The 66766-nt window shown below is 43.0% G+C and overlaps 1 protein-coding gene across 1 annotated transcript; it reads left to right on the top strand.

Moving 5' to 3' along the window:
- The first annotated feature begins 6596 nt into the window (after positions 1-6596).
- On the top strand, positions 6597-28929 carry isca2 (iron-sulfur cluster assembly 2). Its single transcript, XM_043697099.2, has 4 exons — positions 6597-6692; positions 22878-23049; positions 23646-23761; positions 27344-28929. The coding sequence occupies exons 1-4, from the start codon at positions 6628-6630 to the stop codon at positions 27516-27518; spliced, it is 528 nt and encodes a 175-aa protein (XP_043553034.2). The 5' UTR covers positions 6597-6627; the 3' UTR covers positions 27519-28929.
- Positions 28930-66766: the final 37837 nt, after the last annotated feature.

Below are 66766 nucleotides of genomic sequence, written 5' to 3'. Positions count from 1 at the left end.
TGAGGGGAGGGGGGTGTTATCAATGCCACTACCCTGGGGAAAGTGAGGCGAGGGGGTGTTATCAATGCCACTACCCTGGTGACAGTGAGGGGAGGGGGTGTTATAGAACATAGAACAATACAGCACAGAACAGGCCCTTCGGCCCAAGATGTTGTGCCGAACATTTGTCCTAGCTTAAGCACCCATCCATGTACCTATCCAATTGCCACTTAAAGTTTACCAATGATTCTGACTCTGCCACTCCCACAGGCAGCGCATTCCATGCCCCCACCACTCTCTGGGTAAAGAACCTACCCCTGACATCTCCCCTATACCTTCCACCCTTCACCTTAAATTTATGTCCCCTTGTAACACTCTGTTGTACCCGGGGAAAAAGTTTCTGATTGTCTACTCTATCTATTCCCCTGATCATCTTATACACCTCTATCAAGTCATCCCTCATCCTTCTCCGTTCCAATTAAAAATGGCCCAGCACGCTCAACCTATCCTTGTACGACCTATTCTCCATTCCAGGCAACATCCTGGTAAATCTTCTCTGCACCCTCTCCAAAGCTTCCACATCTTTCCTAAAGTGAGGTGACCAGAACTGCACACAGTACTCCAGATGTGGCCTAACCAAAGTCCTGTACAGCTGTAACATCACTTCACGACTCTTGAATTCAATCCCTCTGCTAATGAACGCCAATACACCATAGGCCTTCTTACAAGCTCTATCCACCCGAGTGACAACTTTCAAAGATCTATGAACATAGACCCCAAGATCCCTCTGCTCCTCCACCTTACTAAGAACCCTACCGTTAACCCTGTATTCTGCATTCTTATTTGTCCTTCCAAAATGGACAACCTCACACTTGACAGGGTTGAACTCCATCTGCCACTCCTCAGCCCAGCTCTGCATCATATCTAAGTGTCTTTGCAGCCGACAACAGCCCTCCTCACTATCTACAACTCCACCAATCTTCGTATCATCTGCAAATTTATTGACCCACCCTTCAACTCCCTCTTCCAAGTCATTAATAAAAATTACAAACAGCAGAGGACCCAGAACTGATCCCTGTGGAACTCCACTTGTAACTGGGCTCCAGGCTGAATATTTACCATCTACCACCACTCTCTGACTTCGACCGGTTAGCCAGTTTTCTATCCAACTGGCCAAATTTCCCTCTATCCCATGCCTCCTGACTTTCCGCATAAGCCTACCATCTTATCAAATGCCTTACTAAAATCCATGTATACTACATCCACTGCTCTACCCTCATCCACATGCTTGGTCACCTCCTCAAAGAATTCAATAAGACTTGTAAGGCAAGACCTACCCTTCACAAATCCGTGCTGGCTGTCCCTAATCAAGCAGTGTCTTTCCAGATACTCATAAATCCTATCCCTCAGTACCCTTTCCATTACTTTGCCTACCACCGAAGTAAGACTAACTGGCCTGTAATTCCCAGGGTTATCCCTATTCCTTTTTTGAACAGGGGCACAACATTCGCCACTCTCCAGTCCCCTGGTACCACCCCTGTTGACAGTGAAGACAAAAAGATCATTGCCAACGGCTCTGCAATTTCCTCTCTTGCTCCCACATAATCCTAGGATATGTCCCATCAGGCCCGGGGGACTTGTCTATCCTCAGGTTATTCAAAACGTCCAACACATCTTCCTTCCTAACAAGTATCTCCTCTAGCTTACCAGTCCATTTCACACTCTCCTCTTCAACAATACGGTCCCTCTATGGTTATCTATGACACTATCCAGGGGATAGTGAGGGACAGGGGGTGTTATCAATGACACTACCCTGGGGACAGTGAGGGGAGGGGGGTGTTATCAATGACACTACCCTGGGACAGTGAGGGGAGGGGGTGTTATCAATGACACTACCCTGGGGACAGTGAGGAAAGAGGTGTGTTATCAATGACACTACCCTGGCGACAGTGAGGAAAGAGGTGTGTTATCAATGACAATACCCTGGGAACAGTGAAGGGAGGGGATGTTATCAATGACAATATCCTGCGGACATTGAGGGGAGGTGGTGTTATCAATGACACTACCCTGGGGACATTGAGGAGAGGGGATGTTATCAATGACACTACCCTAGAGACAGTGACAGGAGGGTGATGTTATCAACGACACTACTCTGGGGACAGTGACGGGAGGGGCGGATATTATCAATGACACTACCCTGGGGACAGTGACAGGAGGGGGGTGTTATCAATGACACCACCCTAGGGACAGTGAGGGGAGGGGAGTGTTATCAATGACACTACCCTGGGGACAGTGAGGAGAGGGGTGTTATCAATGACACTACGATGGGGACAGTGATGGGAGGGGTGTGTTATCAATGACACAACCCTGGGCACAGTGAGGGGAGGCAGTGTTATCAATGACACTACCCTGGGCACAGTTGAGGGGGCAGATTATTATCAATGACACTACCCTGGGGACAGTGAGGAGAGGAGAGTGTTATCAATGACACTACTGTGGGGACAGTGGGGCGGGGGGGGGGTGTTATCAATGACACTATCCTGGGGACAGTGAGGGGAGGAGAGTGTTATCAATTACTCTAGCCTGGGGACAGTGAGGGGAGGGGAGTGTTATCAATGACACTACCCTGGGGACAGTGAGGAGAGGAGAGTGTTATCAATGACACTACTGTGGGGACAGTGGGGCGGGGGGGGGGGGTGTTATCAATGACACTACCCTGGGCATACTGAGGCGAGGGGATGATATCAATAACACTACCCTGGGGACAGTGAGGGGTGGGGGTTGTTATCAATAACACTACCCTGGGGACAGTGAGGGGGGGGTGGGGTTGTTATCAATGACACTACCCTGGAGACAGTGAGGGGAGGGGGGGTGTTATCAATGACACTACCCTGGGGATAGTGAGGCGAGGGGATGATATCAATGACACTACCCTGGGGACAGTGAGGGGAGGGGGTGTTATCAATGACACTATCCTGGGGACAGTGAGGAAAGGGGAGTGTTATCAATGACACTACCCTGGGGACAGTGAGGGGAGGGGGTTATTGTAAGAAACAAACTCAATAAAATTATACGAGACCACCAAAGCTGGAAACAAGACAATTTATTTTACGATCTTGCAAGAAAGGACCCCAATTGTAGGAAGCAATTGAAGTGATGATTATTCAAACTACTACACAGTTATACTTTTGAGCTGCGTGAGGTCACCTCTCCAGACTCCTAATTACCCAATCTCTCTTACGGTGCCATACCACTGTCCAACTGCGCTCCACCCTTATTACTTCCCCCTTCCCCAGGTTGGCAACCTTCCTCTCCAAGTGCTGACACACATTATTTTGTCGACAGTACATCAAGATCTGGTTTAACATTTTGTATCAATTCTGCTGGTACATTCCATCCTCGGACATTTCATTAACTTGTATAATTTTGTATAGCCCAAGCATTTCAGTTATCTCAGTTTTTTGCTGAAAACATAATTTTTAGAAATAACTTATTTGCTTTAATAATTACACACCAAAGTTAGTATTTAATTAACCATAATTATACACTGAAAAGTAGAGATACTCTTCCCTAAATACCTGCAGAGTTAATAGTTCTCTTGCTGTACCCCTTTTCTGTATATTTTTGCTATATCTGCAAAAACAACACTTTTCCCCATTTCTAACAGTATTATCAATGACACTACCCTGGCGACAGTGAGGGGAGGCTGTGTTATCAATGACACTACAATGGGGACAGTGAGGCGAGGGGATGTTATCAACGACACTACCCTGGGGACAATGAGGGGTGTGGGGTGTTATCAATGACACTATCCAGGGACAGTGAGGAGAGGGGGTGTTATCAATGACACTACCCTGGGGACAGTGAGGAAAGGGGGGTGTTATCAATTACACTACCCTAGATTCAGTGACAGGAGGGTGTTGTTATCAATGATGGAAATGTGTTGCTGGAGAAGCGCAGCAGGTCAGGCAGCATCTAGGGAACAGGAGAATCGACGTTTCGGGCATTAGCCCTTCTTCAGGAATTGTTATCAATGACACTAGCCTGGCGACAGTTAGGGGAGGGGAGTGTTATCAATGACACTACGTGGGGGACAGTGAGAAGAGGGGGGTGATGTCAATGACATTACCCTGGGGACAATGAGGGGAGGGGAATGTAATCAATGACACTACCCTGGGGACAGTGAGGGGGGGGTTATCAATGACAATACCCTGGGAACAGTGAAGGGAGGGGATGTTATCAATGACAATATCCTGCGGACATTGAGGGGAGGTGGTGTTATCAATGACACTACCCTGGGGACATTGAGGAGAGGGGATGTTATCAATGACACTACCCTAGAGACAGTGACAGGAGGGTGATGTTATCAACGACACTACTCTGGGGACAGTGACGGGAGGGGCGGATATTATCAATGACACTACCCTGGGGACAGTGACAGGAGGGGGGTGTTATCAATGACACCACCCTAGGGACAGTGAGGGGAGGGGAGTGTTATCAATGACACCACCTTAGGGACAGTGAGGGGAGGGGAGTGTTATCAATGACACTACCCTGGGGACAGTGAGGAGAGGGGTGTTATCAATGACACTACGATGGGGACAGTGATGGGAGGGGTGTGTTATCAATGACACAACCCTGGGCACAGTGAGGGGAGGCAGTGTTATCAATGACACTACCCTGGGCACAGTTGAGGGGGCAGATTATTATCAATGACACTACCCTGGGGACAGTGAGGGGAGGAGAGTGTTATCAATTACTCTAGCCTGGGGACAGTGAGGGGAGGGGAGTGTTATCAATGACACTACCCTGGGGACAGTGAGGGGAGGGGGGTGTTATCAGTGACACTACCCTGGGGACAGTGAGGGGAGGGAGGTGTTATCAACGACACTACCCTGGGGATAGTGAGGCGAGGGGATGATATCAATGACACTACCCTGGGGACAGTGAGGGGAGGGGGGTGTTATCAATGACACTACCCTGGGGACAGTGAGGGGAGGGGGGGGCGTTATCAGTGACACTACCCTGGGGACAGTGACAGGAGGGGGGTGTTATCAATGACACTACCCTGGCGACAGTGAAGAGAGGGGTGTGTTATCAATGACACTACCCTGGCGACAGTGAAGAGAGGGGTGTGTTATCAATGACACTACCCTGGGGACAGTGAGGAGAGGGGTGTTATCAATGACACTACGATGGGGACAGTGATGGGAGGGGTGTTATCAATGACACTACGATGGGGACAGTGATGGGAGGGGTGTGTTATCAATGACACTACCCTGGGCACAGTTGAGGGGGCAGATTATTATCAATGACACTACCCTGGGGACAGTGAGGAGAGGGGAGTGTTATCAATGACACTACTGTGGGGACAGTGAGGTGAGGGGTGTTATCAATGACACTACCCTGGGGACAGTGAGGGGAGGAGAGTGTTATCAATGACACTACTGTGGGGACAGTTGGGCGGGGGGGGGGGGGGGTGTTATCAATGACACTACCCTGGGGATAGTGAGGCGAGGGGATGATATCAATGACACTACCCTGGGGACAGTGAGGGGAGGGGGGCGTTATCAGTGACACTACCCTGGGGACAGTGACAGGAGGGGGGTGTTATCAATGACACTACCCTGGGGACAGTGAGGGGAGGAGAGTGTTATCAATGACACTACTGTGGGGACAGTGGGGCGGGGGGGGGGGGGTGTTATCAATGACACTACCCTGGGCATACTGAGGCGAGGGGATGATATCAATAACACTACCCTGGGGACAGTGAGGGGTGGGGGTTGTTATCAATAACACTACCCTGGGGACAGTGAGGGGGGGGGGGGGGGGTTGTTATCAATGACACTACCCTGGGGACAGTGAGGGGAGGGGGGTGTTATCAATGACACTACCCTGGGGACAGTGAGGGGAGGGGGGTGTTATCAATGACACTACCCTGGGGATAGTGAGGCGAGGGGATGATATCAATGACACTACCCTGGTGACAGTGAGGGGAGGGGGTTGTTATCAATGACCCCTACACTCACCCAAATTAAAATGGGTGAGTGTGGGGGCATGGTCTGAGTGGACGGGGAGGGGAGCTGCTGTTGTTATTGACGCCCACTCTGCCCGCCCCAGGGGGTTGGGGGAAGCAGGGGCATAAATACCTCCCTGAGGCGGGAACCTTCGCCTTGCTGCCGCCCAGCCGCCATTTTATGTCGGTTGGCTGTTGGCGCCCGCCTGCCTGTTAACGGTCACAAAACACGTCGGTGAGCCAAACTCAATTCCGATATCCCAGCGTTGGCATCGTGTGGTCCAAGAAAAATCAAAACTCGTCTCGACATTTCATTTAAGTCCTCCCCGAACCCGCCGCCCTTAGATATGATTGACATCGGAAGGGGCCAATCACGGCGTCGTACGGTGCTGGATTATCCAATCCCCCCTCTCGCTTGGGACGTATTTCCATGCTGCACCAATCGCCACGGGTTCAGGGTGAAGGGGCGTCGCCCTGGTGGGTGTTTCCGACCGACGTGGCTGTCGACCAATAGAAACGGTCTGACGGCGGTGGGCGTGCCGCTGGTGGGACCACTGTGGGTGCGAGCGGTGGGCGGTACGTGGTGAAATTGTTGGGGGAAGGGGGGGGTGTCCTGGTAACCGAGAGGGAGGATGATAGCGACTGGGCCTCTGAGGAAAACCCTACTGTCAGCTGCTGTCTCGCTTTGTCGGAGGAGGTGAGCCACAATAGCAAGTTATTGGTCCATCATCACAGGAGATGGGTCACGTGGTGTTTACTTTATTTTTGCTCATATTTGAGGATTCTGGGTCTGTACTCCATGGCGTTTAGAAGGATTGGGGTTGGGGTTGGGGTTGGGGTTGGGGTTGGGGTGGAAGATCTAATCGAAATTTACTGAATGACCTGGACGGAGTAGGTGTAGGGGAAGATGTTTCCATTGGTAGGAGAGACTAGACCTGAGGGCACAGCCGTGGAGTAAAGGGAAGACTGTTTTTTTATTTGAATGGAGATAAGGAGAAACTTCTTCAGCCAGAGAGCGGTCAATCTCTGGAATTCATTATCACAAAAGGCTGTGGACAAGCACCAGTCTCTGCAGTTGTTATTGTTTTTCTCTAATAGAAGGCTGTGGAGGCCAGGTCATCGATGGAGATAGGTTCTTCGATGTCAGGGGTTATGGAAAGAAAGCGGCAGAATGAGGTTGAGAAACTTATCAGCTATGATTGAATGGTGGAGCAGACTTGATGGGCTGAATGGCCTAATTTCTGCTCCTATGTTTTACGGTCTTAATGCTGCTAAGATCAACCATGTTTCTCCAGCAATTTGTGTGTGTTCTTTTTCACGGTTACAGGTCTCCAGTATCTGCAGCTGTTTATTTTTATATGACGTACTTGCCGATTGTGGTGAGTTATGTATTTAGGTTTCCTTTGCTGCCCACCAAATGGGCTGTCTCTGTCAGCAAAGGGCCTCTTGTTCCAGGAGATTATGTTCACCAGGGAGTCTCTGCCTGCACCCGGTGTCTTCAGAAACAAATTCTCTGGCAGAGGCTCCCACTTGGGTGAATTCTGGTTCCTGTGATGTCCAGAAATCCTAGCCACACTCCACTACATCAAAGACATCTCAGAAATGACTGCTAGATTATTAGGACCTCTTGGCATCATGGTAGTCCACAAACCCACTAGTATGCTAAAACAGCAGCTCATGAACTTGAAAGACCCTACACAGGCAACAGACAAAACTAATGTCATTTACAAAATATATTGCAAGAACTGTAACAAACACTACATTAGACAAACAGGCAGAAAACTAGCCACTAGGATACATGAACATCAACTAGCCACAAAAAGACATGACCCACTCTCACTAGTATCCTTACATACAGATGAGGAAGGACACCACTTCAACTGGGACAACAAGCCAAATAGAGACACGCACAAGAGTTCCACCTGGAACCCGTTGACTTGGATCCCATTTACCACCCCTCTGAGGAAAAAAAAGGAAATGACATCACCAACCCAAGGAAACCTAAATACATAAATAGAAAGCAGGCCAAGCCACCAGTGCTTCATCCGGAGGCTCACTGATGATGTTACCTAGTATTGTGACGAAACATCTGAAAACAAACCTTCCAGCTCAGCGAGCAAACCATATCCAAAACTAATTGCTACGAATACTGTGGAAAAAGATTTGCTCACCCACAAAAGCAAATTAGCCAAATTGTACCAGGACCCGCAGAATTCCTGAGCAGCTCACAAGCTGGGTCAGATAGCACGCAGACAATGGAATACATTTTAACCTCCCATGGACATGACAGAGATCTCAAAGCCCTAAGGGCAGTTTCATAACCCAGCAATACCAAAGTCACACCAAGAGCAAGTCAGACAGAAAGGCACCACAGGACAATGGAAGCACCTCACCACTTCAGAAAATACCTTTAACACCTACCTGTGAAGATGAATGGAATCATGATACTGTCAGAATGTTGCATTGTGTGAAGGAACAGGACATTCATCTGATAAACTATTTTCCAATTAGCATCCTTGCAACTAAATTACTCCATTTCCAGAAACATTGTAGTTTCCCATTTCTTAATCAGTGTCATTGTGCAGCATTACTATAAAACTGGTGTCATCCTCCGTTCTGTGAAGAGAAATTTGATCTGTTTGATTTGGAGATGCTGGTGTTGGACTGGGGTGTACAAAGTTAAAACTCACACAACATCAGGTTATAGTCCAACAGGTTTAATTGGAAGCACACTAGCTTTCGGAGCGACGCTCCCTCATCAGAGCGTCACTCTGAAAGCTAGTGTGCTTCCAATTAAACCTGTTGGGCTATAACCTGGTGTTGTGTGATTTTTTTTTTAACTTTGATCAGTCTGTACAGACTGTCAGTTCTGTGTCAGCCTGGGTCAATTTCTCTTCCAGCCATATAGCTTGCAATAAACTATTTGTCAATTTCACTTCGAGCTGTTTTTTGTGATCTCTAACCTATTGGGCAAATTTCTCTGACAAATACAAGTGCATATAGCCTTCATGCAGTTATTTCTGCTCGCACAGATGCAAAATTAGAGGGGAATGGTGTCCAATACAAGAAGGATAAAGTAATACAAAAACTAATTGAAGAAATTCAGTAGGTTTGGTAGCATTTTTCTTTAAGAAAAGCACAGTTAACATATCAAGTCCAATTTCTGTTTTTGTTTCATATTTCCAACAGCTGTAGTTCTTTTATTATTTTATCCTAAAATAAAACATGGCTTAGAGTTCTTTGGTTGTCTTTGAGCAGTAAAATTAGTTTGTTTATTGGTGCAGTCACAGTGCTTTTTTATAATTTCACTCATGAAGTGCGGACATCACTGACTTGACTAACATTTATTGCCCATCTCTGGTTGCTCTTGAAAAGGTGCTGCTGGACCTCACTCTTAAATGGCAGCTATGCATGTCAGTTATTGAAGGTTCTTGATTTCTTGCTGTGGCTGTTTCTGTGGATACCTGGTCCCAACCCTTCAGAGGGTGAAAATAGAGACAGCAGCCTGTTTTCAGTTGTCTCTCAGAAAAACTTGTGGAACTTCCTGGAAATGCTTGCTCCATTGTGTGCAGGTACTTCATGTTTGAAGTTGTCTGGTTTCATTTTAACAAAGTTTTTTGTGTTTAGGTCCTATTTCTCTTTTAGAAAAGTTACGGTCTCTATTTTTAAAGTAACGGGGACTTTAAAGCGATTGTGTACATCTGTCAGCAACAAAACTTTGATTTTGCGCGTCTGGCCCTGTGAAAGGTGATGTTTTGCCATTTTGAAGGAACATTGTACCATAGAGGTTTTGTGACATTTTGTAGATCTTCATTTTAATTTGAAGACTTTTGAGTTGTTTCTTCTGCACAGAACAATTAGTATTACACAGAATCTTCTACAGCAAGAAGCTTTATAGTGCAGAACATAAATATGATTCTTCTGGTGGCTGCTTTGTCCACTGTACATGAGCAAGGAGCCACTTTAAAATCAGTGGAAGAACAAGTGAGGCAGAGAGCTAATTTTAAAATCCCTTATTCCAAACTTGTGCTGCAATCCCTTTTCAATGTGAGCCATAAATACCTAACCAGTGGTGATACTAAGCTGCTGGATGCAAAATGATCATGAAAATCCAAATACCTCAAAGTAAGACTAGCTGTCATCAGATGCCTTAAGCAGGAGAATGACCTGCCAGAGACCTGGGCTAGTCCCTATGACAGTGAGAACAATTTGTGGCAATGCTGAGAAAATTGGTGGGGTGCGTTGGTTTGAAAGCAGCATTATGGAGAATGTGGAAAGACTCTTGGCTTTCTGAATCAAAGGTTGAAACTAATTCAGATATCTTAGTTTGGTGATCAGAGGAAAACAAAACCTGCATAAGATCTTGCCGAATGAGCAGTGTATGAATCCAGTCAATTTCGCTGCTAATCTTGAATGGTTCAATTGTTTCAGGAAAAGTACAAACATTAGCTTTCTCACAAGGCATGCTAGTGCTGATATAGGAGCAGTTGATGGATGTCCTTTCAATTGGAACAGAATCATTGGAAAAAATGGCTAGTCAGCAAAATAAATTCTCAACGTTGATTAAATAGAGACTTTTTTGGAATTGTGTGCCCCAGTGAATGTTGCAAAAGGAGATAAAATTGCCAGGAGCAGTCATATGTTAGCTGACTACCTACAGTAATCCCACCAAACAAAACAATGTTAAATGTCATCTATTAGTGCTATACCAATCCAGGATACCACAGGCATTGAGAGGCTACCCCAACAAAAGGGTTGTCTGTATACCATTCCTCCTGGAGGGCATATTGTGCCTGAAAATATTACCTTCAAAGTATTGTTCCTGTAAACGAACTGCCTAGATTATCTCATCAGCCTTGTTGAAGTGTCTGAAAACATGAAGTTGTTTTTCCTGTCAACATCATTGGCACAGTAAGCAATGTGAAAATTCATCACCAATTGCCTTCATCGTACCTTCCCCCAACTCATGAGTACAAAGGATGGTAAGAATGTACCACCAGACAAGAAATGTTGAAATGGTAACGTCATAAGGGCATCATCATATCATGAAATCAGTGATACTAAAGTCATGTCGACTTGTAGGAAAGATGTTTGGTGGAGACTGTGGCCTGAGTGTGTCATTGGCCAAGAAGAATCTCGTGACGTCCATAAAATTCTCCATGAAATCATTGGCAAGGCAGGCTGGCCCTGGTGAAGTGGATAAGGCTGGCATGCTGTATTTGCTTGCATCCCTTGGTGACAAACCGTTCAAAGACCAGAAGAAGAAACTGTGCTGGAACATTTCTATCCAATCAAGTTTTGATAAAAATAAACTGGTAAGAGTTTTCCAAGGAGGTAACTTAGATGTATGGACGAGGCTTGTGCAGAGTGTGTATTCTACCTGAACTTCTGTATGGCTTGTGATGTGGTCTTGCATGGGAGACTAGTCAAGAAGAGCTCATAGATCCAGGGCAGCTTAGATCCAAAATTGGCTTAGAGGCAGGGTTGATGGTCAAGGTTGTTTTTGTGACTGGAAGCTTGTGACAAATGGCATACCACAAGGTTCGGTGCAGGGTCCCTTTCTGTTTGCAGTATGGATTAATGAACTAGACATGGTCTGACAGATTTAATTAGTATGTTTGCAAATAACATGAAAATTGGTAGTGTGGTAAGTAGCAACGAGGAAAGCCTTAGACTAGAAAGGATGATTTGGCTGGGCTGGCCAGAAGTTCAGAATAATAGCAAATAGAATTTGATTTTGAAAAGTATCTAGTGATGCATTTTGTGAGGATTCCTGAAGAAGGGCTCATGCCCGAAACATCGATTCTCCTGCTCCTTGGATGCTGCCTGACCTGATGTGCTTTTCCAGCAACACATTTTCAGCTCATGCATTTAATTAGGCCTAATAAGGCAAGGGATTGTAGTACCCGATGAAGTACAGTCAGTTCTGCTATAACATGGTAGTTGTGTTCTTGTACAATCCTGTTTATTAAAAAATTGTGTAAAAACAGTGCCATTTAAACTAATGGGGCTAGAATCATGTTCTAATGAGGACATGCTTTAAAAGTTCACACTTTAGAAACTGTGTCCCAGTTCGTCAATTGTGTATTAGTGAAACGTATGTTATAGCAGAATGACCTGTACAGAGGATGAGAGGTACCTTGGTGTACATCTGTAGATTTTGAGGGCAGCAAGATTTGGTAGATTTAGGAGGTTACGAAGGCATATGGGATACTTGTCTTTATTATTGAATACAAGAGCAGAGAAGTTAAGTCAAGCCACAGATGGAGGAGTGTGTGAAGGACTGATCACCTTACTATAGGAAGGTTATAATTGCGCTAGAGTATGCAAGATGTTATCTTGGCTGAATCTGAAGAGAGACTAAACAGCTTAGGGATGTTTTCCTCCAAAGCAGGGAAGGCTGACAGGAGGATCTGACTTAAAGTTTACAAAATGACAAACGGAATAGACAGGGTAGATAGGAAGAAACATTTCCCTTTTGTCTAGAGATCAATAACGAGTCAGCATAGATTTAAGATTAAAGGGCAGAAAGGTTTAGAGGGGATTTAAGGATTTTTTTTCATCCAAAGTTGGTGGGTATCTGGAATTCCTTGCCTAAAAAATAAAAAGTGGAGGTGGGATCTATCACCACAATACAGAAATATTTAGATGATCACTTAAAGTGAAATTGCATGCAAGGCTAGGGAACAGTGCCAGGGAACCGAGTTCAATTCCCACCTCTGGCAACAGTCTGCGTGGAGTTTGCACATTCTCCCCGTGTCTGCGTGGGTTTCCTCCGTGTGCTCTGGTTTCCTCCCACAGTCCAAAGATGTGCAGGTCAGGTGAATTGGCCAGGCTAAATTTCCCATAGTGTTAGGTGCATTAGTCAGGGATAAATGTAGGGGAATGGGTTTAGGTGGGATGCTCTTCGGAGAGTCAGTGTGGACTTGTTGGGCTGAAGGGCCTGTTTCCACACTGTAGGGAATCTAAACAGTTAATCCAGATCCCCAGATAATATTCAAAACCCACATGACAGATAGTGGAATTTGAATTCAATAAAAAGAATCTGCAATTAAGATCTAATGATGACCATGAATCCATTGTCGATTATTGGATGCGGGGAAAAAATTTCCCCCATCTGATTCACTAATGCTTCCTTTAAGGAAACTGCCATCTTTACCTGGTCTACATGTGACTCCAGATACATAGCAATCTGTTTGACTTTTACCTGCCTTCTAAAATAGACACCTAAAATGTTGTCCTCACCAGTGGTGTCCTTTTTTCTTGTGAATGAATTTTCTTTTAAAAAGTGCTGGAAAGTGGGACTAGAGTAGATAGGTGCTGAAAATGTGTTGCTGGAAAAGTGCAGCAGGTCAGGCAGCATCCAGGGAACAGGAGAATCGACGTTTCGGGCATAAACGTTTATGCCCGAAACATCGATTCTCCTGTTCCTTGGATGCTGCCTGACCTGCTGCGCTTTTCCAGCAACACATTTTCAGCTCTGATCTCCAGCATCTGCAGACCTCACTTTCTCCCTAGAGTCGATAGGTGTTTGATGAACAGGCTGGGCATAAGCTGAAGAGCCTGTGTTCATGCTGTCAAACAACTTCTAATCGATTTGATGAGTGTCCTCAGGTCACTCTAAGGACTTTCATCAAAGAGCGCAGCATCAAAATGAACAGCAGGATCAACAATGCCATTAACAAGAGAATGTTGGGTGACATTCAAATACTCAAAGTCGTTAGACTGTGCCTTAAATCTACGACCACTTCCAACAAGAAGGAAAGGGCAGCGGTGCTAGGGAACACCACCACCTGCAAGTTTCCCTCCAAGCCACTCACTGTCATGGCTTGGAAATATATCACCAATGCTTCACTGTCATTGCTTCAAGATCCAGTAGTTTCCTCCCTATTGATATTGTGGGCCAACCTACAACACATGGGCTGCAGGGTTTCAGGCAGGCAGCTCACTACCACCTTCTCATGGGCAATGAGGGGTGGTCACTAAACGCTGGCTGGCAGTGCCCAAACCACACTAGTGAATAAAAGCAACAGGGAACTGTTAGCAGTGCTTGAATGAATTGTTCAGCAGTTGTTAAGTCTGGCCCTTTGTCCCTATAACTCTCTCAGAACCTCACTGTTGTATTCTGCCTTCAGTTTGTTACAGCTACTGGGAGCTAATCCTCACCAACCTTGCTTTTGACTCCACTACCCTTTTTTCGTTTGTTTTCCCCATGACTTCCCAACTGACAACCTTTTTATTCTAACTTTAGCTGTGGCCTGGGTACTTCAGAGACCTGTATCTGTGGGGGAGGTTGGTCTTCCGTCAGCATTGCAGCCTGTTTCGTGAAGCTGCTGAGATCAAGTTGCTAATATTTCACCAAGCAGGTTTTACTGGTTGGGACTTCTCATCTCAAAGGTCTTGTTTCCACTGGTGGCCTCACCACTACCTGATGACATGGTTCAGAAGGGCTTCTTGGAAGAAACAACATGGAGTTTTCATCAGTTTTCTAAGCCACTGGAGAGAACCTCAGTACCTCCAACAAAATTCTGTATAATGTTCTCGATCTATGACTTTTTAGTGAAAATCCTCCACACCTGTATATTCCTCTTTTGTCCCATGGTACTATTAGGTATTAGCGTTTTCAATGGGCCATCATTGATAAAAGAACTAAGTCAGGATTTCAAATTTCTATTTGGATTCAAATCCATCAAATGCATGCGGAACTTGTATTTTTTGTTTATACATTTATCTTGGTTGAACAAGTCATATAATAGTTTGCCAGTACCTTACAACTCTAATTAAACTGACTAGTCATCTGTCTGACCATTTCTGTCACCATTATACCTGTTTGATGGAGCTTTGACAATAGTTGGTATGTTTTTTGTTAAAATAAAACCATTATCGCAAATGTTAGCAATAATACATGTACATGGATTATTTTTGCAACTGATTTCAAAAGTATAATTTTAAACCAATGTGAACTATGAACTAGTGTTTTAATTTTTTTTTAAATGGTTCAGCATTACAAGTTATTCACTTAAATATAAGAAGTCACAACATTTGTTGGAATTGATAAAATGACGCACATTAAATTTGATATTCTGAATTGGAACCCCTAACTGACCTTGGTTTACATTTAACACAGCTTTATCACTTGACCTTCAACACTACAAATGCAAGAATGCAAACTTGAATTTTTAGTGTAGTTGCTCAATGTTGCAGTCGCTTAAAAAAAACTGAGTTTTAATAGATCTGTTTTCAGCATTATGTAGACAAAAGGGATGAGATATTTTAAAAGCTGCAAGAACTTAGTTCAAAATTACCTTAAAAAGGTTCCACGGTGGCACAGTGGTTAGCCCAGAGACCCGGGTTCAATTCCCACCTCAGACGACTGACTGTGTGGAGTTTGCGCATTCTCCCCGTGTCTGCGTGGGTCCTCTCCGGGTGCTCCGGTTTCCTCCCACAGCCCAAAAATGTGCGGGTTAGGTGAATTGGCTATGTAAATTGCCCGTAGTGTTAGGTAAATGTCGGGGAATGGGTCCGGGTGGGTTGTGCTTCGGCAGATCGGTGTGGACTTATTGGGCCGAAGGTCCTCTTTCCACACTAAGTAATCTCACCTAATCAAACTGTAATATTTCAACCACAGTTCACGAATCCATGGAAACATGCTCTTCGGCCCAACAAGTCCACGCTGACCCTCCAAAGAGTAACCCACCCAGCCCAATTCCCCTGATTAATGCACCTACCTACTGAACCCTATGGGTAGTTTTAGCTTGGCCAATTCACCTAACCTGACCAGGAACAGTCTTTCTACTTGAATGCTTATTTACACTCATCCTTGCGCATTGTTAATATTTGCATTTAAATTGGTTCCAGCTCTCAGGCTTGCTCAAGCATTGCTCGTACATTGTTGTGCTGCCATGCATTGTCATGACCCAAACTGTATGAGAATGCCTTCTCAATGGAGTACTGTACCACTGCCCGTAGGTTTAATATTGTTGTAAAGGGGAAAATAAAATCGTATTGTAGTTTTCTGTACACTTGTATACAACTGTGAGTTTGGGAGTGTATAGAATTGAATTCTTATTGCATTTCATCTTATGTAGTTTTTTTTATCTAATTACGCTGCTTAAAGTGCAGATATGTATGAATTCAAAAGTATTAAAGAAGTGGTAGCAGAGATTGTGGATGCAATGGTGATAGTATTTCAGAATTCTCTGGCTTCTAGGATGGTTTCGGAAAAATGTTAATATAATACTTTATTCAAAAAGGGAGGAAAGCGGAAGGTAGGAAACTATATAGACCAATTAGTCTATATCTGGAAGTAATAACAGGATAACACAATCCCATCAGACTCCATATGGTTTTATGAAGGGTAAATTATGTTTTGAGTAATTTGCTAGAATTTTTCAAAGTTGTAACAAAGTAGATAAGGGAAGGGGCCTTGTAGATGTATATGTAGATTCATTTATAAGGTGCCACACAAAAAGTTAATACACAAAGTAAAATCGCATGGGGTGTATAGTCAATTTATTTACTTCTACAATAGCCTGCTCAGATGTTATCCCTCACTTCTGGAGCAGGTGAAACTTGAACTCGGACCTCCTTGCTCAGAGGTAGGGACAATACCATCGTGCCACAATAATTTATTAGCTTGGATGAGGGTTGGCTATCCAACAAAGTAGAGAGTCAGAATAAATGGGTCTTTTTCAGGTTCCATGCAGTAACTAGTTGGGTGCTATTGAGAGTCCTCAGGGTTTCAACTATTTACAATATATAATAATGACTTGGATGCAGGGATAGGATGTATGTACTCTAGCCAAATTTGAAAATGACACTAAAATCATGTCGAAGTAAGTTGCAATGAAAAAGTAAGAAAATTACATATGGATAGGTTAGATGAATAGGCCAATATTTGGGATATTGGAAGAATAAAAAGGCAACTTAAAGAGAAATTTCAGAGTCTTTCAGTACAGAAAGCTAGTATGCAGGTATTGTAGGAATATTAATTACTAAAGGGCATTAATTAATAAAGAAATGTAGTATAAAGGTAGAGGAGGGCTGCTGTAACTGTACAGGATATGGTGAGACCACATCAGGAGTAATCCACACAGTTTAGGTTCCCTGACTAGAGGAATGATGTAATTGCATTGTAGAAAGTTAAGGGCTGGTTATTAGATTCTTTCCCGACGTGTCTTCAGAGAAATTGAGCAGTTTAGAAATATACTTGCTAGAGTTTAGAAGGGTGAGAGCAGATCTAATTGAGGTATATAAAATGCTAACAGTGATTGACAAAGGAGTCACTGATTGGCTATTTCCCCTTATGGAGCAATCTAGAATGAGGGATCATAGTCTTAGGCTGAGGGATGGAAGATTTAAAACAGTTGAGAAGGAATTACTTCTCTCTCAAGAGTTGTGAATCTGTAGAATTCACTACACTAGAGTGAGGTGGATTAGATTACATTAGATTACTTACAGTGTGGAAACAGGCCCTTTGGCCCAACAAGTCCACACCGACCCTCCAAAGAGCAACCCAGCCAGACCCATTCCCCTACATTTACCCCTTCGCCTAACACTACGGGCAATTTAGCATGACCGATTCACCTAACCTGCACATCTTTGGACTGTGGGGGGATGCCGAGACACTAAATTTAAGGAGGAGATAAACAGATTTTTCACTAACAGGTTAAAGGGTTATGAGGGGTGCTAAAGTAGCTATTCGAGACGGCTCAGGGAACCCCTAATGGACTCCACCTGTAAGCCTCTCTTAGTTCCTCCCAGAGATTATACTCTGTACTCTGGCAGTTTGAAATGTAAAACTCTTATAGACAGTTTAGTTTAAGTTATTACCTTTTATTTACTGTTGGCATCAATGTTACATTATAACATACCAATATGCCAGGCTTGAGTTAAGTTTCTAAAACCGTTAGCAGAATAATGGCACCAGATCCTACCTCCAAGGGCTCTCTCTCGGGCTACTCCCGTTATTGCTGCAAACAAGCTGAGCTTCATCAATTCAAATTTCCTCAATGTGGTATACATGAAAATGTCAAGATTAAAGTGGTGCTGGAAAAGCACAGCAGGTCAGGCAGCATCCGAGGAGCAGGAAAATTGACATTTCTGGCAAAAGCCCTTCATCATTCCCGATGAAAGGCTTTTCCCCGAAACACCGATTTTCCAGCTCCTCTGATGGTGCCTGACCTGCTGTGCTTTTCCGGCACCACTCTAATCTCTAGCATCTGCAGCACCCACTTCTGCCTATACATGAAAATATATCAGGATTGTTCTATTACGTGCATATTCCACTCAGCATATAAAATTACAAGTTCTTCTCCTATGGAGTATGAGTTTATTAAGAGTCTTTGATTATAAACCAGAAATTTAGTTATCAGACATTCAACTGTGAAATATGCGTGCCTCCAGACCACTGGGTGAGAAGGAAGTACTGCCACACATTTCCACCAGTGAACAAATGTTATCACCTTATTTACACCTATCCATTAATGCTAAGAGCAGATGCCCTTAGTTATTTTGAACAAATGCCCCCACCCGCCACTGTGGTCAAGCACTTTCCTGCATTTCCTTAGTATATGTGTAAGGCTTTCTCAGGAGCAGGCAGGAAAGTGCAGTTAAGGCTGCCGTGAGATCAGCTATGAACCTATTAAATGGCAGATCAAGCTCAAGTGACTGAAATGCCTACTCCTGCTCCTAATTGTTATGGTCTAAAAACTTTTTTTTTCAGTTTGAAAACCTGTAGGATATTGCATTGTGAACCTGCTAACCATGAGTTTACATTTGAATGAATGTTCATTGAGCTAAAGGTTAATGTTTGAAACTCCAGGATTTCTGCCATCTTTCACTAGTCAGCATTTCCTTTTTTATTAAATCTAAGAAGCCAAGATAACGGACAATTGCCTAGAGAATGGAACATTATTAAAGATAAAACTAACAGGAGAAAGGGCATGTAAACTAAAAGGTGATAACCAATAGATACTAAACTTAAAGTAATTTATATGTTGTCAGATGACCATGAAAATAGACAGTTTCAATGTTTGGAGTTCGTGGAGAATTTAAAACAAGTCTTGTAATTGTCTAGCAATTATACTGTGATGCAAAGTTCAGTTACTTCAAATTCCAACTTATCAGCAAGTTGTGAAATTGAATTCAATAAATTTTGCTATTTGTGAGGTTGCATTAGAAATGATCCTTGAAACCTGCCAGATTGCTTCAAAATCCAGTTGGTTAACTAATATCCCATTGGTATCCATTCTGTCTTAAATGTCACAGCAGCCATTTGTGTCTTGGGGATGAACAGTTAGTGCAGCCTTGCTGGTGTTGTGCACATTCAACAAAATCATTTTTTTTTTTAAAAATGCTTAGAAAGGAGAGTCTAGATTTCAGGACTCAAATAGCAAAAAAAAACACAAGTTCTAAGACTGGGTAATATCGATTTTTAAAATAGACCAACTGGTCAATGGCTAGGGACATCCTTTTTCTGGTATATTGTCTCTCATTTTTCCTTCGTTACAAAATATTTAAAACATAATGCACTTAACTGAAAAGTGTCATTCAAATTTCCAAGTTGTACTCTTTAGAAATAAATGTGAGCAATAAAATTCACTTCCAATCCTCAAGTCTTGGAAATATTTGGGCTTTTAGAAGTTGTTAAAGAAAAAATTATGCCAGTAAAGAGGAAATCAGCTAGTTTAGTTCATTTCTTCTTGGATATGACCAGCATGGGCAAAACAGCCCATCATGTAGGACAGGAGTAGAGACTGGGTTGTGGGAATTCTACTTAAGTGCAAGTGATTCTTTTCACCTAAGGTTGTAACAGTTGAAGAAATTTATTAGGGTAAAGCCATTGACAATAGGTTTGCAGATCTTAGTTCACATTGAAATATGAAAAGATACTGTCTGAATGGTAAATGAAAGGAGAAAGCTATCTGTGGCCTTATTTTGGGGCATAGTGAGTAAGGTATAGTGGAGAGGAAGCTGCTGTGTTTGCTTCTGTATTTTGAGCGTAAATCCAAATGGATGCCAATTTCTAAATGGACCATTGTAACAGCACTGTGGGTGTACAACAACACAACATAGACTTGCAGTGGTTCACAAAAATGTCAGTGCCAGCTTTTGAAGGGCAGTTAGGATGGACATTAAAAAAGGCACAACAGAAGTCACATCTCACAAATGATTTTAAAAATTCGATCAAAGTTTGTTCTTTGTTTTGGGATAGGACTTACTTTGGGGGTTTCTGAATATTAAGTGTACTTCAGAGTAGACATTTTGGATGGATGGTTTACAAATTCATCACTATTTAGGAAACTTTAGTTTGGGATTTATCAATTTATGCCTACATAATTAATTACACCAAATGTTAGAGCTTTAGAGTTAATGGTGTAATGAAAATACTTCAAAATGCAAGGTTATAGTGCAACATTGGTTACTGGAAGTGAAAACTAAGACTTGAAGTGGATAAAAAAAGACAAAGAAATTATAAGATAAAAATCAAAACTGTTATTAGTGCCTTTCACTAACTTATGATGTTCCAAAGCCTTTGATAACTGACTTGGAAATGAAACAACCAGTTTGCATACAACAAGCTCCCAAGTAGAATAGCAAGATAACAAACAAATCATCTGTTGTAATGATGTAGGTTGGAAGGTCATATATTTGTGATATGCCTCCAATTTACAGTTACATTTTACTTTTTGGGAGTTGAAATGTTGCTGTGTACGAGAAAACCCAAAACACACTGTTCTGAACAGTATTGATAGTGAAAGCCAAAGCAATTAAGTTGTTGCATTGTGATAAGGAAGAGCAAAAGTAATTTTTGTCCCTACACAGTTCTTTAGTTTTTAATTTTTAAGGGTTTTTTTTGCATCTTAATGATTCAGCTGGGCAAACAGTTTCTCTCTTGCTGTGTAAGAATTAGACAAAGCCACCTTATCTTTCAGATGAGTTCCTACCTGTTTCATGTGGGTGTAAAGTAGTCTGTAGCATTAACTGAAAAAGAGTAGAGCAATTCGATTGGGAAAGCCAAGTTTATCTTCCACCTCCGTACCAATTCAGATGAACCTTTTTTTTTGCACCTAGGTGTAACTTAACTGCTGCATAGAAAACACATTGACTGCTTTTTTTTTGGAAATATTTGTATTCTCTGTGCAAAGTGGTGTCAAAGACACTACATACAAATCCTTCCTTGTTCACCTCTGACCAACTTGATAAGATAATGACTACCAAGGTCTGACTCTCAAATGGAGTAAACCTCTTACCCACTGATCTTATGCAGCTCCTAATTCAAGTCTTTTAACAAAAATGCTGACATAGTCAGGGGATTGATCACTGTGAGTCTAATAGTTAGGGAGCTAAATTACTTTGTACAGACTGGCAAAGATTTTTCAGTTTGGCAGGATTACTGACCGGTTAATTCAACATTATGCATTTCTTATGGCTGTCAGTTTTTTGGTGTTTAGACAATTGATAAGACATGGTCAACGGTCTTAAATTTTCATTATAATTTTCAATGCTTGATGATCATGAATAGAATGTTACCACTTTCAAAGTCCAGTAGATTTGAAGAATCTCAGATTTGGACATATTTCAGTTAATAAAAGTGTTTGTTGTGGTTCTGTTCGCCGAGCTGGAAGTTTTTGTTGCAAACGTTTCGTCCCCTGCCTAGGCAACATCATCAGTGCTTGGGAGCCTCCTGCGAAGCGCTTCTTTGATGTTTCCTCCGGTGTTTATAGTGGTCTGTCCCTGCCGCTTCCGGTTGTCAGTTTCAGCTGTCCGCTGTAGTGGTTGGTATATTGGGTCCAGGTTGATGTGTTTGTTGATGGAGTTTGTGGATGAATGCCATGCCTCTAGGAATTCCCTGGCTGTTCTCTGTCTGGCTTGCCCTATGATAGTAGTGTTGTCCCAGTCGAATTCATGTTGCTTGTTGTCTGCGTGTGTGGCTACTAAGGATAGCTGGTCGTGTCGTGTCGTTTCGTGACTAGTTGATGTTCATGTATGCGGATTGTTAGCTGTCTTCCTGTTTGTCCTATATAGTGTTTAGTGCAGTCCTTGCATGGTATTTTGTACACTACATTCGTCTTGCTCATGTTGGGTATCGGGTCCTTCGTTCTGGTGAGTTGTTGTCTGAGCGTGGCTGTTGGTTTGTGTGCCATTATGAGTCCTAGGGGTCGCAGTAGTCTGGCAGTCAGTTCCGAGATGCTCCTGATGTATGGTAGTGTGGCTAGTCCTTTTAGTTGTGGTATGTCCTCGTTCCGTGGTCTTTCTCTTAGGCATCTGCTGATGAAGTTGCGCGGGTATCCATTTTTGGCGAATACCTTGTATAGGTGTTCCTCTTCTTCTTTTTGCAGTCCTGGTGTACTGCAGAGTGTTGTGGCCCTTTTGAATAGTGTCCTGATGCAGCTTCGTTTGTGTGTGTTGGGGTGGTTACTTTCATAGTTTAGGACTTGGTCTGTGTGTGTGGCTTTCCTGTATACTCTTGTAGTGAATTCTCCGTCTGGTGTTCTCTGTACCATCACGTCTAGGAATGGGAGTTGGCTATCCTTTTCTTCTTCTCTCGTGAATCGGATTCCTGTGAGTGTGGCGTTGATGATCCGGTGTGTTAATAAAAGTTTTTTTTCTTTCCTACTTCCTGTAGTATGTTGTGCCCCAAATCCCGAGCAGGAGCTATGGCACGAATTTGACCTGAAATATGGTGGAATTTGACTTTGTGGCCTCTTTCACAAATTAAAGCAAGTTGACTGGACAACCAGTTTAAATATATTTAAAGTGTAGATGCAGTTATGGCATTCCTTTCTTATTCTTATTGAATCATATCTAAAAATTGGTGTTTCATTTTGCACACTTTTCTGCCAACTGACTATTTCTTTTATTTTTACATTTTTAACAGGGTGCCATGTTTGGCCATTTCTTTATCCAGCCGTCCTGTGTTATTGTCTGACAAAATTCATATCTTATCATCCCGGCAATCACGAGTAACTGAAAGATGGTTTTCAGTTGGTCAAGAATCACAGACTGCTGCACCACAGGATATTGTGTTCCTCAGTGATAGCTGTGTTAAGGTAAAGTTAGTAACATGGTGGAATCTGGCTGAGACACCTAATTTGGACCAAAAAATAGTTTTGATTTCATATTTAGAGCATTATGGCCAAAACCAGAGTTCCAATTCTGGCCATAACACTGTTTGCTTTTGTTTCAATAGTATTAATCCGTGTTCATTACAATTTGACTTGGGAAGATAATAAAAAGTGGAATATTCCAATAACACGCTCATTATCATGGTTGATTACTGAGGGGATATCAAAATTCCAAATTGGTAAGGAGAGGATTGTTAGTCTGAATCATTGTAATGTTGTTTATAGTATGACATTGCCAATTAGTACAGAAATATGAGCAATTTTCTGCTGTGCTCGGTACTTAGTAACTTGTTTGCAGCCCTCTCAAACTCGATAGCATCCTGACATTTTTTCAACTGGTCTGCTCTGAATTCTAGCCTTGGGTCCGTGTGATGATCTAAACCATAGCACAAGCGATTTCCGACAATGTAATGTAATATAATTCATGAAATATCCTGCTAATTGATCTCTGTATTTTGTAGTAACTTTATGAAGCTTACAAATTATTACGACTTAAAGTCTCCATTAAAAATGTGTTACAGCGCCTACAGCTGATTTTGGAAAAGGGTGAGGTCCTAAGGGTACAAGTCGAAGGAGGAGGCTGCTCAGGATTCCAGTACAAATTCATTGTGGATACAACAATAAACCCAGATGACAGGTGTGTGTGTGTGTGTGCGTGCGTGTGTGTGTGTATATTTTTTTAAATGCTTGTTGTGTTTACTGGTGTTATTATAGTTTTTGTCCCATAGAAACATCACACATGTAAATGTAATTTTGTTCATTTTTAAAAATTCGTTACGATCTTTTTCCTGTGGGATGCACTGCACAGACAAGGTATTCTCATTTGTGATCTGCCATTCCACGATTGTGATTGCTGTCATAAGCCACCCTGCTAGCCTGGTAATTTCAGTTTACTTTTCAAAGGGGAAGTATTAATGTAGACAGTATGTTTCCTTGATAAGGTGAACATCATCCTTCCTTTGATCTGTCAGTAGGCTTTAATGCTGTTAACCAATCCATCTACCATTTGAGGGGATGACCACACCATTGCTCTATAGTCATCCAGCTTGCTAGGATTGCATTAACTTAATTTCCTTCAAAAGCTTGAGAAATGCCTACAGCAGCTTTTCTTCCTACTTTATGCCATTAATACTGGTGCTACTTAAGCTTAGAAGTTATCATTGGAGTGATTTCATCCAGCTTCCCTGTGTATGCTGGTAACACCCAGCTCAGCACGACCTCTGACCAGAGTCTGTAAATGGTCAAATTGATTGTCTGACATCTGATAATTTCAGCCCCCCACCATGAGTTTGAAATCAACAAGAACCATATTCTTGTTCATCAAATCACCATTTCCTAATTTGCAGCTAGACCCATTTCACCTATTCCTCCCCTCACCCCCTGCTCCTTAACTGACGCTGGCTGCTTTGATTTTAACATTCTCTGCATCCCTACTTTTTAATCTTCTCTAGTCCCACAACCTTTCCAGACATCTATGTTCCTTCAACTCTGTCCTCTCGTGCATTCCACATTTTAATGTGGCAATGTTGACACTGTATCACCAGCAGATGAGGAGCTAATTTCTGGAATTCTCTCCCTAATTTACTTTTGTCTTTCTTCTCTTTACACCTTTTTTAAGATGCTCCATGAAACTTACTACTTTGACCAAACATTTGGTCATCTGTCCTAATATCACCCTGATGTGGTTGTTAGATGTACTTATGAAGGACCTTGAGACTATATTATGCTAAAAGTTCTATGAAGTACACAAGTTTTTTTTTTGTATGATCTTCTATCACCTGATACTGGAATGGATAATGATTTTTTTCCTTTCAGGTTCTGAATAAGTTGAGTATCAGTCATGCATTGGATATTTGAGGGGACATTTTCAATTATCATATAAAGAGTACCTATGATATTTCAACTGTGGGAAGCTAAGGAAGTGATTGCGGGGCGTCTTGTTGTGATATTTGTTTCATCGATAGTCACAGGTGGTGCTGGAAGACTGGAGGTTGGCTAATGGGATGCCACTTTTTAGAAAAGGTGGTAAGGACAAACCAGGTCAGTGGTGGGCAGATTGTTGGAGGGAATCCCTGAGGGACAAGATGTACATGTATTTGGAAAGCAAGGACTGATTAGTGATAGTCAACATGGCTTTGTGCATGGGAAATCATGTCTCACAAACTTGATTGTTAGTTCTTCAAAAAAAAATTCAGAGGATTGATGAGGACAGAGTGGTAGACGTGATTTATACGGACTTCAGTAAGGCGTTCAACAAGGTTCTCAATGGGAGACTGGTTAGCAAGGTTAGATCTCATGGAATACAGGGAGAACTAGCCATTTGGATGCATTTGGATGGCTCAAAGGTAGAAGACAGAGGGTGGTGGTGGATTGTTGTTTTTCAGACTGGAGGCCTGTTTGACTAGTGGAGTGCCACAAGGATCGGTGCTGGGTCTACCACGTTTTGTCATTTACATCAATGATTTGGATGCGGGCATAAGAGGTACAGTTAGTAAGTTTGCAGATGACGCCAAAATTGGAGGTGTAGTGGACAGCGAAGAAGGTTACCTTTGATTACAACGGGATCTTGATTGGATGAGCTAATGGGCTGAGGAGTGGCAGATGGAGTTTAATTTAGATAAATGTGAGGTGATGCAATATGGGAAAGCAAATTTTAGCAGATCAAGTCTGAGGGAGTATTACTGAACAAAAGGGACCTTGGAGTGCAGGGTCATAGCTCCTTGAAAGTAGAGTCGCAGGTAGATAGGATAGTGAGGAAGGCATTTGGTACGCTTTGTTTTATTGGTCAGAGTATTGAGTAGGGTAGTGGGAGGTCATGTTGCAGCTGTACAGGACATTGGTTAGGCCACTGTTGGAATATTGCGTGCAATTCTGGTCTCTTTCTTATCAGAAGGATGTTGTGAAACTTTAAAAGGGTTGAGAAAAGATTTACAAGGATGTTGGCAGAGTTGGAGGATTTGAACTATAGGGAGAGGCTGAACAGGCTGGGGCTGTTTTCCCTGGAGCATCGGAGGCAGAGGAGTGATCTTATAGAGATTTATATAATCATGAGGGGCATGGATAGGATAAGTAGACAAGGTATTTTCCCTTGATTGGGGAGTCCAGAACTAGAGGGCATAGGCTTAGGGTGAGAGGGGAAAAGATATAAAAGATATTAGCGTAATTTTAGAACCAGTGAGTTATTTATCTAAATTTAACTTTAATCCTTTTGAGGAGGAAACTGCATTTCTGTGAATCCTGTGGATCTCCCTTTCAATTTACTTTCTGTCAGCATTTGACTCTGCATTGACTTTCTAAAGAATGTTAAGTATCACTAAGTTTAATGAGAGATTGCCAGCAAGGTTTAAAATCGGTTCATTGAGCTAACTTCCCAACATTAGATTCTAACAGAATGTTTGTTTTTTTAATCTCAACTTTGCGAAACCTGCTAATGATTCCAATCACAATCCTGGTCCAACACAAATTTATTCCAGAATAGCGCACCATCCTGTTGTGGCAACTAGAGAAGTAAACCAGCTGGTGCTCCTCTTGTGCTTCATAGCTGGTAAAGTTGACATTCCAAAACTAGATGCCTTAGATGCATTTAAAAAAATTCAGTTTAGTGTTGTTGTTGTTGCATCAAGATGCAACTTCATTGCTATCTAGCTATTGCTTAATTTAAACACAACATTACTATACCAGTGGTACACTCTGGAGTTTTGCACTATTCTCCAAACAAAAAGTGTATGGCCTCCTAAAATATGTGAAACCTGCAACAGCATAGATCATGAGTTGTATCATTCCTACTTGAATTGAATCACTTAGTGGCTTGTTCAGTCATTTCAGAGGGATTTTTAAGAATTGGCCGCATCGTTGAAGGCCTGAAGTCCCCTGGAGGCCTGACCAGTTTAAGAAAGACTGACGTCTTCCATAAAAACATTAGTGTACCAGGTGGGTTTTTACAAGAATTGACAATCGTTTCATGGTCACCATTGCACTACATTTTACTTAGTGATACATGAATTGAAATAAAACTTCACCATCTGCTCTGGAGGGATTTGAACCCATGTCCACAAAACATTAGCTTGCTCCCAAGGATTACAAGACCAGTGATATTACCACTACACTGCAGTCTTCCCATAATTTTAAATAGTAAAAATATGGTCTAATATGAAGCATCTTAAATATTATTAATTTTACTACCTGCATGTTAATTTTATGGTTTCCTCTACAAATTAAGAGTCTTTGAACAGGATGGAGTTTCGCTGGTCGTTGATTCTGACAGTATGGAGTACCTGAAAGGAGGGACAGTGGATTACAGTGAAGAACTAATCCGAAGCTCATTTCAAGTGATCCACAATCCACAGGCAGAACATGGATGTTCTTGTGGGAGTTCCTTTTCCATCAAGTTGTAAAGTGGGACCTGTTGTGGAGCAGTTTTTCTCCAAACTTCTATTAAAACGTTGCTCACGAAATCTGCCATGGCCTGGCCAGGAGAAGACCCAGCCGTGCTTGAAACAAAATGTTGTGATCTTGTAGCCTTGTTAAATATTGCAAAGACAGCAAATGCTGAGAGAACACTGGAGTTTGCATTATTTATGCTTTGTGTTGTGATACTATCAAATATTTTGAAACAGAATGTTCTAGTAATAGCAAAAGTTGTACAAATATTTTTTCTTAACACAATATCCCTTTGCCTCTTCTAAACTAAATAATACTGTGAAGGGCAGTGAGCAAATTAAATAATTCAATCTAAATTGTCTCGCCACACCCAAGAAAGACAGTGAAATATTGTGTTTTTTTTTCTCTCTTTGAAGAGAAGTATCTATGACTGTGTGTCTGGCTGCTTGCTGGTGATCTGACATGGGTGGCGATATCCTGTCAAATTTTAGCCCATCTCGAGCTTGTATAGATCTTTAACTGCTTGAACATGTTTTGGTATTTTTCCCCAACAGAGAGAACTATCTTTGAAGTTAGGTGGCACTCCTCAGTTTTGCTTGACTATTCTGTTACTAATATTTAGAGTGTTGTAGAAACTTGGTCATTTTTCAAACAGTTTAATTTGAAAATGACCGACCAAATTTGTTTTCTTCATTTCAGACAAAAGAATGCCAATCTTGGCAACTAGTTTCAAAAAAAAAAAATCTCTTCATCACCTTAATTCTGTGTCCTCTGGTTATCAGCCCTCGTGGAGAAAGTGAGGACTGCAGATGCTGGAGAGCCAGAGTCAACAAGTGCGGTGCTGGAAAAGCACAGCAGGTCAGGCAGCATCGAAGGAGCGGGAGAGTCGATGTTTCAGGCATAAGCTCTTCAACAGAAATGTGGGGCTTAAGCCTTTCATCAGCCCACCATTCCTGATGAAGGGCTTCTGCCCAAAACATTGACTTTCCTGCTCCTTGGATGCTGCCTGACCTGTTGTGCTTTTCCAGCACCACATTTATCAACCCTCTTGCCAGTTGGGCTTTTACTGCCCATTGGCTCTATCAAAACCCTTCAGTTTTGAACACCACTATTAGGTCTCTTCCTCTTTGCCCCCATTCCCTATATTTGTCCGTGTGAAACATTTGATGAGCAACACTCAAGTTGAAATTGTTAAATCGTGTGACTATTTGCTTCCTGTTTTAAGGTAATGACTCTAATTGGAAATTACTCACAGGCACTGAGGAAATCACACTGCAGCAAAAGTTTGTGGATTTGAAGTTGATAACTGGTGTGAGGGTCAGGCATATTTGTTTTCTTCTCCAACGTGATCCAAAGCAGCCTGCCTAAATTTACATAGTACTTACTTTTAAAAAAATAAATTGGTATGATTACCATTGTAACGAACTTCATAGTTACCTTTTTTTTAAATTTGGTTTTGTTAATTTTCAACAAAGCAAAAAGGATGCTGAGCTGATTTGCCCAGCATTATGTCAGTGTCAAAAGGAGAACATGAAGCTTGGATTCTGAGCTTGACAGCAGCTGTGTTCGTCACCGAGGAAGTGCCTTTTGTGGGAAACCTGACCTTATTTTTGCAACTATTTTGTTTGACAATGGGTAACAATGGCAGATAAAAGATTTGGTTATGATCTGACACAGAACTAACCTGTGACATATGTAATTCTCAGTTTGATGTCACTGCCTGTCATTTGCATTATTTGAAAATGAATTAAAAATAATTACTGGGATAAAAGAAATGAACATAATTACAGTATTTATGTTTCTAAATTAAATTCATAATTACACGCCTATGTAAAGATGAGGCGTGAAGGTTCAATTGGGGCGATTGAGAGTTATAAGGTAGCCAGGAAGGACCTGAAGAGAGAGCTAAGAGCAGCAAGGAGGGGACATGAAAGGTCCTTAGTTGGTAGGATTAGGGAAAACCCTAAGGCTTTCTATAGGTATGTCAGGAATAAAAGAATGACTAGGGTAGGAATAGGTCCGGTCAAGGATAGTAGTGGGAAGTTGTGTGTGGAGGCTGAAGAGATTGGGGAGACACTAAATGAATACTCTTCGTCAGTATTCAATCAGGAACAGGACATTGTTGTCAATGTGAATACTGAGTCACAATTAAGTAGAATGGATGGCTTTGAGGTATGTAGAGAAGAGGTGTTGGAAATTCTGGAAAGGGTGAAAATAGATAAGTCCCCTGGGCCTGATGGCATTTATCCTAGGATTCTCTGGGAAGCGAGGGAGGAGATTGCAGAGCCATTGGCCTTGATTTTTATGTCCTCGTTGTCTACAGGAGTAGTGCCAGAAGATTGGAGGCTAGCAAATGTGGCTCCCTTGTTCAAGAAGGGGAGTAGGGATAACCCTAGTAACTATAGGCCGGTGAGTCTCACTTCTGTTGTGGGCAAAGTCTTAGAGAGAATTGTAAGGGATAGGATTTATGAACATCTGGATAGGAATAATGTGATCAAGGATAGTCAGCATGGTTTTGTGAAGGGCAGGTCATGCCTCACAAACCTTATTGAATTCTTTGAGAAAGTGACTAAGGAGGTGGACGAGGGGAAAGCGGTAGATATGGTGTATATTGATTTTAGTAAGGCGTTTGATAAGGTTCCCCATGGTAGACTACTGCAAAAAATACGGAGGTATGGCATTGAGGGTGAGTTGGCTGGCTGGAAGAAGACAGAGGGTAGTAGTTGATGGCAAAGGTTCATCTTGGAGTGCCGTCACTAGCGGTGTTCCGCAAGGATCTGTTTTGGGACCATTGCTGTTTGTCATTTTTATAAATGACCTGGAAGAGGGGTTAGAAGGTTGGGTGAGCAAGTTTGCGGATGATACGAAAGTCGGAGGAGTTGTAGACAGTGAGGAAGGATGTGGCAGGTTACAGCGGGATATAGATAAGCTGCAGAACTGGGCAGGAAGGTGGCAAATGGAGTTCAATGTAGCTAAGTGTGAGGTGATTCACTTTGGTAAGAGTAACAAAAAGATGGGGTACTGGGCTAATGGTCGGATACTTGGTAGTGTGGATGAGCAGAGGGATCTTGGTGTCCATGTACACAGATCTTTGAAAGTTGCCACCCAGGTAAATAGTGCGGTGAAGAAGGCATATGGCGTACTGGCTTTTATTGGTAGACGAATTGAGTTCCGGAGTACTGAGGTCATGTTGCAGTTGTATAAGACTCTGGTGCGGCCGCATCTGGAGTATTGTGTGCAGTTTTGGTCGCCATACTATAGGAAGGATGTGGAGGCACTGGAACGGGTGCAGAGGAGGTTTACCAGGATGTTGCCTGGTATGGTAGAAAGATTGTATGAGGAAAGGCTGAGGCACTTGGGGCTGTTTTCATTGGAGAAAAGAAGGTTTAGGGGTGACTTGATAGAGGTGTACAAGATGATTAGGGGTTTAGATAGAGTCGACAGTGAGAATCTTTTTCCACATATGGAGTCAGCTATTACAAGGGGGCATAGCTTTAAATTAATGGGGGGTAGGTATAGGACAGATGTTAGGGGTAGGTTCTTTACTCAGCGAGTCGTGAGTTCGTGGAATGCTCTGCCAGTAGCATTGGTGGACTCTCCCTCATTATGGGCATTTAAGCGGGCATTGGATAGGCATATGGAGGATAGTGGGCTAGTGTAGGTTAGGTGGGCTTGGATCGGCGCAACATCGAGGGCCGAAGGGCCTGTACTGCGCTGTATTCTTCTATGTTCTAAAACCTAATTTCTGCATTATGTTTTTATCCTCCCACTTGACATCACTTTAAATCCCCTTTTACTCTCTGATTTCTAAGCTTGGTGATATTTCATTGTTCATTGAATCTATCTACAGTTTTTATTCTGCCTAGAATGGCATATAATGTATCAACTGGCATTTATATATCACCCTTCATGTTAAAATGTTCATAGGGGTTTCTAAAAGAAAGGCATCTTGCCACGTAAGCCAATTTTAGGATGTATGAACAAAAACTTAGCCAAAGAAGGAAGTTTCAGTGACTGTTTTAAAGGACCAAGTAACATGTAACTGTTTTCTATCATGAGAAAAGCAAATGACCATGTGAAGTATATGGTTTAACTTTGGTGGAAACTCAGACTTTGATACCAACTGATGTCAATAAAATGGCACGGGTAGAGTGTCGACTCAGAACCCGACCACCAGCCTGATTTCATTGCACATTCACCATGGCTATATGTATTTCAAAATAGGCAATTCATGACATATCCTGAAGTTTCTTAAGACATCAAAGGTATTCAGCACTTGGTCTGTCATTTTTAACACATCTGGTGAGCTTCAGCAGTAATGTAAACGTGAAGTATGGCTTGGAAATCTAAAATAAAAACTGTAAATCCTGGAAACTTTAAACACGTCAGGCAGCAAATGCGAAGGGCAAGAAACAAGTCCAACGTTTTCTCCTCTTCCTTTTGAAGCATCCTTGCTTTCTGACGCAGCATGTTGGTGACTGTTCTAGTTTAGAAATCTAGGCAAAAGTGAGGACTGCAGATGCTGGAGATTTAGAATCAAGATTAAAGCAGTGTTGGAAAAGCACAGCGGGTCAGGCAGTATCCAAGGAGCAGGAAAATCAATGTTCTGGGCTGGAGCTCTTCGTCAGAAATGAGACTGGAAGCCTCTGGGCTGGAGAGATAAATGGGAGGTGGGGGTGGGGGTGGGGGTGGGGCTGGGGTGAAGGTAACTAAGGGTGCAATAGGTGGATGGAGGTGGGGGTAAAGGTGATAGGTCAGAGAGGAGGGTGGAGTGGAAGGAAGATGGACAGGTCATGAGGATGGTGCTGAGCTGGAAGGTTGGAACTAGGGTAAGGTGGGAGGAGGGGAAATGTGGAAACTGGTGAAGTCCACATTAATGCTTGGGGTTGAAGTGTTCCAGGGTGAAACTTTGATGGATGTGGAAGGCTCCTTTGGGGCCTTGGTGAGGGGAAAGTTGTGGGCCTTGGATGGAGGTGAGGAGCCTTCCACATCCATCAAAGTTTCACCTGCTCTTCCACAACTGTCATTTATTGTATCCGTTGCTCCTGATGCGGTCTCCTTTACATTTGGGAGATCGGACACCTCACAGCGCTTTGGGGAACATCTCTGGGACACCTGCACCAATCAACTCCATTGCCCTGTGGCTGAACATTTCAACTCCCCCTTCCACTCTGCAAAGGACATGCAAGTCCTGTACATCCTCCATCACCACTCCTCACCACCCGAAGCCCGGGGGAAGAATGCCTCAATTAAATCACCTTATTCTCTCCAATGAAAACAGCCTCAGCTCCCTCAGCCTTTCCTCATATGACCTTCCTTCCAAACCAGACAACATCCTAGTAAATCTCCTCTAAACCCTTTCCAAAGCTTCCACATTCTATAATGTGGTGACCAGAACTGTACACAATACTCCAGGTGCGGCCTTGCCAGCGTCTTGTACAGCTGACGCATGACCTCGTGTCTCCAAAACTCAATCCCCCTACCAATAAATGCCAACACACCATATGCTTTCTTAACAACCCTATCAACGTGGATGGCATCTTTCAGGATTTTATGCACCTGGACACCGAGATCTCTCTATTTATCTTCACCTTTCTACCCTATCTTACTGAGCTGAGACAGAGGGTCTCGATGATCGTATGCTCACCCCTGAAGTGGCTTCTACTGGCTTGGACAGTAGTGGATTGCGCTGGCACTGCACCCTGTAGGTCTCTCGGCTCTCCAGTCACTTTGCGTCAGTGGGTGAATGCTGAGTACCTTGAGCAAAAGAGGGATGAGAAGTTGAAAAGAGCACAACCATGCTTTTGCAGAAATGGAGAGCTAGTTAATAGTGAAAACTTGCAGAGAGTATGAATACCACATGGCAAGAAAATAAAAGTCCAAGACAGAAAAGTGGTGAAAAAGGGAAAAGTGCTCTACCTGTTTTATTTTCTGTCATCCTCTGGCTCAGTGGTTAGCACTACAGCCTCACAGCACAAGGGACCCAGGTTCAATTCCAGCCTCGAGTGACTGTGTGGAGTTTGCACATTCTCTCCGTGTCTGTGTGGGTTTCCTCCCACAGTCCAAAGACGTACAGGATAGGTGAATTGGCCATGCTAAATTGCCCACAGTGTTAGGTGCATTAGTCAGAGGGAGATGGGTTGGGGTGGGTGGCTCTTCGGAGGGTCGGTGTGGACTTGTTGGGTCGAAGGGCCTGTTTCCACACTGTATGGAATCTAATCTAATCCTTTTTTTTGCAGTTACCTCACTATCAGGCAGATGATATGCAGTTTTCCATCCCTGCAACAACCTGTTGTACATGATCTGCCTTCTGTTACAAGTAGGTACATTCACATGTTGAAATCCAGACTGCTATCCCCTCAGCAGCATATAGTGTTTCAAGAAAGCAAAATTTTGTTCAAATAAAATTAATGTCTTCGATGTTAGGGGACTTTACTTCCATGTCCTTTTATCTCAAAAGCAGAATAGAAATGCAGTGACAGAGTTCAACATTTGTGCTTTAATATTCCAAAGAAAAAGGGACAAGTTTTTTTAAACATTCATGAGTCGTTGTCATAATAACAAGTGGTAAAATTGTAAATACTTTTATTCAGTAATAAAGGTTAATTGAATGTACACTTCATACTTATCTTAATAGGTCTCGAAAGAATGCTGGCTGGTTCTGGGCAAACTAGCTTCTGCACTCTTAGCAAGGCACAGAATGTGCAATTCATGCAGCAGGTCTGCATGTGTAATTTTGAAAATGATGAAATGGGCATACCCCACCCGTGAGTTCATTTCATGTGACATTAAATTTGCTGCAGCAGTGTTGCCACTTGGGATATTATTTGCTCAAGCCCTGTTCCTGAGCCTTGAATATATGACCTGGGCTGAGGATCAGTGCAGTAACATGAGAGTGTCACACAAAGCAGATAGAGCAGTGCACAAGAATTTGCTGTTTGATTTTCCTTAAGCTTGCCCTCTAATGTCAATGTACATGGGCTGTCAACATGGAACCTGTGTAAAAAGGGCAAGTAACTTGTATCACTTCAACCAATTAAGTTGAACTATTAATGCTCAGTTTGAATGAAGAGCTATATGTTAAAACACTGCTTTCATTGTTAAACCAGGAACAGAAAACTGAATGAAGAAAGACTGGATTTGTAGACCCTCATTACAACACATCCTTGTCACTGGCCCTCTGACAGTGTGGGACACCCTCTGTACTGCCACTTTTTTTTAAAAAAAGCTAATCTCATGGTGGCTCAGAGGTTCGCACTGCTGACTCACAGGGTTCAATTCTATCCTTGGGCAATTCTCTGTGTGGAGTTTGTGCATTTTTCCCATGGGTTTCCTGCCATAGTCCAAAGACATGCAACTTAGGTGAATTAGACATGCTAAGTTGCTCCATAGTAGTTAGAGATGTCCAAGTTAGGTGGAGTTGCAGAGATAGAGTAGGGGACATAGGTTCTTTGGAGGGTCAGTGTGGACTTGATGGGCTGATGGGCCTGCTTCTTTGCTGTAGGGATTGTATGATTCTTATACTTGTTAGAATTTTGCTTTGAGGCTCTACATCTTTTTTTTTATTGTCAAAGAGCTGGTTTATCAGTAGTAACTTACGTCTTTTAAAAAATTTATTCAGGGGATGTGGACCGTTCTGATGAGGCTGGCATGTATTTCCCATCCCTTGGGAGGATGTTGGTGTACTGCCTTCTAGAACCATTGAGGGTGAAAGAACATCCACAGAACTGTTAGGGAGCAAGTTCCAGGATTTTGACCGGTGGCAGTGAGGAACAGCAGCGTAGTTTCAAGACAAGGCGGTGAAGTGCTTAACGGGTTTGAAATGTGGTCAAAGGAACCTGGGTGAGTTGCTGTTGTGTACCTTTTGGCAGAGGGAGTAAATGTTGATGGTGGTGATTATTAATCAAATGGATGCTTTGTCCTGTATAACGTGGGGTTTTGTCAGTGCTGTTTCTGTCATTCAGGCTCGTGAATAGTATTCTATAACCATCTTGGCTTGTGTCTTGCAGGTGGTTGTCAGGCATTAGGAAACAGGAGGACACTTGCCCACCGTTAAAAACAAGAGCAGTTAGGACCAGAAAATTTTAACATGGTTGCTCTAGTTTAGTCAATGATAACTCCCAGGATGTTTATTGTGGTAGATTCCGTGATGGCGATGTCATTGAACATTAGGCGAGATTCTCTCTGAGATTAGATTCCCTGTAGGTGATGATCATTTTATGGTACTTATAAAGTAGAGATGTTACTTGCCCCAATAGCTGAGCCTGGATGTTATCTATGTCTTGCTGCACTTGAACTGCTTCACTGTCTGAGAAAACACAAATGGGTGCAGAGCATTGTGTAATCGTCAGCAAGCATCCTAAACTCTGACCTTATAATGTAGGCATTATTGCATCTTACTTGTTTAAAATTAATTCTTCTTCATGTTTCTAGTAGCCTGACTCCAGTGGAATAAAGAATCTATGGCTTCATGAATTTTAGGCTGCATGTGCTTTTAAATCTCGGGTTATATCCATGTTTGACCTGATGCAATACGATTTCATGGCACCTAGAATTAATGTTGTGGACTCTCAGAATGACTCCCAGGAAGGCACTTTTGATATTTTGTGTCATGCTGTAAGACCTTTCTTTGTCTTTTTAAAAGAAAAATATGACTAATATTTATATTTATGTTAAAATGTAACCAGCTGAAGTGGACAATCTTCTGAGGTTATGGTAGGAACATGGATTACAGAAAGGAGAACTCTGACCAAGGGCCATTTTCGCAGGGACTCCCATTGCTATGCTTTTTTCTAAAAAAAAGACAATTCTAATTAAACAGGCACACGCACACAAACATCCTAGGACATATGCCCCGCAAGCATACACCCTGGCTACTGCAGCTGAACTAAACAATGACTTCAAGAGTTATGCGCAAAGTGCTTTCTTCTTGTCTTTCAAGATGTAGCTATATTATTGCTTCCATAGCTAGCATGTACTCAGAGACAACTGTGATGGACATCAGGAAATGACCACAGGTCTGTGCCCCTCGATAGCCCGGGTTGGATCAATCACCCTGATGGATGTCCTAATTTAAGACATTATCTTCTACGTCAAAAGATCAGAATCGGAAAGGGGGAAAGTCACCAGGGCAGTAAAACATGATGTGACTGGGTATGCATGTCAAAGTCATGGCTCTACTCAAGGCAGGAGGTCTGGGCTCAAGGGCATAGAAGGTGGGTAATACAAATGTAGAAACCTTCCTGAACAGGTTGATTAGAAGACATTGATGTCTGCCAAAATGAACAAAGAAAGGATTAATAATTAAAACTGCATTATTTAATAATAATTAGAAGTCAGAGTTAACGTAACAGTAATATAAGGAAGCTCAACGAATCTACAATTATAAAGGGAGAAAGGACTATGAAAAGAATTGTCTCCTGCCTTCTACCTTGGTTAGTATGCAAATGCCAGTACTGAAATTCTCCTGAATTTGGACGGTTAAGAGGTGAACTGACTGAAGTATATTAACTGGAAAAGACTGGATAGATAAAGAGAAACTATTTCCAACTGTTAAGGATTCTAGAATTTGGGGCATAGTCTGAGAATTGGGGCCAGACTGTTCAGGAGAGATGTTAAGAAGCACTCTGACATAGTAAGGATGCTAGGTATTTGGAATTCTCTTCCACAAACTGTAGTGGATGCAGGGTCAGTTGTAAATGTTAAATCTGAGATTTTTTTTTGTCCAGCAAAGGTGTTAAGGGATATGGGCCAAAGGCAGGTACATGGAGTTAGGCCACAAATCAGTCATGATCTCATTGAATGGTGAACAGATGCGGCTGAATGGTCTACTCCTGTTCCTATGTTCCATGAGGAGATAAGGTTTCTTTCGAAGAGTGAAGCTGCCTCCTGTTAGATACGCTTTCCAGGCTGTGCTCTCCAAAGCCCCAATAGGTTGCCTCTGGCAGGTGCTTAATTGTCAATATTATTTATTTATTTATCATTTAATTTTAACTTCGGAAATACACTTCACAGTTTATTAGGACTCATGTAGAAAGATTTGGGGAGATCACACCAGTTAAAATGCAAAGCCTTTGAATATAATGCTCTCTGGCAGCCTGTGTATATGTGAAGACAAGAGGAAGAAACCACATGAGCCTTTTATTGATGAGCTCCAATCTACCATTACTAGGGGAGCTTTTGACTTCATTAAAAATGGACACTCCCAAATTACTGGGCCATTAACATGTTTGGATGTTTGAGGTTTTTCGGCTAAGTGATGCTAACTTGCTGCTCACTAAACCCCATTACAGCTCAGTAGCATGGAGTCATACAGCACGGAAACAGACCCTTCGGTCAAACCAGTTCACGCCGACCACAATCCCAATCTAAATTAGCCCCACCTGCCTGCTCCAGCCCCACATCCCTCCAAACATTTCCTATTCATATACTTATCTGAATAAAGAGACCTTGGAGTGTGGGTTCATAGCTCCTTGAAAGTGGAGTCACAGGTAGATAGGATAGTGAAGAAGGCATTTGGGATGCTTTCCTTTATTGGTCAGAGTATTGAGTACAGGAGTTGGGAGGTCATGTTGCAGCTGTACAGGACATTGGTTGGGCCACTTTTGGAATATTGTATGCAATTCTGGTCTCCTTCCTATCGGAAAGATGTTGTGAAACTTGAAAGGGTTGAGAAAAGATTTACAAGGATGTTGCCAGGGTTGGAGGATTTGAGCTATAGGGAGAGGCTGAACAGGCTGGGGCTGTTTTCGGAGGCTGAGGGGTGATCTTACGGAGGTTTACAAAATTATGAGGGGCATTGGTAGGGTAAATAGGCAAAGTCTTTTCCCTGGGGTTGGGGAATCCAGAACTAGAGGGCATAGGTTTAGGGTGAGAGGGGAAAGATATAAAAGAGACCTACAGGGAAAATATCTTGTCTATTTGGAGTTGAGAGTGGGGTGCTGGAAAAGCACAGCAGGCCAGGCAGCATCTGAGGAGCAGGAAAATTGACTTTTCGGGTAAGAGCCCTTCCTCAGATGCTGCCTGGCCTGCTGTGCTTTTCCAGCACCCCACTCTCGACTCTGATCTCCAGCATCTGCAGTCCTCACTTTCTCCACCTTATCTACTTACCCTATCCACGCCCCTCATGATTTTATAAACTTCTATAAAGTCCACCCCTCAGTCTCCGACACTCCAGGGAAAAGAGCTCCAGCCTAGTCAGCCTCTCCTTGTAGGTCAAATCCTCTAATCCTGGCAACTTCCTTGTAAATGTTTTCTGATTTCTGAATAGTTAAAGAATAGAAAGAGCTGAAAGAGAGTCTATCTTCATTCCACCGTCTCCACCATGAGCCGACTCACCAGCAACACCTGCACCGACAACCCTCCTGCACCCCCTTGTGCCACTGTCTGCACTGGACCCACCATCATAGGGATCACCATTCTATAGGCACCATCTCCTTACCACTGCGCCCACCTCGCTTCTTCCAGTTTGACTGTTTTACTTTTGATCAAATTGTTATTAGGACTGCAATGAGGAACCATTTCTTCTCTCAGTGGGGAGTGAAACTGCAGATATCGCGACCACAGAAGGTTGCGAGGCCAACGCACTGAACATATTCAAGAAAGAGGTCAATGCATTTTTAGATTTTAATGGCATCCAGATATAAGGAGAGAAATCAGGAATATAACTTTGAGATAGGGTGTCAGTCATTATCACATTGAATAGCACAGCAGGTACAAAGGGTCAAGTGGCCTACTTCTGTTCCCAGTTTTGTGTTTTAATGTTTCTGTGAGGTGGTTCTGTTGAAGTATAGAAATAAATTTTACAACTCACTATGGACTCAAAAACAATTATTAAGACTTTTCCTTTATAATATTTAACTTATTGGTTAAATTGGCAGATTCTCCTTTTAATAGCTATCACAAATTAAACACTTCATTTTTTTGTAAAAATACAAACCGATAAATTACCATTCTGTATTCTATCACTCTCTTTTTGGAGTCAGTCTCACTCACCAACAGCTCATTTGTGCTGTCTGGTGTTTGTCCAGTAGATGGCAGCCAACTGTAAGGTTTGGAGACTCTGGTGTACAAAGTTAAAAATCACACAACACCAGATTACAGACCAACAGGTTTAATTGGAAGCACTAGCTTTCGGTGCTCCTGTTGGGCTATAACCTTGTGTTGTGTGATTTTTAGCTATAAGGTTACTTGTGTACAGAATGCTATCAATGCACAGTGTGATCTGTGAAGGCGTCATTATCATAAGTATGTTATCTTCCGGCAGGTTGACACAGTAATTTAAAGGATATCAAGGTAATTGTAAGTACAACAACAACTTGCATTTTTGTAGTGTCTTTGTTGTTTAAATCAATGTACCAACTTGGAAGGTCATAAAATTGTAAGGTCCCCATCACAGATTGCACTATATATTGGTGAAAGTCTGCGTACAGATAACCCGAGAGTTAGCTGCTATCTAGTGGACAAACTTGAAAGTCTTCCCTCCAAACAACCACCTGGTGAAGGAGCGGCTAGTGCTTCCAATTAAACCTGTTGGACTATAACCTGGTCATAGAGTCATAGATATGTACAGCATGGAAACAGACCCTTCCAACCCGTCCATGCTGACCAGATACCCCAACCCAATCTAGTCCTACTTGCCAGCACCCAGTCCATATCCCTCCAAACCCTTCCTATTCATATACCCATCCAAATGCCTCTTAAATGTTGCAATTGTACCAGCCTCCACCACTTCCTCTGGCAGCTCATTCCATACACGTATCACCCTCTGCATGAAAAAGTTGCCCCTTAGGTCTCTTTTATATCTTTCCCCTCTCACCCTAAACCTATGCCCTCTAGTTCTGGACTCCCCGACTCCAGGGAAAAGACTTTGCCTATTTATCCTATCCATGCCCCTCATAATTTTGTAAACCGCTATAAGGTCACCCCTCAGCCTCCGACACACCTGACAGCACAAACCAGCCTTTGGAGAATGAGACTAACTGCAAAATGGGAAGGACAGCGATTAAAATGAGAGGCTGTGAATGCCAATTTAGCCAATAAACTAAACATTGTAACGGAAGACTCTTAATAAATGTCTTTGAGTCCATAATGAGTCGTAAAACTTATCCCTATACTTCAGGAGAACCACCTTATAGAGACATTGAAACACAGAAACTGGGAACAGCAGCAGGCCATTCAGTCCTTTGTACCTGCTGTGCTATTCAATATGATAATGACTGACGCCCTATCTCAAAGCCATATTCCTGATTTCTCTCCTTATACCGAGATGCCTTTAAAATGATCTATCTCTTTCTTGAATACATTCAGTGCGTTGGCCTCGACTGCCTTCTGTGGTTGAGATATCTGCAGTTTCACTACCTATTGTGTGAACAAATGGTTCCTCAGCTCAATCATAATGCTCTACCCTGTATCCTGAGATTATGTTCAGGATTGGGACTCCCAGACCCAGGGAAAACATCCACTCTGCATATAATCTGCCCAGCCCTATTAGAATTTCGTATGTTTCAATCAGATCATCACCAAGTCTCCATATGACAGCAGTAAGGCATCCCTACTTCTGAACTGAAATCCTCTTGCAATGTACTATTTGTCTTCCTAATGCTTACAGCAGCTGCCTCTCTAGTTGCAGTTTGGGACACCAATATCCCTTCGTACATCCACACTTCACAATATATAACCATTTCAATAAAAACTAAAAGGATTACAGCTGCTGTAAATCAGAAACAAAAACAGAAATTGCTGGAAAAGCTCAGCAGGCCTGGCAGCATCTGTGAAGAGAAATCACAGTTAATGTTTTGGGTCCAGTGACCTTCCTCAGTTAAGATTAGATTCCCTACAGAATGGAACCGGACCCTTCAGCCAACATGTCCACACTGACCCTCTGAAGAGTAACCCACCCAAACCCACCCCCCTTCCCTTTTTTTACCCATGACTAAAGCACATAGCACTGTGAGCAATTTAGCATGGCTAATTCACCTAACCTGCACATCTTTGGACTGTGGGAGGAAACCTGAGCACCTGGAGGAAAACCCACACGGAAACAAGGAGAATGTGCAAACTCCACACAGACAGTCACCCGAGGTGGGAACTCGAACCTGGGTCTCTGGCGCTGTGAGGCAGCAGTGCTAACCACTGAGCCACCGTGCCACCCCAAAATGGGTTCTGACCCGAAATGTTAACTCTGATTTCTCTGCAATGAGGCTGCCAGACCTGCTGAGCTTTTCCAGCAATTTCTGTTTTCGTATCACCATTTCAGTAATATCCTTCCTTTCTGTTATTCATGCCTGTGTGTATAAGCTCACATTTAACCACCCTGCAGTGTATCTGCCATGGATCACTCAGCTTGTTTAAATCACTTTGAAACTTCCTTGTACCTTCTCACCACCCACAATCCCACCCAGTTTTGTGTTGTCAGCAAAAAATTTGCACTTGGTTCTTGTACCCAGCATTAGTATATATCATGAGTAGCTAGGACTCAGACATTGATCAGTATCATTGGATGGTGGAGTGGAGTGGGAAAGGACAGGATTATTGAAATTGACTGCTTTGGGCTAGGCCAAGGGCAAAACAGAGTGATCTGCAGTGGGATTAAATAAGATTGTATGAATAGGCATTACCCAGGAGCACTGGGTAATTGTGTGCACAGAGTTTGTGCATTCTCCCCGTGTCTGTGTGAGTTTCCTCCGGGTGCTCTGGTTTCCTCCCACAATCCAGGGATGTGCAGGCTAGGTTGGATTGGCCATGCTAAATTACCCATAGTGTCTAGGGATGTGCAGGCTAGGTGGGTTAGTCATTGTAAATGTGGGATAGGGTAGATCTGGATGAGATGCTCTTCAGAGGGTTGGTACAGACTTGATGGGCCGAAAGGCGTACAGTGGGGATTCTCTATCTGTGTGTCCCTTTTGAACATGTTGCCTTCAATTTCTGACTTTGACAGAAAAAGACAAGCTATCTTTGTTCTTTGTATGTTTACAAAACAAATCTTCACTCTTTCATGAATTCTTAACTATTCAAATACTTCTCCTGCCTGGTTTCTGTCTCTCGGAGAATTGTCCAATTACAAGTAGAGGCCACTCAAAGATCTTGTGAAATTAACGAACACTGGCTTATTTCACATGAAATAAGTGGGGAAGAGAAACTGATTGGATTGATACAAAATGGACACTTTGCATAGTTAAATCAAGGATTCTCTTCCCTGAGCCCAGATACAGACAATTTTTATAGTGTTACAATAGTGTTACAGTAGTGTAGTGTTAATTACAAGACAATATGAATTAAATTACACTCAATGGAAAACAATCGGTTAATCCGGTAGTAGCAATCAGGTAATAATTGTAACAGGAGGTTCTGTTCTTCTGCTAGAGCAGGTGCTAATGTCCAGTATCCTGGTTTCAATGGGTCTGCAGAATGGTGTGCATTTTTGTCAGGTATCTGGGTGCCACTCAGTCTGGGTTGGCTTTGTGTGGCTTCAGTCAAGATTAGAGTGGTGCTGGAAAAGCACAGCAGGGCAAGCAGCATCCGAGGAGCAGGAAAATCGATGTTTCGGACAAAATCCCTTCATCAGGAATGAGGCTTATTCCTGATGAAGGGCTTTGGCCTGAAATGTTGACTCTACTCTCCAGCATCTGCAGTACCCACTTTCGCTTTTGTGGAGCTTCAGTGCCTGAGAAGTCTGGGGATGCCCTCGGGGCTGCAGGAGCGATGATGAGGAAACGTGGATAGATGTGGGACAGGAATGGCTGTTGGAGGTTCCTGGTTACAGGTGTTTCAGTAAGATTAGGGAGGGTGGGAAAAAAGGAGGGGGGGGTGGCATTGCTAATTAGAAATGGTATAACGGCTGCAGAAAGGAAGTTTGAGGGGGATCTGCCTCTGGAGGTAGTATGGGCTGAAGTCAGAAATAGGAAAGGTGCAGTCACCTTGTTGGGTGTTTACTATAGGCCCCCCAATAGCAGCAGAGATGTGGAGAAACAGATTGGGAAACAGATTTTGGAAAGGTGCAGAAGCCACAGGGTCGTAGTCATGGGCGATTTCAACTTCCCAAATATTGATTGGAAGCTCTTTAGATCAAGTAGATTGGATGGGGCGGTGTTTGTGCAGTGTGTCCAGGAAGCTTTTCTAACGCAGTATGTAGATTGTCCAACCAGAGGGGAGGCCATATTGGATTTGGTACTCGGTAATGAACCGGGACAAGTGGTGGGCTTGTTAGTGGGTGAACATTTTGGTGATGGTGACCACAATTCTGTGACTTTCACCTTGGTTATGGAGAGAGATAGGTGCGCACAACAAGGTAGATTTTATAATTGGGGGAAGGGAAATTACGATGCTGTAAGGCAGGATTTGAGGAGCATACGTTGGGAGCATAGGCTGTCAGGGAAGGATGTGGTGGAAATGTGGAACCTTTTCAAAGAGCAGATACGACGTGTCCATGATATGTATGTACCTATCAGGCAGGAAAGAAATGGTCGTGTGAGGGAGCCTTGGTTGACGAGAGAGATTGAATGTCTGGTAAAGAGGAAGAAGGAGGCTTACATAAGGTTGAGGAAACAGGATTCAGACAGAGCAGTGGAGGGATACAGGATAGCCAGAAGGGACCTGAAGAAAGGGATTAGGAGAGCTAAGAGAGGGCATGAAAAATCGTTGGCAGATAGGATCAAGGATAACCCCAAGGCATTTTATGCGTATGTGAGAAACCTGAGAATGACGAGAACGAGGGTAGGTCCGATCAAGGACAGTAATGGGAGACTGTGTATTGAGTCGGAAGAGATAGGAGAGGTCTTGAACAAGTACTTCTCTTCAGTATTTACGAACGAGAGGGACCGTATTGTAGAAGAGGAGAGTGTGAAATGGACTGATAAGCTAGAAGAGATACCTGTTAGGAAGGAAGATGTGTTGGACATTTTGAACAACTTGAGGATAGACAAGTCCCCCGGGCCTGACGGGATATATCCTAGGATTATGTGGGAAGCAAGAGAGGAAATTGCAGTACCGTTGGCAATGATCTTCTCGTCTTCACTGGCAACGGGGGTGGTACCAGGGGACTGGAGAGTAGCGAATGTTGTGCCCCTGTTCAAAAAAGGGAATAGGGATAACCCCGGGAATTACAGGCCTGTTAGTCTTACTTCTGTGGTAGGCAAAGTAATGGAAAGGGTACTGAGGGATAGGATTTATGAGTATCTGGAAAGACACTGCTTGATTAGGGACAGCCAGCACGGATTTGTGAAGGGTAGGTCTTGCCTTACAAGTCTTATTGAATTCTTCGAGGAGGTGACCAAGCATGTGGATGAGGGTAGAGCAGTGGATGTAGTGTACATGGATTTTAGTAAGGCATTTGATAAGGTTCCCCATGGTAGGCTTATGCGGAAAGTCAGGAGGCATGGGATAGAGGGAAATTTGACCAATTGGATAGAAAACTGGCTAACCGGTCGAAGGCAGAGAGTGGTGGTAGATGGTAAACATTCAGCCTGGAGCCCAGTTACAAGTGGAGTTCCGCAGGGATCAGTTCTGGGTCCTCTGCTGTTTGTAATTTTTATTAATGACTTAGATGAGGGAGTCGAAGGGTGGGTCAGTAAATTTGCAGATGATACAAAGATAGGTGGAGTTGTGGACAGTGAGGAGGGCTGTTGTCGGCTGCAGAGGGACTTAGATATGATGCAGAGCTGGGCTAAGGAGTGGCAGATGGAGTTCAACCCTGCCAAGTGTGAGGTTGTCCATTTTGGAAGAACAAATAAGAATGCGGAATACAGGGTTAATGGTAGGGTTCTTAGTCAGGTGGAGGAACAGAGGGATCTTGGGGTCTATGTACATAGATCTTTGAAGGTTGCCACTCAGGTGGATAGAGTTTGTAAGAAGGCCTATGGAGTATTATCGTTCATTAGCAGAGGGATTGAATTCAAGAGTCGTGAAGTGATGTTGCAGCTGTACAGGACTTTGGTTAGGCCACAGTTGGAGTACTGTGTGCAGTTCTGGTCGCCTCACTTTAGGAAAGATGTGGAAGCTTTGGAGAGGGTGCAGAGAAGATTTACCAGGATGTTGCCTGGAATGGAGAGGAAGTCGTACGAGGATAGGTTGAGAGTTCTCGGCCTTTTCTCGTTGGAACGGCGAAGGATGAGGGGTGACTTGATAGAGGTTTATAAGATGATCAGAGGAATAGATAGAGTAGACAGTCAGAAACTTTTTCCCCGGGTACAACAGAGTGTTACAAGGGGACATAAATTTAAGGTGAAGGGTGGAAGGTATAGGGGAGATGTCAGGGGTGGGTTCTTTACCCAGAGAGTGGTGGGGGCATGGAATGCGCTGCCCGTGGGAGTGATTAGATTTAGATTAGATTAGATTTAGATTACTTACAGTGTGGAAACAGGCCCTTCGGCCCTACAAGTCCACACCGACCCGCCGAAGCGCAACCCACCCATACCCCTACATTTACCCCTTACCTAACACTACGGGCAATTTAGCATGTCCAATTCACCTGACCTGCACATCTTTGGACTGTGGGAGGAAACCAGAGCACCCGGAGGAAACCCACGCAGACACGGGGAGAACGTGAAAACTCCACACAGTCAGTCGCTTGAGGCGGGAATCGAACCCGGGTCTCGAGCACTGTGAGGCAGCAGTGCTAACCACTGTGCCACCGTGCCGCCCACGAGTGGTAGAGTCGGAATCATTGGCGACCTTTAAGCGGCATTTGGATAGGTACATGGATGGGTACTTAATCTAGGTTAGAAGTTCGGCACAACATCGTGGGCCGAAGGGCCTGTTCTGTGCTGTATTGTTCTATGTTCTATGTTCTATGTTCTATGTTCTATGTTCTATGCTATTGTGAGTTCAGAAGTCTGTCGTCAGATCATCGGAGGAGTGTTTTCTTTCAGTCTGGAAGCTGTTTAGGTAATGTCTTGTTTTGCTGTTTAGTTCCTGAGCTGCTTGTGGTCAAGTTGAGGTATTATGGGTAGGCTCTGTTTAGCTCAGAACAGACATGGTTTCTGTGAACAAGTAGTGGGCAGGCAGAATGGTTTATTTTTCTCCCACACTGGTCAGAGGGGTTTGGCTAACCCTTGGGCTCTCTCAAATTTCTGTGCTTCTCTAGCTGTTATTCGAATGCTGGATATGATGCTTTCCCTTTCCAGGATTTTCCATGAACTAACACTTTAACTTTGTCAAACACGTAGTTAGTTCCTTTACAAGGATCCTCAAATGGGCCCTGGAGGGCCTTCACAGATGCCAAGGTGCCAGGGTTGTAGTTTAATGAGATGGAGAGGTGTGTCAGAACTTCACAGCCACACGCCTCCAGGGAGATTGAGCTCGGTGGATAAATTCCTTTTGATGTTCTGTTTGTAGACTCACTCGCTGCGAAGCTGCTGTGACCTGCATTTAACACACCTCATTTACTGAGCAGCATTTCATTCCACAATATTAGTTGCACTGTGGGCTACCTGTCGGTGTGGACTTGTTGGGCCGAAGGGCCTGTTTCCAAACTGTATCTAATCTAATCATAATCAAAAAGTGATAACTTTCTGGGGAAGGAAGCCTGGGTCAACTTTGGAGTAATTGCGTGCATCTGCAGCAAGTTGGCGCTCTTGCTCACTGAGGGTTACGATATTCCTTCATCAAGGAGGAGGCAGAATAGGGGACTTTGAGCCTCAGAAAGGGCTCCCCTTTGTGTGATAAGCCACCTCATTTCAACTGTCACATTTTCCCTTCCTGTAGAAAGCTGGACTACCCCCCCCCCCACCCCCACCCCCACCCCTCGCCATGACAGAAACCACGCAGGACAAGTATTTGAACCGTTAAGAATTCATGAAATTAAATAGTGAAGATTTGTTTCGTAAATGTACAAAGAACAAAGACAGCCTGTCTTTTTTTCTGCCGAAGTATCTTAACAATCATAGAATCCCTAAACTGTGAGAACTGGCTATTTGGCCCCTCAAGTTTACACCGATCCTCAGAAGAACATCTCACCCAGACCCACCAGCCCCCTACCTTATAACCCTGCATTTCCCATGTCTAATCCACTTAGCCTGGACATCCCCAGACACCACTGGCAATTAAGCAAGGCCAATCCACCTAAGTTGCACATCTTTTGGATTGTGGCAGGAAACAGGAACATAGGAGGGGTCCCATACAAACACATGGAGAATGTGCAAACTCCACACAGGCAACTATCCAAAGGGTGGAATTGAACCGGGATCCCTGGCACTGTGAGGCAGCAGTGCTAACCACTGCATTATCCCTGAAAAGTCAGCAGATTCATCAAACCCACTCCTTCTATTACAAGTTACAGATTCTCCCATTCTCCGAATTTTTCGAATTCTGTGGCATCAGAATATACATCTGGAAAATATTATCCAAGGGGCCAGTCACCCTGGAGCAATGGCTGAGTGTGCTCAGTGAATGATTCAGGAGGTATAATCTGGTCCTGAGCCAACATTTCAGAGGCTTCCTTGTTTTCGAGATAATCCTTACACACCTTCCAGCTGTTTGAGGAGGTTTGTCATGTGCTGTTGTATGTCATAGGGCCTGTGCCCGAAACGTCGAATCTCCTGTTCCCTGGATGCTGCCTTACCTGCTGTGCTGTTCCAGCAATAAAGTTTCAACTTTGATCTCCAGCATCTGCAGACCTCACTTTCTCCTGTCATATTTTCAATCCTCTCAATAGTCCAATGATGTGGTAGCCCAGTATTTCTGTGGTACCACTACAGAGTCAAACTTGTTCCATTCAGAAAAGTCTCACTGTTTCACTAGGTTGCAGTCATTCTTTCCTGATGAAGGGCTCTGGCCCAAAATGTCGATTTTCCTGCTCCTCGGACTTGCTGTGCTTTTCCAGCAATACACTCTCAACTGCAGTCATTCTTTAGCAAACAGTGGGTACTGGCGAGGGAATAGTAGCAGAGAGTACTGGTCAATATAAATTGAAGCATTTCAAATCTATATTTGTAAATTGTGTATGTCTATAAATATATTTTAATTGCATACATTTGCATCAAATATGTTTAAAACCTACCAATTTTTTAACTGTGTGATTCTCATTCAGCAATTGTCTTCTGAATGATTCCCAAATAGAGTCACAGAGATGGACAGCATGGAAACAGACCCTAAATGTTGGAGTTCTGTCTTGAACTCTACCTGAGATTTGTTCTCTATCGTACAGAGAGTGAACCATGATATCTGTGACCCATGTGGGAAAGATTAGATACCCTACAGTATGGAAACAGGCCCTTCGGCCCAACAAGTCCACACTGACCCTCTGAAGAGTAACCCACCTAGACCTATTCCCTGACCCTACATTTACCCCTGACTAATGCACCTGACACTATGGGCAATTTATCATGGGCAATTCACCTGACCTATACATCTTTGGACTGTGGGAGGAAACTGGAGCACCTGGAGGAAACCCACACAGACACGGGGTGAATGTGCAAACTCCACACAGACAGTCGCCCGAGGCCAGAATTGAACCTGGGTCCCTGGTGCTGTGAGGCAGCAGTGCTAACCACTGAGCCACCATGCTGCAGCACTCTTTGCCTATGAGTCAACAGGATGTGTGTTTGTGTCCCATGTGGGAACCTGAGTATAACAATATAGTTTGATGTTCAGTGCAGAGCTGAGTGATGGGGGGCTCAATGAAGGCCCTGCTGTCTGCCCTCTCAGGTGAGTGCAAAATGGGAAGTTATTTGGTGTGGCTGACCAATTTGTATCCATCAATCAATGCCTCAACAAACTGCTTGTTATCACCTTATCTGTGGGAGCTTGCTGGCTGTAAACATAATTATAGAATGTTGTAGAAACAGGCCATTCAGCCACTCAAGCCCAAACCAACTCGCTGAAGAGCATCCCATCCAGACTTACCTTTCTACTCTATATTTCCCAAGGCCAATCAACCTAACCTACGTGTCTTTGGGAGGAAACCTGCACAGAAGCAAGGAGAATGTGCAAACTTCACAGATAGTCACCCAAGGCAGGAATTGAACTCAGGTCTGTGGTGCTGTGAGGCAGTAGTGCTAACCACTGAACCATTATGCTACCCTGCAATATGCTGCTGCATGTTCTTCATTATAATGGTAACTGCATTTTTAATTCTTTAGTGAATGTAAATTATTTTGGAATATTCAATGATTGTGAAAGACACTAAATACAAACCTTTCAAATTTAATTTAAATGTGAATTAAAGTTCCACAGTGGTTAGCCACTTGAGTAATAAACTCTAGGTGTATATTCAGATGCCACAGAATTTGAAGCTTAGATTCTTAAAGGGGGCAATAGTTGGGAAAATGGGCAAATCCATACTGCTGTAACTTGTAATAGAAGTTGGAATGATTTGGTTTGATTAATCAACTGACTTTTCACATTATATGTGATAGGGTTAATAGGGTTGTTAATAAGGTGTATGGTATTTTGGCTTTCATTAACAGGGGGATTGAATTTAAGAGCCATGAGTTTTTGTTGCAGCTCTATAAAACTCTGGTTAGACTACACTCGGAATATTTTGTCCAGTTTTGTTTGCCTTGTTATAGGAAGGATGTAGTTGTGTTAGAGAGGGTGCGGAAGAGATTTACCAGGATGCTGCCTGGGTTGGAGAGCTTGTCTTATGAAGAGAGTTTGAGTGAGCTAGGGCTTTTCACACTGGAGAGAAGAAGGCAGAGAGGTGACTTGATAGAGGTGTACAAGGTAATGAGAGGCATAGATAGAGTAGATAGCCAGAGAATTTTCCCCAGGGCAGAAATGGCTGTCACAAGAGGTCATAATTTTAAAGTAATTGAAGGAAGGTATAGACGAGATGACAGAAGTAAGTACTTTACACAGAGAGTGGTGAGTGTGCGGAATGCACTGTCAGCGGTGATAGTAGAGTCAGAGACACGAGGGACATGTAAGCAGCTGCTGGACAAGCACATGGAACGGCAGTAAATTGAAGGATGTGTAGGTTAGGTTGATCTTAGGTTAAGACAAATGCTCAGCACAACATCATGGGCCGAAAGTGCTGTGCTGTACTGTTCTATGTTTTATGTTCTATCTGTTCAGAAGTCACACGACACCTGGTTACAGCCCAACAGGTTTATTTGAAATCACAAGCTTTCAGAATGCTGTTCTTTTGTCAGGGGGAGTGCTTTTGCTTTTGCCCACCCCAGCCCAACACTGGCATCTCCACAACGTTATATGTTCACATTGTTCCAAACAAAAGATATTCTACACCACTCTCCGGGTCCAAATCTCACCACAACAGATGGTGAAATTTGAATTTGAAATTAAGAATCAAATGATGATCATTAAACCATTCTCAATTGTCAGACAAACCCATCTGGCCCACTAATGTCCTTTTAGGAAGGATATCAGCCATCCTTGCCTGGTCTGGCCTACGCGTGACTCCAGACCAATGTGGTTGACTATTGCCCTCTGTGCAATTAGAGATAGGCAATGAATGTTGGCCTAGCCAGCAATGCCCATAACCTGTGAATGAATAAAATAAAACTGGAGCACTGTAATGGAACTGGTCAAGCTGGCCAAACATTCTGAGAGCTGATGTAATGCTGTACATACAACAACAAGCAGTGCCATGTTTTAATGATAAAATAAACACATGATTACTTCGGTCCATATGTTACAGTAGAATTATGGTCAGTCGATGGTGACTTTTTAAAATCTCAAAAATATAATTTATTCATGAAAATATCTTTAAGCAGGTTGGTTCTATGCAGTGGCATATGAAGGAACAAACTCTAACTGGTGAACAAACCCAAGCCATTTCTCACTTGTACAAGATTATATTCACAGATGCTGGAAGCTCCTTGGCGTCGAATAACTGAACAGACCCCACTCAACTCGGGCAGAAAGCCCTCAGATGGTGGTCTTTCCCCACTCTGCCTTCGGCAGCAGCTGCCCCAAACTTTACTCAGTCCCTCCGCACGTAGCCCTGGACCTTGGAATGTCCCAGCCACAATATCTTATGATTAGCATTTTATTGCCCATTCTTTGGACGGCGAATGGGAGTAAATTATTTCTGATTTAGTTATTGTCACTTTCTCTCAGCTGAGGGTGCTATTTTTTTTCTCTCTCTGTGTATTGATGTCTGAATGGATTATGTGGTGGGATATCAAACTTCAGCCTGTCCACAAATGAAAGGGATTCAGTTCCTCTATGTGAGATTTTTGTATGCCATATGTTCAGTAGTTAATTTCATTTCTCATTCATGAGACCTGTGCATTGCCTATCTGTAATTGCCCTTGAGAAAGAGGTGGCCAGCCATGTGCTGTAGTCCCTATCTGTCTACAACAGACACCGCAAGGTGCTGGAGCAGTCCCACCAATGCTACCCGTGCAAGGTCCTGTGAATCCGCTGGGAGGACAGATGAATCAACAGGAGCGTCCTCGATCAAGCCAACATCTCCAGCATCGAGGCACTGACCCCGCCCTGTGATTGGCTGTGATGGACTGGGCACATTGTCACCATGACTGACTTGAGACCTCCCCCAAAGCAGGTGCTCTACTCCCAGCTCCGAAATGGCAGGCGAGCCCCAGGTGGACAGCGGAAGTACTTCAGGGATGCCCCAAGACCTCACTTGGGAAGTGCAGCATTCCCACAGATACCTGGGAATCACTGGCCCAAGACCATCCAAAGTGGAGGAGGAGCATCCAAGAAGGTGTCGAGCACCTTGAGACCTGCCATCGGGAAAAAGCGGAAATCGGTGCTAACATCATAAGGAGCGCGCTGCCACACCAACACCCCCACCCACCCCTTCCCATGACCACCTTCTGCTCCCACTGTAACAGAGCCTGCGGTAGCCCCATCAGTCTGTCACAGCCTCCTACAGACTCACCCTGAGAGTGGGAGAGCATCATCCTCATCTGCGAGGGACTGCCAATGATGAATGGAAGTCGATATCATAAAGTTGCTCCCACAATGCTGTTAGTAGAGAGTTTGAGCATCTCAGCTTCGTGATCTTGAAGGAACCGTGACATAATTCCAAGGGTATTATGGGAATAGACAAGGGACTTGCATTTAGACAATAGACAATAGGTGCAGGAGTAGGCCATTCTGCCCTTCGAGCCAGCACCACCATTCATTACGATCATGGCTGATCATCCTCAAACAGTATCCTGTTCCTGCCTTATCCCCATAACCTTGATTCCACTATCCTTAAGAGCTCTATCCAACTCTTTTTTGAAAGTATCCAGATACTTGGCCTCCACAGCCATCTGGGGCAGAGCATTCCACACACTCACCACTCTCTGGGTGAAGACGTTTCTCCTCAACTCTGTTCTAAATGGCCTACCCCTTATTTTTAATCTGTGTCCTCTGGTTCGGGACTCACCCATCAGCGGAAACATGCTTCCTGCCTCCAGAGTGTCCAATCCTTTAATAATCTTATACATCTCAATCAGATCCCCTCTCAGCCTTCTAAAGTCCAGCATATACAAGCCCAGTCGCTCTAATCTTTCAGCGTAAGATAGTCCCGCCATTCCAGGAATTGACCTCGTGAACCTGCGCTGCACTCCCTCAATAGCCAGAATGTCTTTCCTCAAATTTGGAGACCAAAACTACACACAATATTCCAGGTGCGGTCTCACCAGGGCCCTGTACAGCTGCAGAAGAACCTCTTTGCTTCTATACTCAATTCCTCTTGTAATGAAGGCCAGCGTGCTATTAGCTTTCTTCACTGCCTGCTGTACCTGCATGCTTGCTTTCATTGACTGATGTACAAGAACACCTAGATCTCGTTGTACTGCCCCTTTACCTAACTTGACCCCATTTAGGTAGTAATCTGCCTTCCTGTTCTTGCCACTAAAGTGGGTAACCACACATTTATCCGCATTAAACTGCATCTGCCATGCATCTGTCCACTCACCTAGCCTGTCCAGGTCACACTGTAATCTCCTAACATCCTCCTCACATTTCACCTGCCACACAGCTTTGTGTCATCAGCAAATTTGCAATATTACTTTTAATACCTTCATCTATATCATTAATATATATTGTAAAAAGCTGCGGTCCCAGCACTGATCCCTGCGGCACACCACTGGTCACCGCCTGCCATTCCAAAAGGAAGCCGTTTATCACTACTCTTTGTTTCCTGTCGGCCAACCAATTTTCAATCCATGTCAGTATTTTGCCCCTTATACCATGTGCCCTAATTTTGCTCACTAACCTCCTATGTGGGACTTTATCAAAGGCTTTCTGAAAGTCCAGGTAAACTACATCCGTTGGATCTCCCTTATCCATCTTCAGAGTTACATCCTCAAAAAATTCCAGAAGATTAGTTAAGCATGATTTCCCCTTCATAAATCCATGCTGTCTCTGACCTATCCTGTTACTGCTATCCAGATGTGTCGTAATTTCATCCTTTATAATTGACTCCAGCATTTTTCCCACCACTGAGGTCAGACTAACTGGTCTATAATTCTCTGTTTTCTCTCTCCCTCCTTTCTTAAAAAGTGGTACAACATTAGCCACCCTCCAATCAGCAGGAACTGATCCTGAATCTATAGAACATTGGAAAATGATCACCAATGCATCCATGATTTCTAGAGCCACCTCCTTCGGTACCCTGGGATGCAAACCATCAGGTCCTGGGGACTTATCAGCCTTCAGACCTAACAGTCTCTCCAACACCATTTCCTGCCTAATGTAAATTCCCTTCAGTTCAGGTCCTTCAGTCACTATTACATCTGGGAGATTGCTCGTGTCTTCCCAGAAGACAGATCTAAAGTACCAATTCAACTCTTCTGCCATTTCTTTGTTCCCCGTAATAAATTTGTATGTTTCTGTCTTCAAGGGCCAATTTTATTCTTAACCATTTTTTTTTCTTTTCACATACCTAAAAAAGCCTTTACTATCCTCCTTTATATTTTTGGCCACTTTACCTTCGTACCTTATTTTGTCTTTGCATATTTCCTTTTTAGTTATCCACTGTTGTTCTTTAAAAGCTTCCCAGTCCTCCAATTTCCCACCCATTTTTGCTATGTTATACTTTTTCCCTTTTGTCTTTATATGGTCCTTAACTTCCCTCATCACCCACGGCCACATCTGCCTCCCCTTAGGATCTTTCTTCCTTTTTGGAATGAACTGATCCTGCATCTTCTGCAATACACCCAGAAATACCTGCCATTGTTGTTCCACTGCCATCCCTGCTAGGGTATTGCACTATTGAACTTTGGCCAGCTCCTCCCTCATAGCTCCATAGTTCCCCTTATTCAACTGAAATATTGTCACTTCCAATTCTACCCTCTCCCTTTCAAACTGCAGATTAAAGCTTATTGTATTGTGGTCACTACCTCCTAATGGCTCCTTTACTTCGAGGTCCCTGATCAAATCCGGTTTGTTGCACAACACCAGATCCAGAATTGCTTTCTCCCTGGTAGGCTCCAGCACAAGCTGTTCTAGGAATCCATCTCGGAGACACTCCACAAACTTTCTTGGAGTCCAGTACCATCCTGATTCTCCCAGTCTACTTGCATGTTGAAATCACCCATAACAACTGTAGTAATATCTTTGCAACAGGCCAATTTCAGCTCCTTATTCAACTTACACACTACATCCAGGCTACTGTTTGGGGGCCTGTAGATATCCACCACAAATTCACCTGCACCTCCACACACATCATTTACTGCATCCGCTGCACTCGATGTGGCCTCCTCTATATTGGGGAGACAGGCCGCCTACTTGCGGAATGTTTCAGAGAACGCCTCTGGGACACCCGGACCAACCAACCCAACCACCCTGTGGCTCAACACTTCAACTCCCCCTCCCACTCCGCAAAGGACATGCAGGTCCTTGGACTCCTCCATCACCAGACCATAGCAACACGACGGCTGGAGGAAGAGCACCTCATCTTCCGCCTAGAAACCCTCCAACCACAAGGGATGAACTCAGATTTCTCCAGTTTCCTCATTTCCCCTCCCCCCACCTTGTCTCAGTCCCAACCCTCGAACTCAGCACTGCCTTTCTAACCTGCAATCTTCTTCCTGACCTCTCCGCCCCCACCCCCACTCCGGCCTATCACCCTCATCTTAACCTCCTTCCAGCTATCGCATTTCCAACGCCCCTCCCCCAAGTCCCTCTTCCCTACCTTTTATCTTAGCCTGCTGGACGCACTTTCCTCATTCCTGAAGAAGGGCTCATGCCTGAAACGTTGATTCTCCTGCTCCTTGGATGCTGCCTGACCTGCTGCGCTTTTCCAGCAACACATTTTCAGGCCTGTAGATAACTCCCATTAGGGTCTTCCTACCCTTAGAATTTCTCAGCTCTATCCATACTGACTTTACATCCCCTGATTGTAGGTCCCGCCGCGCAAGGGACTGAATATCATTCCTTACCAACAGGTCCACCCCAGGCCCTGTCCGCTTGAAGCCTCAGTTCGTATAGGTTGAAGGTTTGGAAGATGTTGTCAAAGAAACGCTCGCGAGTTATTAACATGCGTCTTGGAAATGTTACCCAGTGCAGCCATGGTGAGCTGGTTGGGGGTAGACAGTGAATGTTCAAGCTTGTGGATGGGCTGCTGCTTTTATTTGGATAATGTCAATCTTCCTGACTGTTTTTAGAGCTGCATTCATTCAGGAAAGTGGGTTTAAAAAACCTGGAAGGTCCGCCTCACCTTGGTACAACAGTTAGGAAATGTACCCATAACACATGGATAGCAGCAGCTGAAAACAGTGGCTCATCACCATCTGCATCAGAATAATTCAGAATGGACCATAAATACTGGGCTTGCCAGCAACACTCACATGCCAAGGACAAAGTAAAAGAAAAATAAATAGGTCTTTGTTTAACCCTGTCTGCTCTTTTAATAGGACCCAAAGATTTTTCACACTGTCTTCGTACCTAAAGCATCTCACTTGACGTAGGATTTTCATGAATCATCTCAATAGAATAGAATAGAAGTTTGTTGCTGTGCATACTTCTACATGAAAAATGCAGTGAAAGGTTTTCTAAGTCGTCCTACCACGGCTCCTACATTAATGACAGAAGTCAAACATAATAATAAAAACAGTAAAATTCAGACCGAGTTTATCACAGTTCATCAGTTAATAGCTCCTGGGCTTGGGGAAAGCTGTTTAAGGAATGATGGGATACCCTGATGCTGCAGCCAGGATGAGACCATCATGCTGGGTCGCTGGATACTAGGCCGGAAACCTCTGCCAAAGCAGACTGTGATGCTTTGGTGTTCTTCCCAAAGCCACATGCCAAAACTTATGTACTAATCCTAACCACCCAATGGCTTGTCGAGTTCAGAATTGTTTGTTTGCTTTTATATTCCTTGCCCCAACTTATAGTGTGAACAGTGACATGAGCATGGATCTTCCATTTAGTGAAGTAAATTTCAGACTGCCAAATTGTATCAAATCAGGTTAAAAATATAAAAAGATTCATCAGTTTCCATGTTCATTCTTTCACAGTAAAAGACACCAAGTGTTTTATACCATGGCATCTTGGCGCCAATTAAAATGCTCAACACATTTGACTAGATTAGATTCCCTACAGTGTGGAAACAGGCCCTTCAGCCCAACAAGTCCACACCGACCCTCCGAAGAGTAACCCACCCAGACCCATTCCCCTACATTTACCCCTGACTAATCCACCTAACACTCCGAGCAATTTAGCATGGCCAATGCAGCTAACCAGCACATCTTTGGATTGTGGGAGGAAACCAGAGCACCCAGAAGAAACCCACACAAACACAGGGAGAATGTGTCATCTCCACACAGACAGTTGCCTGAGGCAGGAATTGAACCCAGGTCCCTGGCACTGTGAAGCAGCAGTGCCAATCACTGAGCCACTGTGCCACCCACTATTTGATTGGAAGGATTCTTAACAGAAGTTGGGATTGGAAAAGCATCAGCATGGATTGTAGTACTATGATACTGGCCTTTCATCCCATGCATCTTTGATTGAATCAGTGTCCATGGTTGCTGTGTGTAAGGTCACGTTGGTTATTGAATCAATGCCCATTCAGATGATTGTGTGTGTAGGTCACATTGTGTGGTTGTCTCCTGAGGTCAGGCTCAGGAATATTGTTGCATCACAGGTAGAGGAGCTTGTAAAGATAATGAGGTCAGCAAAATGTCATAATCAACTGATGAGTTTTGCAAGATTGAGAAACCGAGAATTGAAAGTTAAGAAACCGTTTGAAGGTTAAGTGCAAACAAGGTCATCATGGGATTATTATTTAAACAGAGGGATAAAGACAAGATACAATCACACAAGCATCCTGAGGAGATTGAAAAGCAGTTCCTTATCTGAGAGTAACCAGTGGGTGCAGTGGGAACAATAGGCCTGGTAGGGCACACTATGAAAAGAAAGAATAAGGGCGAGAGCTCTGGATGTTTCTGACCAGGATCAGATAAGCTCTTTCTCTTGCTCTCTTTGTGAGTATCACTTCAATCTTTTGCTAATTTCATGGTTAAGTAAGCTCTGCTTGTAACCTACACACCGCATCAGTCAGAACTTTGTCAATTTGTCAAGATAGACCATGGTTTCTGTCTCAAAGTCCAGCACCTCTTGGAATACCTGACTGGGCAGATTCTCAGCATCGTACCCACTCTATAGATTACCAGGGGGATAACACAAGCCTGTTCCAATTCCAAGAGCAACATTCATCTTGCTATCCATGGATAATGAATGGTACAAGGTTTACATATTTGGTACTCATCTTTCAATTTAAAATAAAGCAGTAACTTAGTTTAGGCAGATTATCCTTTATTACACTACCTTCCTTCTAAAGGATTGCGTTAATTTAGAAGATGCCACCATTTAAATTGTCCTTTCCAAACCAGCACATCCTTCACCTTATGAATCTTGAAAAAAATCTGTAATTCCTCTGCTGATTAACTTTTTTACCCAGAAATTATTCAACGTTCTCAATGAAAATTACAGCAAATCAGTAGCCAGCAAGTGGCCTTTGCATTTTATAAATTAATAAGATTTTTTCAATCCTTTCACATAATGAATGTGCTGACATTTAATGAAATCAGATTGAATGTGATAAACCCTCTTACAGTGGCTAATCCTGGAAGGCAGAAATTGACCAAGGCAGACCTGTCCTCATTATATTCACTGTAGTTTTAAGGCTAGTGTTTTGCAATTGTCAGAAATGAATTGATTTATCAGCGTAAAGGAGTTATTGACAGATTGGAATGTAAAAATAGCCAGTACAGTGTGGGTCTCTATCATTGACTGTTGCTGTGAAATGTTTGGGCTTTTAGGTGAGAAACTTGTCACCTCTGGCCAATTATGTAAATAGATCTTTTCCAACTCATGCTATATGGCTTCAGCTGTCTGAGAATTTAGGTGAATATGGCAAGACTTGGGAATCACATTAAAAGTCCTTGATAATGTACTTTATCAGAGCAGGGAGCTACTGCAATATCCTCAATTAAGGTCCTCAATGTCCTGAAGAAGGGCTTATGCCCGAAAGTCGATTCTCCTGTTCCCTGGATGCTGCCTGACCTGCTGCGCTTTTCCAGCAACACAATTCCAGCTCTGATCTCCAGCATCTGCAGACCTCACTTTCTCCTCAATTAAGGTAGTAAGATATTCAGAATGTCAGCCTGTGAATCAACTGATAGACCAAAAACAAATGTATTGAACATTAAACAGGAAATGGACAATGTTAGGCATAGCATAAATTCAATAATTTTTACTCGTGGTGTCAAAGTCAAACTACAAAACAAAATTCCCTTTTCGTTTGTGTAGTGCCTCAGTAGAAACTTGCTCTTTGAAACACATTGCTACATCTTATGTGACTGCATGTGACTACAATTAACTTCCTACCTCTACAGATTCAGATTGCAATGAAACAAAACCTCTTTTATATTTCTTATTACAGTTCACTGGTCAGACCTTCCTAGCATCGGAAATGGTACTTGATGCAGAAACACAGACATTACAAAATGTTTTTAATGGAACGAGAAGATTGGCACCTCTCGGGAAAATTGCACCAAAGGATCAACAGAGAACAAAGAACAGAACAGGAACCAGCCCTTTGGCTCACTTACACCGACACATGATGCTTTTCTAAACCAACAGCCTTTTGCATTTACACGGTTTATATCTCTATATTGCTTCCCTATTCATGTATCTGTCACGATGCCTCTTAAACATTGCCATTGTATCAGCTCATGTGCTTCATGGGTCAGAGCATTGAACATCACACTTGGAATGTCACATTGCCATTGTACAAGACATTAATGAAACCACTTTTGGAGTCTGCGTACAATTCTGGTCACCCTGCCATGGGGAAGGATGCCACTAAACTGGAAAGGGTGCAGAAAAGATTGACAAAGATGTTACCGGGATTGGAGGAGTTGAGTTACAAGGAGAGGCAGGATGGGCAGGGACTTTTTTCCCTGGAGCGTTGGAGGCTGAGGGCTGACCTTATAGAGGTTTACAAAATCAGTACAGGCATGCATGGAACGAACTGCCAGAGGACATGGTGGAGACTGATACAATTACAACATTTGAGCAGGTACACGGATAAGAAGGGTTTAGAGGGATAGGGGCCAACTGCAGGCAAATGGGACTAGATCAGTTTAGGGAACCTGGTTGGCAAGGACAAGTTGAACTGAAGGGTCTGTTTCTATTCTGTATGACTTTCCTCTGACAATGCATTCCAAACACTGACCAGCTTCACTGTGAAAAAAAAACCTGCCTCATACCTCCTTTTAACTTTCCCCCTTTTACCTTAAATGTCCCCAAATAATTGACATTTCTATTCTGGGAACAGACTCTGACAATCCATTCTCTCCATGCCTTTCATAATTTTCTAAAATTCTATCAGGTCACCCCTTACCCAACTTCAAGTGAAAACAAACAAGTTTGTCCAATTTCTCCACATAGTTAATACCCTCCAAACCAGGTAACATCTTGATAATCTTTTCTGTACCCTCTCCAGAGCCTCTACATCCAGATTGTGTAGTGACCAGAACTGTACACAATATTCCAAGTGTGGCCTAACTGAAGGTCTATTCAGCTGCAACCTGACTCACCAATTCTTATATTCTATGCCTCAACCAGTGATGCCAAGCTTGCCATATACCTTCCTGACCACCTTATCTACTTATGTTGTCACTTCCTGGGAATTGTGGACCTATATGCCTAGATCCCTCTGGATGTTAATGCTTCTAATAGATCTCCAGTCAGAAAAGCACAGCTCCAATGCTACTCTCTGTCTTTCATGGCCAAGCCAGTTCTGTATCCATCTTACCAGCTCACTGCTAATTCCATGTAACTTCACCTTCTGTATCAGTTAGCCATGTTGAAGGCCTTGCTAAAGTTCATATAGACAACATCTACCTCCCTGCCCTCATCAATCACTTTTGTCATGTCCTCAAAAAACTCAATCAAATTTGTGAGACTTGACCTCCCTGAGCAAAGCCTTGCTGCCTAACACTAATAAGTCCATATCTTTCCAAATTTGACTAAATCCTGTCCCTAAGAATCTTCTCCAATAATTTTCCTATCACTGACTGAAGTCTAATTGGCCTATAACTTTCCAAATTATCCCAGTTGCCTTGCTAAGCAAAAGAACAACATTTGTTATTCTCAAGACCTCTCTTGTGAGTAAAGAGTATACAAAGATTTTGGTCAGGGCCCTGCAATTTCTTCCATCACCTCCCTCAGCATTCTGGGATAGACCCTACCAGGTCCTGGGGACTTGTCTACCTTAATGCTTTTCAAAACACCCAGCTCCTCCTCCTTTTTAAATCATCACGTCCTAGTTAATCAACATACCCTTCTCGCAACTCATTATCCACCATGTCCTTCTCCATTGTGAATACTGATACAAAATATTCATTAAGAACTTCACTCACATTCTCCAGCTCTATGTATATATTCCCTTCTACCCAGGACCATAAGAAACTACAGAGAGAGTTATGAATACAGCCCAATCCATCATGAAAGCCAACCTTCCACCTGTTGACTCCACTTATATGTCTTGCTGCCTCAGGACGACAACCAACATCATCAAAGACCCCTCCCACTCCAGTAATACTCTCTTCCAACCTCTTCCATCGGACAGAAGATACAAAAGTTTAAACACATATATCAACAGATTCAAAGATATCTTCTTCCCGGCTGTTATTAGACTTCTGAATGAGCCTTTCGAATTTTAAACTTAATGTTGACCCCGTTCACTGGACAGCTTCTCTGCAGCTGTAACATTGTATTTCTTGTGCTGTTCTATTACTCTAATGATTAGTAGATAATCTGCCTGTCCTGTGCACAAAACAAAAATTTTCACTGTACCTATGTTCAAGAGATCAATAGATTTCTAGAAATTAATGACCTCAAGGGACATGGGGCTAGTGCAGTAAAATAACATTGAGGAAGAAGATCAGTCATATGAGGAACGTTTGAGGACTCTGGGACTCCTTCATGGAGTTTAGAAGGATGAAGGGGGATCTAATTGAAACTTACAGAATACTGAATAGCATGGACACAGTGGATGTTGGGAAGATGTTTCCATTGATAGGACAGACCAAGCCCCAAGGGCACAGCCTTAGATTAAAGGGAAGAGCTTTTAGAATGGAGATAAGGAGCAACTTCTTCAGTTTGAGTGTGGTGAATCTCTGGAATTCATTGCCACAGAAGGCAGTGGACAAGCACTAGTATCTGCAGATTTTTTTGTCTCTAACAAAAGGCTGTGGAGGCCAGGTCATTGAGTATATTTAAGATGGAGATAGATAGATTCTTGATTGTCAAGGAGATTAAGGGTTATGGGGAGACAGTGGGTGTTTGGGGTGAGAAACTTATCAGCCATGGTTGAATGGCAGAGCAGACTGGATGACCTCATTTCTGCTCCTATGTCGTTTGGTCTTACGGTTCACCTGAATGGTGGGGGAGACTCAAAGGACTGCCCTTAGTTTCTCAGGGAACAGTAAATACACTGTAGCTTGCAGGGATAATGAGTAGTAATCAGTTTTAACTGATTGGTAAGAGTCCAATAACGTTCACCGTCAATTTTAAACTCCTTGTTTTTGCATTGAATGGTAGCCTGTTTACACAGCTTAGATGAAGGTAGGTGAATATCCCCTTAAATGGTGAGAGGGGTGAGCTGGTGCCTACGAAACTTTAATGGAGATGACTTACAATCCTGACGGCAAAAATACCATGTGGCTAACTATTTTCACTTGTGGACCGGAATAAGAAGTGAACTGCAGTCTCCCGTACTATGAATAAACCTGTGTGGTGAAGCAACCAAATAAATGGAAATGAACCAGAAAAGGACCGAAGGGGATTTTTTCAGACTTGTAGACTGCCTAGTATGTGCTATAATGTGATGAATTTCCAAGTAAAACATGTCAGTTATCCTTTTCATTTTGGGATATGATGATTCAAGAGCTTTTGATATTTTAGAATACATAATTCTGTTTTTGAAGGTTTTCTAAAATATAATTCTATATGGATAAGCCATACAAAGGGGTTAATAATCAGAATTTAGAAATAGGAAAACAAACTTTTTCTAAACTTTATTGAATGATGAAAATTGCATTCAATATTCAAAATAAACATGAAATGGATGCAGCGAATGTATCAACTAAGTATAATTAAAACCAAGATTAACAAAGATTAATATTGATCTTACAATATTAATCAATATACTGAATTTTGAATTGTTTGACAGCCTGATAAGTCTTAGAGCTGGCTTGAAAGGAAATAAGGCTGAGCACAAACCAAAAGTCAAATAGATTTCAGAAGGTGGACATATCAGAAGAAGTCAGGTGAGTACTGGAAGACAAAGGTTTTAAAAAGTTCAACACCTGTAGAGTTTGAAATCTGAGCATGACAGCTCTGCAGAGGGAAAGGGCAAGAGACAGGGAGTAAGGATATAAAGTCTAGTCATGTCAGAAACCAATTGATTTGTATGTTATTCGTAGCTTTGGAGCCGTGAGGTCATTCTCATTTCAAATGCAACACTTTCCTATTATAACACTGCAGTAACTGCCTTAGATATAATTCTGATGTTATTACTCCTTCAACTTGCGAGAAAGAGAAGAAATATATCCATTGGTATTCAATGCCAGTTTTCTTCCAGATCATACATTTCAAATTTGAGGTCATCAGCTTTTGCTGCCTTGTTAATGCTGTGGCCAAGTATAGGCATCAGTCCACAAATAGTAGTCAGATAGATGACCATGGTTTTTTAATGCACTTTTGGCAGTCGCTGGCCAGCATTTATTGCCCATCCCTACTTGCCCTTGAGAAGGTGCTGCTGACCTGCCTCCTTGAACTGCTGCAGTTTCTTTGTTGCAGGTAGACTCCCAATGCCGATACAATGAAGGAATTTCCAAATCAGGATGGTGAATGGAAGTTGCAAATATGTACATTACGGTACAGCAGGGGGGGTATTCAGCCCATCGTGCCTGCTGTTATGGAGTAGGCCAGACCACTCAAAACATTCTTAAGCAGGCAGCCCAGACCATAACTTTGCAATTTGTTTCGGTAAGTGTACAGTGAAAATTACCTGGAATGAGTTAGCGAGGTTGACTAGCATGTTTTAAAACAGACAAAAGTTTATTCACAAAATTGCAGAAGAAAACACAAAGAACAGAATAAAGAACACCCACAGAACTCAGTCTATCCAAACTAGACTTTATTATGCTGTGAGGAGAAAGTGAGGACTGCAGATGCTGGAGTACCAGAGTTGAAAAATGTGGTGCTGGAAAAACACAGCAGGCCAGGCAGCATCCGAGGAGCAGGAGAATTGACGTTTCGTGCATAAACCCTTCTTCAGGCTTTATTACGATGTTCCAAATATGCACAACAATCCCAATAAACAAACCCCCTTAAAAACAGTAAAAATGAAACAAAGGCTGCCTTAGATATAATTCTGATGTTATTACTCCTTCAACTTGCGAGAAAGAGAAGAAATGAAACAAGGTCGAAGTTTGAAGGGCAACAGGAGAGAGAGACTAGCAGGCTGTTTCCACACAGCTCCACAGCTGAACTGACTCAAACTTAACTTTAGCTTTCAGAACTGACCACTCCACTTTCATTATATAGGTCACTTCTAAAACATGACATGAAGCCTCACCTGTTTGCATATAGACAAAAGGCCTTTCAAAATCCTTTCTCACCTCTGTACCAACCTAGCCACCTCAGAGCTTGGAGCTGATTTACAATCCTTCTTAAAAAAGCCAAGGACACAATGTCCTTGAGAAAAGGAACAGCTTTGTGACACCTCCCCCTTTACAAAAAATGAACCATCAATCTCGAAAGATGGCTTCATTTTTAAAACCCTTCAAAAAAACTGGTTGTAAATCTAAACTCACGTATACACTATACTAACTACATGCCAGCAAATATACACAAGCACATGCAAACTCAGGCTCTGGCACACCCACCACCGAACACCTCCGTATCCCATTCAAGCCTCAATAACGCATCGGCAATCACGTTTTCATGACCTGCCACGTGCACAATGGCTGCAACAACAAGCTCCATCGAAACAGTCTGGTATTTTTATCTTTAAATTTTTCCACACATGCCAATGGGTTATGATCAGTGTATACGATTGTCTCAGATGCATTGCTGGTAATATAAACACTGAAATGTTGTAATGCCAACACCAAGCTCGAAGTCTCTTTCTCCACCATTGAATATTTCTGTTGATGAACATTCAACTTCCTGGAAAAATACCCGATGGATCTTTCTAATCCCTCGTCAACCTCCTGCAGGAACACCACACCGGCACCCACATCACTGGCATCGATAGCCACCTTGAAAGGCTTCATGTAATCCAGTGTGGAGAATACTGGGGCAGTGGTTAACACAGCTTTTACGCTGTCAAATGCCTTTAGACAGTCCGCTGTTCATGGAAACTTCTTGCCCTTTTTTAATAATTCAGTGAGTGGAGCAGCCACATTGCTAAAGTTCGACACAAACTTTCTGTAAAATCCACTCAATCTCAGGAACCGTAGTACTGATCTTTTTGTTGACAGTGTGGGAAATTCCCCAATTAGTTTTATTTTTGCATCTCATGGGGCCATTTGTCCATGTCCAACAACATGACCCAGGAAGGTGACTTGGGCTTTGGCAAACTCACTTTTAGCTCGGTTTACCACCAAGCCTGCCTTCCAAAGTCGATCGAACAAGTCCAATAAATGCTGTAAATGCTCCTTCCATGAGTGACTAAAAATCACCAGCTCATCAATGTAAACAACACAGTTGGGTAATCCAGCAATGATCTTACTAGTCAGTCTCTGAAATGTGGCTGGAGCATTTTTCATACCAAGTGGTATGACTTTGAACTAATATAGTCCATTTGCCGTTACAAAGGCCAAAATTGCTTTTGTTCTCTGACAGAGGTACCTACCAATAGCCTCTGAGCAGGTCTAACTTAGAAATGTAAGTTGCTTGTCCCACCTTTTTCGCACAGTCTTCCCAATGTGGAATTGGATATGCATCTGTCTTTGTAACGGCATTGACTTTGCGATAGTCCATACATGACCGTTGGGTATCATCTCGCCATGAATATGGGTGAGCTCCATTCACTGTAACTCACTTCGATTGTGCCATCTTGGAGCATGTGCTCTATCTCCCTCTGAACCTGTGCCAACTTTAGAGGGTTATGCCTACAAGGATGTTGCTTAATCAAAACAACATGTCCTATATCTACATCATACACAATTAGGTTAGTACTTCCGTTTATTTCCGCATATCTCCCCATGTGATAGCAATAGCTCTTTTAGGTCATTTCGATTTTCTTGTGGAGGGTAATTCAATAATTTATCCCAATTTTTATCAACTTCCTCATTGTCCAATTCAGAATCTTCTGAACTTGGTTTTTCCCTCTGTGCTGTAATCATTAACACCATCTCCTCTTGCTTTTTTTCCTTGTTGAAATACCTTTTCAGCATATTCACATGACACACTCTGTGAGATTTCTTCCTTTCTGGAATCCCTATCAAGTCATTCAGCTCTCTCAATTTCCTCTCGGTTTGATATGATCCACTAAACTGGCTTTTAAAGGCTCCCCTGTTACTGGAAGTAATACCAATACCATATCCCCAATTGCAAAACTGTGAATTTTTGATTTCTGTCTCATTGTATGCTGTGATACTTTTATATGTTGTCTAGTCAACTCTCCAGCTCTATTTAATCATTCTCTAAAACTTGATAAGTATACCAAATGGGTGGTCTCTGAATTCTGACTTATTAATTTCTCCTTAATCAATTTTAACGGTCATCCCACTTCATGCCCCAAAATTAATTCAAATGGACTGAATTTGATCTATTTATTTGGTGCATCTCTGATTGCAAAAAGTACAAACAGAGCTCC

This window comes from Chiloscyllium plagiosum, unplaced genomic scaffold (genome assembly GCF_037043375.1).
Source record: "Chiloscyllium plagiosum isolate Xiang-an unplaced genomic scaffold, Cpla_swu_hap1 HiC_scaffold_8, whole genome shotgun sequence".
NCBI classification, from domain to species: domain Eukaryota; kingdom Metazoa; phylum Chordata; class Chondrichthyes; order Orectolobiformes; family Hemiscylliidae; genus Chiloscyllium; species Chiloscyllium plagiosum.
The sequence above is the reverse complement of the archived record's forward strand: the minus strand, read 5'-3'. Positions and strand labels throughout refer to the sequence as shown.

Bases quoted from the DNA above. Each gene is read 5' to 3' on its own strand.
- isca2 (XM_043697099.2), top strand. From the start codon at position 6,628: ATGATAGCGACTGGGCCTCTGAGGAAAACCCTACTGTCAGCTGCTGTC. The intron at 6,693-22,877 runs GTGAGCCACAAT...CATTTTTAACAG, and splicing joins GTCTCGCTTTGTCGGAGGAG to GGTGCCATGTTTGGCCATTT. The intron at 23,762-27,343 runs GTGTGTGTGTGT...CTACAAATTAAG, and splicing joins ACAATAAACCCAGATGACAG to AGTCTTTGAACAGGATGGAG.